Here is a 72,089-nt window from a genome sequence, read left to right on the forward strand (position 1 = left end):
GCTGTTCACACTTGAGTAAGAATGAACATTGTGTGTGTGTGTGTGTGTCTTTGTTTGTGTGTGCGTGTGTGTGTACGTGCGTGTATGTGTTTATTGAAGTTTATGTTTGTACTGTATATCTGCTTCCCTTCCTTGTGTCTGACTTCATGTAACTATGTTGGAGAAAGTCTAATCAAGAGTGTCATTTTGACCCCAGTAACACAGTAATTTTTCCCCTGAGTTAAAGCTTGCCAAATACTTGTTTTCTGGCTGTTTTTGCCATACCACATCTGAGTTGCCCTTTTCATATATTTACCCTCAACTTTCCTTTGAGAAATATTCAATGCCCTCACTCTTTACACATTAAGGATTGAGTGTAAGAAAAATGTATTCAGCAAAGTGATCATAACTGCAACAATGACATTTTTTCAGTTTGTTTTTTATGTCACAAAATGTCACTTGCCCTAAATTCAACTGTAGTTGTGCTTTATATTAATTTGATATCCCCAGTTATACAAACAATTGACACATTTCTTGCATAAATATGTATTTGCTGTATGGTACTATGCCTGCAAAGGGAACCTTGCATTTATCAGCAATGGAAAGAAACATTTATTTGAGGTATTTCTTACAAATATTACTCTGTTACCTTCATGATACAAGGTGGAAAACTCATCCAGGCAATGTGCTGTGGATTTCATATACAGTACATACAGCACTCAGAGCAATGTACTTCACGTATGTGACCATGAGACTAACAGAGATCAAGCACTAACATAAGTCATTACAAAACTGGTTTTGATGGGATAAAAACAAAATGATTACCCATGTTGTAACTACCTAGTAAATGACAACTGGTTGGTTGGTTTCTGAACTCTCTTTCAACAGTACTGTATGTGTTACACTTACATGAAACAATATTTCCACAATACTTTCACAAGTGTATAATGTTTTCACAAGTTTTGGGCTTTGCTTTTCTAGTTAACTATAGAATATTGACTAATATCTCCATTGTCACTTGGCTTAATGTGTCAAAGAGCCAGGTTATTACCAATATGTTGCATGAGAAAGTTGTGGTACTAGATACCATTATTCGCATTGAGATGTGTAAGTGAGAGAGGATGAGGAACAGTTTTCCACTGTTTCCATTAACTCAGTCTGAATGGCCATATTATAAAGAAAAATCCACTTTGCTGCAAAGTCGTCACATTTTCCTTTTACCAACTCCCAGGGGATTATTCACCACATTATTTCCTACATGGGATTTCAAAACACACAAAAGATACATTACCCCCATAGTTACTGAAGGTTGATAGAATATGATGGAATATATGCATAGTCTACGTATACTAATAACCTCTTCATTTGGCTCACAAATGCTCTTAGCATAAGATTGCTGCCACAGACAATATATACACTGCCTGTATAATAAACCATTCAACCAGCGCTCCAAACTAGACATCAGGTTAAACTTTTGGGTTTGGTAGATAATATCTCTCGCACTGAACAAAAGACCAGTGTATTTCACAATGTAGAACTTGAATTGAGAATATTTGCTATTTAAATGTTGCTATTTAATCAATAAGGGGTTGGGGTGCACATCTGCATAATGTAAAGAGTTTGTATTTCTAAAGTCAGTTTTTAGACCAGACTACTTAGCTCAGTTAACACGGTAAAGAGGAGCCAGCCAAGTAAAGACTTAAAATTCCTCCTATAGGGAACTAGTCAACGTAGACATGAAGCTGTATTTACACACTACAACACTGCCATACCAATGCACACTTTTGATCTACAAACACAAACCTATCCAAGAGGTGGAGTGAAGCATGGAACAGTGCAGGCCACAATTATGCAACAGGGAGACTCCTCCCTCTTCAATTGTGCCATATTTTAGGGATCAGAGTGTTTACTAAACGTTTGCTATGGGAATTGCATATATTTTCCACCGTTGTTTTTCTTAGCAGCAAACAACACTACAGTGTACCATATACTCCAACATCTTGCAAAATATATGACAAATTAGGTAGAAAGATGTTCAGTAGTGAATGCAACTAACCAACTTTAGTGCTGAGGTTGGTTATTGTTTGAAGTTAGTGCTTGTATAAGAAGAGGTTTTAAGATGATAAAATAACTGCCTGTGTGAACATACGATCTGCATTGTTCACACAACTCAGTCTATGTTGGAAGAATGCCAGCTGTTTGTTTTGATTTGTCATGCCCCATCTGTCGACCAACACAGGTACATATTCTTATGTTCCCTTTCAAGATATGTATTCTAGCTGAGCTTTTCTGGATGATCCTTACAAAAAGAACCACATAAATAAAATGTAAAAAAGTAATGAAATAAATTATCTCTGTTTGTCTTTGTGCTTATATGTTTTGTTTTAGTGAATCATTTCTTTTTTTTTTTTTATCTCTCACATACACACTTCTATCTGAACAGCGCATGTTTTGAATGTTTATTACATCCATATACTCTCTGCAATCGGCTTGACGCTCTGGTCCTGTTCCCATGGAAACCATCTGCACAGGAGGACACATCAGAACTTTGGAGGAAAAAATTACATTCATTTTGGTACACATGTAATCAGATGATTGTGTCAGACCACCTTGAGAGAGGAGAGTCAGTCAAAGTAATCTGATAAACACATACACATTTAGCCTAAGCAGTATCCAGACGAATACGATATGACCTCAGAGGTGCTGCACCTGAAAACAAACAGAGAAACTCTCCCACACATAGTCACACAAACACACCTACAACGGTTGAGTCACTGTTAAAGTTACAAGAAACCCACAGTAGTAGTAAATGTACTTGAAAAATACATGTGGATGCTGTGAGACAAGCAAAGCATATGCCCTGTATTAAACCATTGAACTTGGCAAGATAGTTTCTATTGTTTAGCAGTCACTACCATCAGCCTATCCAGATGATTTAGTGGTTCAGTGTACTCTATATGGCACTCTGACAATGGGCCAGGGCAAGGGAAATACTAGGGTCTTGCCAAACTTCCAGGGCCCTGATATACAGCTACTGCAGCATAACAAGGCCTGTGAATCACTGGAGTAGAATCTATCTGTGTGGCAATTACACTGTTTGTAAATTAGCTAGTTAATCTCATTTGCGTGACTGGTTCCGTAATATACATGATTTTGAGTGTGATGTACTGTGTTCACACAATTCATTTGGAATTGTATAAAAGTTCTGTTTCTCTTGTTTTTATTACACTGAGGACATCCACCCGAGGATCCAAGGTTGTCTCGCTGTGTGTTTGCTTGGTTATTTATTTGGTTGTTTGGTTGATTATTTCTTCGTGTCAGTATCTACTCTGTATCGTTGCCAAATGTATCCCTACATTAAATCACCAATGGACATGCAGGTGCAGTTATTGTACATGTTCCAGGTGTTTGGCCCTAATTTCAATTGAATGGCTGAATACATTTGCCCTGGAGGGCAGCACTGTGCAGTCCAGTGTTATGAGTTCCTTTCTGTGTTGGTGAGCTTTGATCATGGACAGGAAGGCCAGGTCTCCATCACTGGCAGAAATAGGCACCATGGCAACCTAATTACCTAACAGGGCTTGTTACCAAGGCAACACAAGCATGATCATCTCTCAAGGGCAGCACATTTTCCCACCCTTTTATTCTACATGATTTTCGTTGTCTCTCTCTCTCTCTCTCTCTCTCTCTCTCTCTCTCTCTCTCTCTCTCTCTCTCTCTCTCTCTCTCTCTCTCTCTCTCTCTCTCTCTCTCTCTCTCATTCTCTCTCTCTGTAGATGTTTCAATGTCTCCCTTCTGTCTCTCTGTGTTTTCACACTGGCTATTGATATCATTTTCTTTACTTTACCCATCTGTGGCTTAGCATTCTCAATATCTTTGTTTGTGTTATGTCATTATTGTGCTGCTGTACACACAGGTTTTTTTCTTTTTTTGTAAGACAGGGAAAGGATTGACAGTGTCACACAGAGATGGACACACAACACAGACTATTACGCATGTCCCATTATAACAGGACTCCTGCTGTACTGTTGGTAACTCTGTCCACATGGCCGCATATTTGATATAAAACAATGTTGTACTACATACATACTGTACATTCAATAAAAACACAGCTATCTCGTGGGATTGAAAGAGCCACATGTTTTCGTATTCTAAACTGCTCCCATAACTCCAAAAGCACTTTTACCACTTGCATGGCAATTTAAACAAGTTTGTCCCATGTTTTGTAGATACTCCATGACAGTTACTGAGTGATTGCATTCTCTGGGCTGGGAGGGAAGGAAAGCAGGGAGAGGGAGTTGAGACCGTTGTCTCATCTAGAAGAGACTCTCTCATCCCTTTTGCCTATTTCTGCACTATAAATAACAGACTCTCAGATCTGTGTTCCCCATCGGCTGCTGTATCACTACACTGACTGTTCCTCTGAGAGGAACATAGGGATGTGAGCCATAGCGATAGAAGACTCATCATGGATATACCCGTTTTGGCATGAACATTACCATTGAGGGCTTCCACCATGCTTCCGCCATTTTGAAGTAGTCAAAGTAGTCGACTGGGTCGGAATTACTTTGGGTTGTAGCCTCAATGGCGCTGCCCATGCTGTCACAGATGCTATAATCTCACAGATATAAAGATGAGAAGGATATTGACCTCATCCCGTCAGTAGAGGATGCTTGGTCGCTCTTTAAAAGTGCTTCCCTCACCATCTTAAATAAGCATGCCCCATTCAAAAAATCTAGAACTAAGAACAGATATAGCCCTTGGTTCACCCCAGACCTGACTCCCCTTGACCAGCACAAAAACATCCTGTGGCGTTCTGCATCAGCATCGAATAGCCCCCGAGATATGCAACTTTTCAGGGAAGTCAGGAACCAATATACTCACAGTAAGGAAAGCTAAGGCTAGCTTTTTCAAACAGAAATTTGCATCCTGTAGCACTAATTCCAAAAAGTTTTTGGACACTGTAAAGTCCATGGAGAATAAGAGGACCTCCTCCCAGCTGCCCACTGCACTGAGGATGGGAAACATTGTCACCACCAATAAATCTACGATAATTGATCATTTAAATAAGCATTTTTCTACGGCTGGCAATGTTTTCCAACTGGCTACCCCTACCCCGGCCAACATCTCAGCACCCCCTGCAGCAACTTGCCCAACCCCCCCCCCCCCCCCCCCCCGCTGCTCCTTCACCAAAATCCAGACAGCTGATGTTCTGAAAGAGCTGCAAAATCTGGATCCCTGCAAATCAGCTGGGCTAGACAATCTGGACCCTCTCTTTCTAAAATTATCCGCCGAAATTGTGGCAACCCCTATTACTAGCCTATTAAACCTCTATTTTGTATCGTCTGAGATCCCCAAAGATTGGAAAGCTGCCGCGGTCATCCCCCTCTTCAAAGTGGGAGACGCTCTAGACCCAAACTGTTATAGACCTATATCCATCCTGCCCTGCCTTTCTAAAATCTTTGAAAGCCATGTTAACAAACAGATTATCTGTCAGGTTTTGGCCAAGACTGTTTGGGTTTTGGTCACTAGATGTCCCCATTGCACCTTTTTTGTACCTTTTGTTTTTTCTTGCTCTAATTATTGTTTGCACCTGTGGGTCGTTCCCTTGTTAGTATTTAAACCCTGTGTGTTCCTCAGTTCCTTGCTCAGTGTTTGTAAGTTAGCACCCAGCCCCAGCCCAAGCCTTGTTTTATACAGATATTTCTCTTGTTGGATTTTCCAGAGGTTCTCTGGTTTAGTTCTTGTGTATTATTTGAGTAGTCTTTTGAGGTTTGTTTTTCCCTGCTGTTTTTTACCACTTTGTGGAGTTTCTTTTGTATTTTGGAGGATTTCCATTTTGTGCCTCTTGGCTTTATTTTTGGACATTGTGGATTTAGTTTCTTTGCCTGAAGATTTTGTTCTTTAATTAAACCACCATCTCTAGTACTGCTGTGTCTGCCTCATCTTCTGGGTTCTGACGATTATTAGTGACTGTTTCTCGCACCGGGTCCTGACATTATCGACCATTTCGAATCCCACCGTACCTTCTCCACTTTTCCGAGCTGGTCATGGGTGCACCTCAGCCACGCTCAAGGTCCTAAACGATATCATAACCACCATCAATAAGACAGTACTGTGCAGCCGCCTTAATCGACCTGGCCAAGGCTTTCGACTCTGTCAATCACCGCATTCTTATCGGCAGACTCAATAGCCTTGGCTTCTCAAATGACTGCCTCGCCTGGTTCACCAACTACTTCTCAGATAGAGTTCAGTGTGTCAAATCAGAGGGCCTGTTGTCCGGACCTCTGGCAGTCTCTATGGGGGTGCCACAGGGTTCAATTCTCGAGCCGACTCTTTTCTCTGTATACATCAATGATGTCGCTCTTGCTGCTGGTGATTCTCTGATTTACCTCTACGCAGACGACACCATACTGTATACATCTGGCCCTTCTTGGACACCGTGCTAACAAACCTCCAAACGAGCTTCAATGCCATACAACACTCCTTCCGTGGCCTCCAACTGCTTTTAAATGCAAGTAAAACTAAGTGTATGCTCTTCAACCGATTGCTGCCCGCACCCTCCCGTCCGACTGGCATCACTACTCTGGACGGTTCTGATTTAGAATATGTGGACAACTACAAATACCTAGGTGTCTGGTTAGACTGTAAACTCTCCTTCCAGACTCACATTAAGCATTTCCAATCCAAAATTAAATCTAGAATCGGCTTCCTATTTCGCAACAAAGCCTCCTTCACTCATGCTGCCAAACATACCCTCGTAAAACTGACTATCCTACCGATCCTCGACTTCGGCGATGCCATTTACATAATAGCCTCCAACACTCTACTCAGCAAACTGGATGTAGTCTATCACAGTGCCATCCGTTTTGTCACCAAAGGCCCATATACTACCCACGACTGCAACCTGTATGCTCTCGTTGGCTGGCCCTCACTACACATTCGTCGCCAAACCCACTGGCTCCAGGTCATCTATAAGTCTTTGCTAGGTAAAGCCCCGTCTTATCTCAGCTCACTGGTCACCATAGCAACACCCACCCGTAGCACACGCTCCAGCAGGTATATTTCACTGGTCACCCCCTAAGCCAACACTTCATTTGGCCGCCTTTCCTTCCAGTTCTCTGCTGCCAATGACTGGAACGAATTGCAAAAATCACTGATGCTGGAGTCTATATCTCCCTCTCTAACTTTAAGCATCAGCTGTCAGAGCAGCTTACCTATCACTGTACCTGTACACAGCCAATCTGTAAATACCACACCCAACTACCTCATCCACATATTGTTACTTATCCTCTTGCTCTTTTGCACCCCAGTATCTCTACTTGCACATCATCATCTGCACATCTATCACTCCAGTGTTAACGCTAAATTGTAATTATTTCGCCTCCATGGCCTATTTATTGACTTACCTCCCTACTCTTCTACATTTGCACACACTGTACATAGACTTTTCTATTGTTTTATTGACTGTACGTTTGTTTATATGTAACTCTGTGTTTTTTTTTTTGTCGCACTGCTTTGCTTTATCTTGGCCAGGTTGCAGTTGTAAATGAAAACTGGTTCTCAACTGGCCTACCTGGTTAAATAAAGGTGAAATAAAACATGAGTCCTCTATCTATCTCTATGGTGTATTGTAAGGACACATGTGGCCGTTAGATGGCGCTAGAGAAGAGGAGTACAGAGAGTGCAATAGCCAGGGAGGGAAATAGCAGAAAGTAGAAAAGGAGATGGGAAGAAAGTGTTGTAGACCACGAAGAAGTTAAGTGTTTGAACCAGACTTGTTACTGTTGAGCTGGAATAAAAACTTGCACACACTGCAGACCTCCAGGACCAAAGTTGTCCATCCCTGTTATAAAGCGATGAAAAACTCACAATTGAGTGTCTGTGTAGTGGCAGAGTTAGCACTAAACCATGATGCTTTGAGCTTTGAGCTTTGTGGTTCCAGAACCCAATGCTGTCAGCAGTCACTTCATCTTCCTCCCCTGTCACACCATGCAGGAGGATGGAACAGGGGTCTCTGAAATTTTAATGCTAGGCAATTACACCTTCATAACCGCTTAGTCAGGCTGGCCGGCTGGCCGCTATGCAGGGCAGGTGATGGATATAAAGGAGGTTAGAGCAAGGCTCCTAGAGAGCTGGAAGAGGGAAATGTGATCCTGGAGCTATATGAAGAAACCATGGACAGGGTATAAATAGACCAAAAAGCTCAGACCATGAGCCTGCAGAATCTGACCTGCTGCCAGGGCATGTTTGAACATGTCTGCTTTGATTGCTGTGCTCCTACTTTGGTCTTGTCAGGAGTTACGATTAGTTCATTCATAGTGAGTGACAAGAAAACGGTGTTTGTTTAACATTCAAAGTTCTGAAGTCTTTTGTGCCCAGTCAGTCCCCAGTCAGCGGAATCTTGGATGTTTATGAGGCTTTGAAACACATTTGAAACAACATGTCATTGGGGATTCATATAATGCTCACTCATGAGAGGATAACCTCGACAAGGGCAAATATGGTCAATAAACACATATTCATGTAAAATGTATTGATCAGCGCCCTTCCTTGAGTGTGGAGGCCATGGAGGTCACAGAGTGCTCATGCACTGTTGGTGTAATGAGTGCAGGGCAGAGATGGCGGGTGAAGACAAGGGCAGATCAGTAATGAATATACAGTAGAGGACTGGAACCCTGAGCATCTGCTGTTCATGACCATAAATACCTCAGGAAGGGAGGTTACCTGGCAAGGCACACATCAGAGTGAAGAGAGGCTTCTCTATCTTTAATCCTGTGTGTGTGTGTGTGTGTGTGTGTGTGTGTGTGTGTGTGTGTGTGTGTGTGTGTGTGTGTGTGTGTGTGTGTGTGTGTGTGTGTGTGTGTGTGTGTGTGTGTGTGTGTGTGTGTGTGTGTGTGTGTGTGTGTGTGTGTGTGTGTGTGTGCGTACCTGAGATGAATGGTGATGATTATGGTCTTGAGGTCACACAAAGACAAATCAGACTGATATTCCACATCAAATCAAATCCAATCAAATCAAAGTGTGCACATCTATCAGTTACACATTCATGTCAGTACAAACACACAACAAGTAGGTCACATGGGGGAGATGCATTGTGCTGTGAGGTGTTGCTTTATTTATTTTTTGAAACCAGGACGGCTGTTCACTTGAGCTATATAAGATGGAAGGGAGTTCCATGCAATCATGGTTCTGTATAATACTGTACATTTCCTTGAATTTGTTCTGGACATGGGGACTGTGAAAAGGCATGTCTGGTGCAGTAAGTGTGTATTTGTATTTGTATTTATTATGGATCCCCATTATTCATTACGAAATGTAGTTGAGGTTTATGGTTTAGGGAATGATTTGTCCCAAATACAATGCTTTTAGTTTTGTAAATATTTAGGACTAACTTAGACCTTGCTACCCATTCTAAAACTAACTGCAGCTCTTTGTTAAGTGCTGCAGTCATTTCAGTCGCTGTAGAAGCTGACGTGTATAGTGTTGAGTCATCCGCATACATAGACACACTGGCCTTACTCATGTCGTTAGTAAAGATTGAAAAAAGCAAGGAGCCTAAACAGCCACCCTGGGGAATTCCTGCTTCATTTCCGTGTGTAAGTTGACTATGCAAACAATTTGGAATTACCAACACATGAATGTTTTTTATAAAAACAAGAAGCGATGCAGTAAGTCTTTCCTCAACTCTTAGCCAAAAGAGACTGGCATGCATAGTATTGATATTAGCCTTCTGGGCAAGCTGCAGCTTAACTAGGTCCTTCTTTGCTGCACTTGACCATATGACTGGACAATAATCAAGGTAAGATAAAAGTAGAGCCTGCAGAACCAGCTCAAGAGGTGCAGCCTTCAAGTTGTCTCACATTATGAGCAAACAAGAGAAAGTCAATTATCTAAAAAGAATTTCACTTTTTGTCTGGTTTTAAAGCATAGGAGTTGACATGATGTCACTATGTTCTGCAAGTATACGTTACACATTCAGGAAACGACATGCTATGCTCTCCCTGTGTCTCTGTTTATTATTCTGCAGGAGATCTATCCTCACCAGTCTCAACTTCAACAGTGGAGAGGCGACTCTGGGATGCTGCCTTCTAGGCAGAGTTCCTCTGTCCAGTGTCTGTGTTCTTTTGCCCATCTTAACCTTTTATTGTTATTGGCCAGCCTGAGATATGGCTTTGTTTTTGCAACTCTGCCTAGAAGGCCAGCATCCTGGAGTTGCCTCTTCACTGTTTACATTGAGACTGGTGTTTTGCAGGTACAATTTAATGAAGCTGCCAGTGACCCCAAACTTTTTAACGGTAGTGTACGTCAGAGCCGCATTGGACTAAGATACAGTGGCATAGTATAGAGTACAGTATATACATATGAGATGGGTGATGCAATATTTACAAACAACTAAAGTGACTAAGATACTGTAGAATAGTATATAGTACAGTTTACACATATGAGATGAGTAATGCAAGATACGGAGACATTATTAAAGTGGCTAGTGTTTCATTTCCTTAAAGTGGCCAGTGATTCCTAATCTATGTCTATAGGCAGCAGCCTCTGGAGATGGCTGTTTAACAGTCAGGGGTGTAGTGTAGAATACAATACAGTATATACATACAGTATGAAATGGGTGATGCAATATGTAAACACAATTTAAAAGTGACTAAGATACAGTAGAATAGTGTGGAGTGCAGTTTATACATATGAGATATGTGCCAAATCAGACACATATCATAAATACAAAGTGTGGAGGAATGTACACACACACACATGTGCATGCATGCACAAATGCAGACACACAGAGGCATAGGCAGGGCCGTGGACACTGACATGTACAGTATCAGCTCATATAAATACACACACATTTCACACACATTCTCCCTTTTAAATCAACCTATATGCAATCATCTGAGTTGAGGGCGGGCGATACTTCTCTTTAATTATATTCTCATTCTCTCTCATCGGCACTGCCTATGCAACATGACCAAACTAACATGTCCTCAGTGTTTGCAATAATATATCCTAGGAGTATGGGAGAAAAGCACCATCACAGCAGTGAGATAGATGTCTACCCCACCTGATCCTGCATCAAACCACATTATGACTTCCTTTCCTCTCATTCTGATCAATACCCCAATGTGTGGGGTGTGTCTTGAGAACAAACACTCCATATGCAATTAATGCATATAGTGCCTGTTCTGTGTGATGCCAATTGTAGGCTCGTCATAACTTTGAAAAACGACTCATTGCACAAATGCTACTAGGCCATAACCAAGGTTGACCCCTCCTGCCATGTGTGAGAGTTACTATTTTTCCATAAAGTTATACAATCCCTCCCCCCTCTGGCCATCGATTTATATTGCAGCCGGTGAAGAACAGAGCGTCTTCTGTTTAACAATCTCAATCTAACTCTGTGTTGCTTGAGACATATTTTAGCTTACTTTAAAGGTAGTTATACTGAAAAAAATATAAACACAACATGCAACAATTTCAATAATTTTACTGAGCTACAGTTCATATAAGGAAATCAGTCAATTGAAATAAATTCATTAGGCCCTAATCTATGGATTTCACATGACTGAGAATACAGATATGTATCTGTTGGTCACATTTACCTTGAAAAAAGTTAGGGGCGTGGTTAAGAAAACCAGTCAGTATCTGGTGTGACCACCATTTGCCTCATGCAGCGCGACACATGTCCTTTGCATAGAGTTGATCAGGCTGCTGCTTGTGGCCTGTGGAATGTTGTCCCACACCTCTTCAATGGCTGTGCGAAGTTGCTGGATATTGGCGGGAACTGGAACGCGATGTACACGTGAATCCGGAGCATCCCAAACATGCTCAATGTCTGGTGAGTACGCAGGCCATGGAAGAACTGGGACATTCTCAGATTCCAGGAATTGTGTACAGATCCTTGCGACATGGGGCAGTGCATTATAATGCTGAAACATGAGGTGATGGCGGCAGATGAATGGCACGACAATGGGCCTCAGGATTTCGTCACAGTATCTCTGTGCATTGAAATTGTCATTGAGAAAATGCAGTTGTGTTTATTGTCCGTAGCTTATGCCTGCCCATACCATAACCCCACCGCCACCATGGGGTACTCTGTTCACAACATTGACATCAGCAAACCACTCACCCACATGACGCCACACACACTATCTTCCATCTGCCAGGTACAGTTGAATTCGGGATTCATCCGTGAAGAATACACTTCTCCAGCATGCCAGTGGCCATCGAAGGTGAGCATTTGCCCACTGAAGTCAGTTATGACGCCAAACTGCAATCAGGTCAAGACCCTGGTGAGGACGACGAGTATGCAGATGAGCTTCCCTGAGACGGTTTCTGACTGTTTCTTCGGTTGTGCAAACCCACAGTTTCATCAACTGTCCGGGTGGCTCATCTCAAACCATCCCGCAAGTGAAGAAGCCGTAATTAGAGGTCCTGGGCTGGCATGGTTACACGTGGTCTGCGGTTGTGAGGCCAGTTGGACTTATTGCTAAATTCTCTAAAATGATGTTGGTGGCAGCTTAGGTAGAGAAATTAACTTTTAATTCTCTGGCAATAGCTCTGGTGGACATTCCTGCAGTCAGCATGCCAATTGCACACTCCCTCAAAACTTGAGACATCTGTGGCATTGTGTTGTGTGTCAAAATGGCACATTTTAGAGTGGCCTTTTATTGTTCCCAGCACATGGTACTTCTGTTTAATGACCATGCTGTTTAATCAACTTCTTGATATGCCACACCAGTCAGGTGGATAGATTAACTTGGCAAATGAAAAATGCTCACTAAAAGGGATGTAAACAAATTTGTGCACAAAATTTTAGAGAAATAAACTTTGTGTGTATGGAACATTTATGGGATATTTTATTTCAGCTCATGAAACATGTTGCTTTTATATATATCCTCCTGGATGTGGCTAGCTTTTTATGTGTTCGCTAAGGAAATTTGAATTATAATGATGAGTAATTATTAGCAATCATAGGACATAGTATAACACAGTGTGTGAACATGGAGTACATTTAATGAGAGAAAAACAGAACAAAGAAACTACTGTAAATATTTCCCCATAGCTAGACGGCCAGAATGCAGACAACCACTTCCCAATGCAAGGATTGGTTTACCAGGGATCTTTTTACACAAATTAAAGATTTTCAATAGAAGTACATTCATGTCATCTTCCAAACACTGATACATGCACATAAATTCCTTCCTTGAACATCTTATGTGAAATAGACAACTGGAGGTCAACAGTAGTAGCAGCAGAAGGTCGATAAGGTACACACACACACACACACACACACACACACACACACACACACACACACACACACACACACACACACACACACACACACACACACACACACACACACACACACACACACACACACACACACACACACACACACACACACACACACACACACACACACACACACACACACACACACACACACACACAATCATATAATACAACCACATCTCTATGCTTTGTGCAATGTGATAATACATGTATAGACTGTCACTTACTATACACACAAGCATGTAACTTTACATCCACACTAGCACATTCACAAATTTATTGAAACGGTTTATGCCAATAGAGTACAATACAATATCTATAAGACTACTGTTGCATTAAGATAAAACTTTCAATAGAAAATAAATACTGCATATAAAAAACAAGAGAATATTAGTAATTATAAGCAAGAGCCAAGGAAAAGTCAGTTTCGGTCACATTCTAATCATCCTTCGTCAATATTATTATTCACATGACAAACCCAAAAATGTATTGAATGTTAAAGTAAACTACTGGTTAATAATTTAACAAAGTTAATATAACATTTGAATTTTAAGAGTTATCATTTATTTTGTAGGTAAAAGGCTGTTTGGGGATGTCAGTGAGTAGGATTAAAGCAGTGAGCTGCTTGGTAAGGATCAGGTGGTAGACAACTACAGACAGCAGTACAGGGCTGTGTCAGGTATGTGGTTGCAACATTTCTGAAAATGCCCATGTTTTCCAAAACTCCTGGTTGGAGTATTTCTTGCTTATTTCCACCTGATTCTGTGAATCCTCCAACCGAGATTTCTGGACTACCTGGAAATGTTGGGAAAGTTACCAGAATTTTGCAACCCTTGCAAGTATGAGGGCCAGGCAGGCTGGTCAGACAGCGTAGTGTTTGTTAAGGCGCTGTAGGGCGTCGGCCACGATGTCCAGTTCATGTCTCAGATCCTCCACCATGCTGTTGATACTGGATGTGTCTTTCAGCACGTCCACACTGTGGGTGTACGGGTTGTACCTCACTGTAAACGGACGCTTGATGGTCTTGGCAAACTCCCTGTGTGCATAAGAACAGATGATGACAAAAACATAACACAGCCCAGGTTTGGAAAGGTGAAAGAATAGTTTATTAGCCCACTAACAGTTTATCTGCCCACAAAACAGCCAAGAATGTAATGTCACAATTGACCTACCTCATCTTGACTTTGGCCTCTTCAAAGCTCTCTGACACAAAGTAGACATCTTGGAATGTAGTGATAATGCACTCCTGCTTGCAGGTGACCTTGGGGTCAAAGGGCAGGATCTTTGCATTGTCAGAGAGTGCATGCTGTATGAGGGGGGGAAAGTATCTTAGGATTCTTCCTTTGCATCAGATGGTGTTTTTACGCTTTAAATGGTGTTTGAATATTAATATTAATATGAAATACTTTTACCTTCAGCTCACTGATAGAGGAGAGAAGTCCTGCGCCGTAGGCTCTCATCTTTCCCTCCTGTTTACACAGGCCAAACTCTACTGTGAAAAAGTAACACTGCAAAACAAAAACACAAAAAGCCAACCAAAAACAGTTAAATTCAAGCACAGTGTTTGGATATTGTTATAATGTAAACAGCACTTACGGTGGCCAGCGTCTGGACAGACTCATCTGAGGCCCCCAGAGAAGCCAGACCTATCTCCTGGGAGAACTGGGCAAAACTAGGCTCCGCCAGCAGAGGGACATGACCCAACAGCTCATGACATGTGTCTCTGTAATGCACACAGAAACACACACATACATACAGTATGTGGATTGTTAAGCCAATGAGCGGACATGTGCAACTTTGTGACAGTGTAACCAAGTGTTCTTCCATTAGATTTTTGAAACAATCATCCCCCCTATCCACATCGATGGGACAGTAGTGGAGAAGGTGGAAAGTTTTCAGTTCCTCGGCGTACACATCACTGACAAACTGAAATGGTCTACCCACACAGACAGTGTGGTGAAGAAACCTCAGGAGGTTGAAAAAATGTGGCTTGTCACCTAACACCCTCAAAAACTTTTACAGATGCACAATTGAGAGCATACTGTCAGGCTGTATCACTGCCTGGTACAACAACTGCACCGCCCGCAACCGCAGGGCTCTCCAGATGCTGGTGCGGTCTGTACAACGCATCACCAAGGGCAAACTACCTGCCCTCCAGGACACCTACGGCACCCGATGTCACAGGAAGGCTAAAGAGATCATCAAGGACAACAACCACCCGAGCCACTGCCTGTTTACCCCGCTACAATCCAGAAGGTGAGATCAGTACAGGTGCATCAAAGCTGGGACCGAGAGACTGAAAAACAGCTTCTATCTCAAGGCCATCAGACTGTTAAACAGCCATCACTGCCTACATAGACTTGAAATCATTGGCCACTTTAATAAATGGAACACTAATCACTTTAATAATACCACTTGAATAATGTTTACATATCTTGCATTACTCATCTCATATGTACAGATGAAGTCGGAAATTTACATACACCTTAGCCAAATACATTTCAACTCAGTTTCACAATTCCTGACATTCAATCCGAGTAAGAATTCCCTGTCATGTAGGATCACCACTTTATTTTAAGAATGTGAGATGTGAGAATAATAGTAGAGAGAATGATTTATTTCAGCTTCGATTTCTTTCATCACATTCCCAGTGGGTCAGAAGTTAACATACACTCAATTAGTATTTGGAAAGCATTGCCTTTAAAATTGTTTAACTTGGATCAAACGTTTTGGGTAGCCTTCCACAAGCTTCCCACAATAAGTTGGGCGAATTTTGGCCCATTCCTCTTGACAGAGCTGGTGTAACTGAGTCAGGTTTGTAGGCCTCCTTGCTCGCATACACTTTTTCAGTTCGGCCCACACATTTTCTATATGATTGAGGTCAGGGCTTTGTGATGGCCACTCCAATACCTTGACTTTGTTGTCCTTAAGCCATTTTGCCACAACTTTGGAAGTATGCTTGGGGTCATTGCTTCAATATATCCACATCATTTTCCTCCTCATGATGCCATCTATTTTGTGAAGTGCACCAGTCCCTCCTGCAGCAAAGCACCCCCACACCATGATGCTGCCATCCCCGTGCGTCACGTTTGGGATGGTGTTCTTCGGCTTGCAAGCTTTCCCATTTTTCCTCCAAACATAACGATGGTCATTATGGCCAAACAGTTCTATTTCTGTGGACATTGCTCCAAAAAGTACGATCTTTGTCCCCATGTGCAGTTGCAAACCGTAGTCTGGCTTTTTTATGGCGGTTTTGGTGCAGTGGCTTCTTTCTTGCTGAGCGGCCTTTCAGGTTATGTCGATATAGGACTCGTTTTACTGTGGATATAGATACTTTTTCACCTGTTTCCTCCAGCATCTTCACAAGGTCCTTTGCTGTTGTTCTGGGATTGATTTGCACTTTTCACACCAAAGTATGTTCATCTCTAGGAGACAGAACGTGTCTCCTTCCTGAGCGGTATGACAGCTGCATGGTACCATGGTATTTATACTTGCGTACTATTGTTTTTTACAGATGAACGTGGTACCTTCAGGCGTTTGTAAATTGCTCCAAAGGATGAACCAGACTTGTGGAGGTCTACACATTTTTCTCTGAGGTCTTGGCTGATTTCTTTCAATTTTCCAATGATTTCAAGCAAAGAGGCACTGAGCTTGAAGGTAGGCTTTGAAATACATCCACAGGTACACCTACAATTGACTCAAATTATGTCAATTAGCCTATCAAAAGCTTCTAAAGCCATGACATAATTTGCTGGAATTGTCCAAGCTGTTTAAAGGCACAGTCAACTTAGTGTATGTAAACTTCTGACCCACTGGAATTGTGATACAGTGAATTATAAGTGAAATAATCTGTCTGTAAACAATTGTTGGAAAAAGGACTTGTGTCATGCATGAAGTAGATGTCCTAACCGACTTGCCAAAACTATAGTTTGTTAACAAGAAATTTGTGGAGTGGTTGAAAAACGAGTTTTGATGACTCTGTATATACCGTATTCTACTGTATATCAACTGTATATACCGTATTCTATACTATCTATTGCGTCTTAGCCTATGCCGCTCTGTCATTGCTCATCCATATATTTATATATTCTTATTCCATTCCATTCCTTATTCCATTAGGTATTTGTTGTGGAATTGTTAGATATTACTTGTTAGATATTGCTGCACTGCCGTAACTAGAAACACAAGCATTTCGCTACACTCACAATAACATCTGCTAACCATGTGTATGTGACCAATAAAATGTGCTTTGATTTGATTTGAATGATTATGTATGCAGAGGCACCTTTGAGTACCTATCTCATGCTGGACTGTAGCTGTGGAAAATGCCCTTTTGAGTTGCAATCAGCCGGAAGAGTTAAGTTTTCTTAGGGGTGTGACAGGCCAGGTTTGTTCAATCAAATACAGGCTCTTTATATGGAATGATACTCTATGTTCCTTTATGATGATTTTCAGTATGGTGACGTACTGCTATGTTTACAGTATGTGACTATGAACATCACACTGATAAACTCAACATCAGATGGATTTTTGTTCAACAATGAAAGTAAATTAACATTTGCCTAGACTAACTTCTCCTTATTAATGTAACATGTGTCAAGGGGTACTTACGGCTCAGGTGTGTAGAGAGGGTCAGAGCTGTGGCGAACATACTGAGTGCAGTGGAAAACCCGGAAAGCCAAACCTGCCAGAAAGTCTCGTGGGGAGAGGTAACCTGCCACGGGCCGAATGATAAAGCCTGTGCGCTCTGATGAAACACACACATACGTTTTTACTCATGTAAAAGGCCACGACACATTCAGCAACATCTAATTTGATACCCCTAAATCCACACTTTTCATTTTACAATAGCCTTCATTATGCTGATAAACCTGAGCATCAGACTGAATGAGACTGTGTGGTGTCATGTACAGCGGCAGACTCTGCCTGTCTCACCTCTGAGGAAGTGTGACACATCTTCCAGCTGGGGGATGTTGTCCTCCCTGCAGTCACAGTGCTTGGACAGCAGTGGCAGGTTCTTCAGGTACTCCCGGCAAGCATGGGTTGGATACAGCTTATTGAGCTCCCGATAGACCACACCCCAGGTCTTCACCTCCTCCTCTGTGAACTCGATATGCGGAATTGGATTCCCACTAAAAGAGAGGGAGAAAGACAGAAACAGAAAGATAATGAAAGAGAGTAGCACTACAATGACACTGTAGGCCATCATTGTAAATAAGAATTTGTTCTTAAAACTGACTTGCCTAGTTGAATAAAGGCTACTTTTTTTAAAAATACAGTAGAAATGTCTAACAATACCTGTGTGCATTAGGACATTAAAGTATTAAATACACATAGCGTCATAGCTTTCCATATCAGATCTCACATAGCATGATAATATGACCTACTGTTTGTAGCTCATGGCAAGATCAGCAAAGTGTTTCCTTCTTTTGCGGTAGACATTGTCCTTGAAGCCCTGCAGACAGAAAAGATAAGTCATTGAGGTGTGACAGCAACTCATGCACTGACTTACTGAGTGGCTATTCCGTAAGTGTGCCGCTTATCACAACAGAAGTATTAGTCTAATCCTCCATCTGCCACTCTAATACAGTCAGTGTAGTTCTAACTGGCTTTGATAGTTGTACCATTGTCACAGGTTTGCCTCCTGTTTCAGTAGGTCAGTGAGAGTCTGAGACATAGAGATCCTATATTATGAATTATTGGATATCTTGTGGCCTATGGTGGTCTAGCGGTCTAAGCCGCTTACCCTGGCACACATGTATACCAGAGTCAGCATGGATTCAAATCAGGCCCACTGCCCTTTGACTCCCCCTGTCTTTCCAACACTATTCTCTCTTCAATAAAAGCTCAAAAATTACAAAAGGAGTGTGACTGCCACACTCATTAAACATTTTTATTTTAAAAGAATTATAGGATATCTATGGTCAGACCGGCTTGCAACTAGAATGTAAAGTCATTGACCAGAGCATATTAGAAGGTATGCCTACTGGGTGATCAGCATCCAGGTCTAAGCCATACATCAAGACACGGTTAGCACACATGTCCAGGTCTGAGATTTTCTTTGGGAACCAGGGAATATCTTCAGTGTCTGAAACAAAAAAAAACATGGGATAATCTGGGATGGCCTCTACACTAGATTTTAGTCATGTCTAGGGCTATTCGGGATCCTTGGGACATCCCTACCTCACTGAAGTTTACATTTAAAATGGTTAAGGTAAGGGTTAGGGTTATGGATAGGTAAGGGATATGGTTATGGTTCGGGTAAGGGTAGGGGTTAAGGTTAGGGTGTGGCGTAGGGATGTCCCAAGGATTCCGGATAGCACTGACCCTTTAGTAACCTCGTACAACAATCCGGAAGTCTCTCTTTCGCTACACGCAGAGGTAATTAGTCTGGTAATAGGTAATAAGCCTATGTGGCTAGACTTTAGGGACTCTGAAATAATTTCAAAAGTAGCAGCTAGGCCTACCTTCTTCAGGCAGGCTGGAATTGTCAGGTTGGTCATGGTCCATATCAACTACGTTGGCGGCATGCTTTCGTAGCAGCTCAGTGAGCTCCTTGAGTTGCTCGTGGCTGCTGTCACAGTCAACAAAGATCTCAAACTCTGAGCCGCGCCGCCTCGATTTTCGGGACTCGATGTGAACAAGGTTGACGTGGTTCTCCTGGTGATGATTATAATAACAAGACATTTAAAGTTATGTCATGTATCTTGATGTGCATGATAATGTTTCTACCAGTGTTGGGGAAGTTACTATGAAAAAATTGTTTACAAAGCTACCAATTACTTCACACTGGAGGAAGTTAAGCTACACTAAAGCTACCCTTAAGAAAATATAGTTCAATTAACTAAAGTTACTTAGAAAAATGTGTTAACTACATCAAAACTACTTCTTGATAAATTATCATATCTAAATCTGAAATGTCATAGACTACAAGTTGCAAGAACATATCACTTTGGAGTCAGATGTTAACAGAATGTGTAATTTATCCTATTAAACACAAAAACTATGTTTCAAGTGAGAATTAGGCAAGTCCAATGCTGAAAAAGAAAGGAAATGATTGCCTACTTCACACATATTTTATTTTTGCAACAAAAAAGTAGTCTGTAATCCCAGTACTTAGCTTCACCGCTACATGCCCCCCAAAAAGTTATTAAGTAATGAAAACACTACAAGATTTGAATTGAGTTCAACTACCACCAAACTACTGAAAAATGTAGTTAAATTACTAGTTGAACTACATGTAGTTCCCTACTTCCCAACACTGGTGTCTACCATCACCCGTTTGGTATGTGATAGCCTACTTGAAAATATTCAACCTTACTTGAAAAAGTTTTAGCGCCTTAACGAGCCCGCCAACTTCATTCTTGAGGGAAAAGGCGATGGCCGTGCGACCCTTTTCTAAAGAGCAACCATTCTCCCAAGATGAACTCTTGTTGTCCTTGTTCTCGTCGATCTTGCTGAAGGTACACTTTTTCATCTGTTGGGAAAGTGAGGGAAAATATTCATGAAAAACAAACCTCGGAGCTGGCTAGGTCTATTTGTGGAAAGTAAGGATTTGGCAGTGTTTTGGGCTATGATACACTATTTATCAAGGCTGAACAGGAAGTTAATTGTTTTGGAAAAGCACATCACCTCCAACGACAATTTGTTTGAAAGGGCAAGCTGCGTTTTAAATGGACTGATAGGCCTACGGATTTGTTCAATATCCTGTGCTAAGAGACGTATTTGAACAAGAGTTTGCTAGCCTCACAAAAAAAGGGCAACTAAATCAAACAATGTATTTCCACAACCAAAGCTCACCAAAGTGTAAATTAACCCTCCTGCTGTGTTCCGGTCGAATTGGATCAATTTTCAAGTTTTCTCTCTGAAAAATGTAGTTCATTTAATCTGATTGTCATAAGGTTCCTTGACTTCGTCCACACAGCGCATCTGAACACACAAAATACATTTTGATAATTTTCCTGACATTTTGGGTGTTTTATTTAACTTTTGTACACCTGTGGCGTTCCCATTAGAAATGAATGGGTGAGACTACAATTAGTGTATAAAATTTAGTTCAGGCACATGCCCATTCATCAGATGGACACACTTCCTCTCCCAGACCACCACATGCATGTGTGTTTGAGCACACACACACACACACACACACACACACACACACACACACACACACACACACACACACACACACACACACACACACACACACACACACACACACACACACACACACACACACACACACACACACACACACACACACACACACACACACACACACACACACACACACACCTCACTCCCCTTCTTGGCTTCCATGGCAACCCCCACGGGAATATAATATGTCCCCCACGGCAACCACACCTGTTGGCATTCTCACAAACAATCGCAACGTTGTTTCAATAATATATAGAACTTTTCTCGCAGCTCTGGTATATCAAGCTTTTTTGAGGCCTTGCTCACAATTCATTCTCTGGCAGCACAATGGCCAAACGATATACTGTATGTGAGGCTCTTGATCATATCTTTGATCATGACACTGGTAAGGAGGAGAGAGGACAGGAAATTGACAGTGAAGATACATTAGAGGAGAAAGTGTCAGAAGTTGAAGACAACACAGAATATGATCCAGACCAAGAGACACCCGATGTGGAACAATCCAGTGATGAGGAAGAGGGCCCTGCTGAGGTTGTTATTACATTCCGGTCAAATAATGGGAATTTGTCGTGGTCTTCATCCCCAACAGAGAGGAGAGGTCGGCTGAAAATGTTATCAGGATGACCCCAGGGCCAACGAGATACGCCATATCCCGGGTTGATTACATAAAATCCTGCCACTATTTAAAAATGTGAAATGGTTTCAAAACAAATGCCTTTGTTAAACTTTGACACAAAGTAGTCTGTGATAAATAGCACAATATGTTTAATCTGAGTATTTGTTATAGTCAAAATAATCCATACATTATGTTTTTGTTACTCAAAAACGAGTTTTATGAGTTCAGGTCAATGAGGCCTACAGGCCATAAATAGTAAATAGAATGTCACGCCCTGACCATAGAGAGCCTTTTTATTCTCTATTTTGGTTAGGTCGGGGTGTGACTAGGGTGGGTAATCTAGGTTGTTTTATTTCTATGTTGGCCTGGTATGGTTCCCAATCAGAGGCAGCTGTTTAGCGTTGTCTCTGATTGGGGATCATATTTAGGCAGCCATTTCCCCACAGTTTTTTTGTGGGATCTTGTTTATGTGTAGTTGCCTGTGAGCTCTCCATAGCTTCACGTGTCGTTTGCTCTTTATTGTTTTTGTGAGTTTCATTAAATAAACATGTGGAACCCATATCACGCTGCGCTTTGGTCCGATTGTTCTTACGACGATCGTGACATAGAAGATCAAAACTTGTAATGTTCACAAGAACTTAAGTTGATGAAAAAAATCTCTAACACAACATTAGGTGATAATATAAGTATTATTATGGATTTATAATCAGCTATAATGGGGCGGTCATTTTGGACCAGGAACACAGAATTAATTAACATGAAACGAACACAACAGGAGGGTTAAGAGTAAACAATCACAGTATTTACTGCAGCTGAACGCAAACTGAATACTTCACCTAATCAGGCTACTTCGAGATTTCAGGACTGGACAGCGACTACACTTGGCTGCACGCAGAAGGAACTTTAAAACTATGACTGCAAATAAAGTATAGGGACAAAATAATGAGATCATAATTTAGACTGATACTGTTAGGTCTAAATATTTACCACACACTTAATTAGACTATAGATTGGAAGCGTTAAATTGTCGATTTTTTCCCCGACAAAATGTATTTTGGCAATGCTGAGTTGTGTCTGTCTCATTGTAAAGAGATCTGCAGCAGTAATCGCATTTGGTGACGAATGATAGCGCTCTCCAATCCAAGTCCAACCCGGGATTATAGATAGCTACTTGCAGCGCAGCAATAAATCCATCAAGGGAACATATCCTGGACGTATTCTCTTATCATCTTTAGGTGTTCAAATTGTTGCTTTTGTCGGTTTCATTTCAGTTGATGCCAAATGTCTTTTGGGGCCAGTCTATGTCAATCATCAGAATATTATAAATAGTTTTGGAATAGGCTAATTAATCTAAATTAAATGTACATTTACTGACAGGAAATACAATTAAAATCAACATGTTGCACACAAACGTGCACATTCTTATCAATTACTTGCGTGGTTTTAGTTTATATCTCAATGATATGCCTAAATCAAGATGCAGTGGCTCGTTGTGAACACTCACAAATAACTTCTTTTATCTAGTCTGATGTCTACGAAGATCTGCGGCGTAAGCGTTCTGAAAAGTTATGACTGCGAGCTCCTTTATTTCACTTTACTATAATGTATCTTGCAATGACCTCCTTATTGTATGACGTAGGCTACGCATCTCATTTGTCTCCAGATTGAGGTGGTTTATGGCACACATAAGAGAGCTAGCTAAACCTAACCAGAGGGGAGGGGAAAACTCTGATATGAACAGAAAATAAATTAACTAATGAAGTGGAGGGTAAGATTACAGATTGCATCATGTTTGATTATTCAAGCCTTTGCCAAAAGCTTTTTAAATCAAATACAATTCAACGTAAAATGACTGTTCATTTGCATTGTTCCATGAAAAATAATTTAGTTTAGTTTAGCCAGTTATTATTTACTTACAATATAAATTTAACTTACCTCATTATTCAGTTGCTTTTCCTCATAACAAGTGTGCAATGAAGAACTCATAGAGTCGAAAGACCTTCCTCTGCGCGGCCCGTCAACCTTGTTTGAGTACATGTCAAAGTCCTTTGATTGATATGTTTGAGTGAGAATAAGTAAGGCAGTCCACTATTGCTGTAGCTGCTATGATATACCTATGAGTCTCTCACTCAAAGCACAAGGCGCCTCAGTATTTATGAACACTGAGTGGAAGGAGGGGGTAGGGATGGGGTGGGGGGAGGAGTATCACAACTATATGCCTAAATGTAACATGGTAATGGTTATACAACTAATCTCACATTAATGTCACACACTGATGATTACAAAATATTCACTTTCATGAAGGGAATCAGTAGCCTTTAATAATGAGGCACTGTTGGTGTAGTTGTGATTGCTTGCTTGCTAATTGACACGAGGGAAATGTAAGCCTATCATACAGCCTACACCAACAGCAAAACATCCCAGGTCTAAGGGTTTTCATATCGATGTCATATCATATACTGTACATAAACTACATTTTTTTTAACAACACAATCCCAACTACTCATCCCTATAAAAATTTCAGCACCACAGCGTAATGGACAGTTTCCCCCATCTGGGCGGTTCTGCGGCTTCCAAAATAAGAGATCTATCTATACCGCACACACAAAACGTGACCTGTTGTAGACCTTGACATTTTCACATTTGTTTGGTATACAATTAGTCATTGTAGTCTTCCTCTTGTTCTCTTTTGAGTGTGGTTAGAGAATGTTTTGAAAGACACCTGTTGAGTAAAGACCACAGAAAATACCAAACCTGAATTTAACTAAGAGTATATTAAATAGTGGTGACAGATACTCCTGCCCCGCTTCCCATTGTAGTCTAGGCCTATACAGTGCCTTTGGAAAGTATTCAGACCCCTTGACTTTTTCCACATTTTGTTACTTTACAGTCTAATTCTAAAATTCATTCATTTTTTAAAAATCCTCGGCAATCTACACACAATACCCCATAATGACAAAGTGAAAACAGGTTTTTAGAAATTGTTGCACATTTATAAAAAAGGAAATACTTTATTTACATAAGTATTCAGACCCTTTGCTATGAGACTCGAAATTGAACTCAGCTGCATCCTGTTTCAGCTGCATCCTGTTTCCATTGATCATCCTTGAGATGTTTCTACAACTTGATTGGAGTCCACTTGTGGTAAATTCAATTGATTGGACATGATTTGGAAAGGCACACACTTGTCTATATAAGGTGCCACAATTGACAGTGCATATCAGAGCAAAAACCAAGCCATGAGGTCGAAGGAATTGTCTGTAGAGCGCCGAGACAGGATTGTGTCGACACACAGTTCTGGGGAAGCGTTCCAAAAAATGTCTGCAGCATTGAAGGTCCCCAAGAACACAGTGGCCTACATCATTCTTAAATGGAAGAAGTTTGGAACCACCAAGACTCTTCCTAGAGTGGGCCAAACTGAGCAATCGGGGGAGAAGGGCCTTGTTCAGGGAGGTGACCAAGAACCCGGTGGTCACTATGACAGAGCACTAGAGTTCCTCTGTGGAAATGGGAGAACCTTCCAGAAAGACAACCATCTCTGCAGCACTCCACCAATCAGGCCTTTATGGTAGAGTGGCCAGACAGAAACTACTCCTCAGTAAAAGACTCTTGACAGCCCGCTTGGAGTTTGCTAAAACCATGAGAAACAAGATTCTCTGGTCTGATGAAACCAAGATTGAACTCTTTGGCCTGAATGCCAAGCGTCACATCTGGAGGAAACCTAGCACCATCCCTACGGTGAAGCATGGTGGTGGTAGCATCATATTGTTGTGAGGTTTTTTAGCGGCAGGTACTGGGAGACTAGTCGGGATCAAGGCAAAGATGAGCGAAGCAAAGTACAGAGAGATCCTTGATGAAAACCTGCTCCAGAGCGCTCAGGACCTCAGACTGGGGCGAAAGTTCACCTTCCAACAGGACAATGACCCTAATCACACAGCGAAGACAATGCAGGAGTGGCTTCAAGACAAGTCTCTGAATGTCCTTGAGTGGCCCAGCTAGAGCTCGGACTTGAACCCGATCGAACATCTCTGGAAAGACCTGAAGATAGCTGTGCAGCAACACTCTCCATCCAACCTGACAGAGCTTGAAAGGAACTGCAGAGAGAAATGGAAGAAAATCCCAAAATACAGGTGTGCCAAGCTTGTAGCGTCATACCCAAGAAGACTCGAGGCTGTAATCGCTGTCAAAGGTGCGTCAACAAAGTACTGAGTGAAGGGTCTGAATACTTATGTAAACATGATATTTCTGTTTTTATATTTAATAGATCTTTTTTTTCTCTGAAAACCTGTTTTTGGATTGTCATTATGGGGTATTGTGTGTAGATTAATGAGGGGAAAAAACTATTGAATCAATTTTAGAATAAGGCTGTAACGTAACAAAATGTGGAAAAATTCAAGGGGTCCGAATGCACTGAACTTCCTGAAAAACTCCAGGACCCAATTGCACATGTTTGGCTACTGTATGACGAACCTGAGGGAGCGGGGGCGTTATGTTCCTAAGGGAGCTTGGTACAACATAATAAATGTGTTAATGAACAGTGGTCGTATTATAATAATGATGTGGATGTTATGAGCAATTCTTGTGTTTACAAGCTCACACCGTTAGTAATTGCATTAAAAGTGCAAATAATAAGGGTTTCCTTTAGGAAAAATAAATGCAACACATGACTAATCTTTTATTCAGACATTCTCACGCAACAGCTCCTGCTTTATTGGTCTTTGTCTCCACCTCCACTCCTCGGTCACTAGACTGAGAGACTGAGGTAGGCTAACCATGACTGCCGGTAAACAAGACTGACCACGCACTGCTTTGTGCGTCTCAAATACCCATCTAATTAGACCATGTGCAAAGAGGCTACTCAGTGCCCCAATTCACTTCTACCTCTGACTGAATTGGAAAAGAGACAGTTTTAGCCGGATTAGTGGAAAATAGTTAAATACTGGTTGTGTGAAGTGTTCTGTGCAATGTAGCCTGTATACAGTTGTAGGCTACACACTATTTGGATGGATATGTGTGTGTGTGTGTGTGTGTGTGTGTGTGTGTGTGTGTGTGTGTGTGTGTGTGTGTGTGTGTGTGTGTGTGTGTGTGTGTGTGTGTGTGTGTGTGTGTGTGTGTGTGTGTGTGTGTGTGTGTGTTACATGAGAGGTCCATGACCTCTGTGAGTGAGGGGATACAGAGACCTGAGGATCAGGCAGGGGGGCTATCTAGGAATGAGGATATGGTTTCATGTGTAGCCTTATTAGTATAGATAGTCTGACGGGATGGATATGGTTTGACCTCTCTTCAGTTTGTGGTGGGAAAAGTTCAGTAAGGAGGCCAGGAATCCAGTAATATCCCAGAAATGATTCTAGTTATAGGAAATATTTTTGTGAAGCCTACTATTGTATACTGTTTAGCTGATTAGGTTCTCACATAAGACAAACTCACTTACACTTTTTTTTATTAGCAAATAAATATAATAAAACAATTTTACAATTTCACATTTTGCCAATAGGTTTACCATTAAGCAGCCTAACATATTTGACAAATAGTTTGTAATGTACAGAGCACACATTTTTCTGTCAATTATCCTTAGGAAACAGCAGCCACATTCACATTCACAACATCACATCCTGTCTGTGGGAAACTCAATATGAGACCTGGCCCGTTCAAATATACGTACTCACAATTCGGAGTCAGATCCATCACTATGATGTCTAATGTAGTTATGGAGCTCAGTCCCTCTAAACTCCAGCCAATAGAACTATGAATCCTTGTGTGTATTCATGTTCTCTAAAGTAGCCATGGAGCTTGGACCATCTTCATACAGTCTAATGATCAGTATCCGGTATAATGCAAGACAGCATATTCATCATTATCATCAATAAAATCATTATTTTTATCTATCAGAATATAAAGCCCACTGAAATAAGGGCCTATTTTGACTCCTATATTGGCAATGCAATGATGGGTCAGGGTGCATTCAGATTTAATCGTTGACGTTTTTGTGTGGACAACAGACAACCTTGTGATAAATGCTTGGTGACATTATGAGTTGACATTGAGAAGACACAGATTTCAGACAACTGTGATGTCCCGGTTTAGCACCTTGAAGGGATGAGCCTTTTGAGATGCATTGAGATTGGAGAGCAGGATTATTGCACAGCATGAGATTTACTTAATCTGTGTCTCCCTCATCTCTTCCACATCGGCAACAACCAGGCTGAGCCGTGAGTAACCATGTCAGAGAAGCTTGCATGACTACCATGACCTTCACACTGAAGACGTTTAAAACATTTGTCTATTTGAATCTTTGCCAAGCATTGAAACATGTATTCAAAGATCAGTTTATTGACTGTTTGCTCAAACCTCTCTTTTCATCTGTCAGATGTTTTTATTGAAGGGAAACATTTGATACACAATAGCCCCCCCCCATCTTTACTGACCCTCAGTTTACCAGACATTCTCACATCACTTTCCAGAAAAGCTCAAGCTTGTCTGAAACCTAGCCCATGTGAGAGGTCAGTCTGATGAGGAGATGATGGTGAGAGTGAGCAAGGGGCTGAGAGAGAGTCTCATTTTAGGAGGGTCTGGATGGGGATTACTGGACTCTGATCCTGTTCATCGCTACCCATTGACCCATACTTTCTCCCCTCTACCCTCCACACCCTTTCAGTCAATTTGGCCTCAGTGTATCTGGACAGATGAGAATGTAATTCTAGTTTAAGGTGTGTTATTAAAATCATGTACCAATGCTTCACTCAACTGATTCTCTCACCATTTAAAATGTCTTCCTTCTACCAAATTAATGCATTTCCTTATTATGATACAATGCATGGAATAAATGGAATGAGAATAAACAGCAATGGAACATACACTCCCATACGTATGTATTTGGACAGTGAAGCTACAACTTTTAATTTAGCTCTGTACTCCAGCATTTCAGATTTGAGATCAAATATTATATTTGAGGTGACAGTACAAAATCACACCTTGTATTTTAGGGTATTTTAATACATACAGTGGGGTCTGACATTTTTGACAAAAAATAAATCTAGATATAATTTATATATATATTTCAAATACTGGGTAAATAATGAGGAGATTATAGTATTTTATACTAATACGATTGCTCAGAGAAAGGGATTTTGTTCAACAAGTAATATTTTTTTTTCTCAAAAAGGTAGGGGTCAAAATTATTGACGCCTCTGTTTTCAATACCTCACCTTACTAGAACAACGGCACTGAGCCTTTTTATAAAATGTTTTATGAGTTGAACACATTGGGAAGGATCTTAGACGTTTACTCCATACAGAATCCATCAAGATCTCTGATATCTTCCGTCTGCACTTATGGACTGCCCTCTTCAATTCAAACCACAGGATTTTAATGGGTTTCAAGATTGCGATGAGATGGCCATTGCAAAATGTCGATTTTGTGGAATTTGATGTGTGCTTGGTATGAATAATGATAAATATCATACCAAATATCAAGTTTTGTGGGCATGATCTTTGTGCATCTGTAACTTTCTAACTCATCATTATTCATTCACGATGCATTCATGATTATCAGTAATCATGGTAGCATCCACATTAATAAAGAAGTGTTCAAGAACATATTATATTCTTATTTACAATAAAAGTGACTCCAAAATGACATATTACATTATTTACCATTCATTTCTATTGGGCAGAAAATAATCCGAAACACAACCAAAACAAGCTGCAAATGTATCCAACAAGTTTGTAGACACAAGCTTGATGTAGTCATTGCGTGCTAGGAAAATGAGACCAAATACTAAACCTTTGACTACATTTAATACACTAAAAGGGTAATTTGTCCAATTACTTCTGACACCTTCAAATGTGAGGACTAGAGACATAAAGTGCTGTAATTTCTAAATGGTAAAACAGATATGTACTGTATATAAAATACCAACAAATAAAATGTGACATTCTGTGCTATTGCCTCATACTTTATAAAACATTTGATCTCAAATCCAAAATGCTGGAGTGTATAGCCAAATTAAACGTTTTAGCTTTACTGTCCAAATAAATACATAGCGGAGAGTCCATAGCTCTTGACTAAAACTGGGAAATATTGTCTTGACAAATAGAATAATAGGAACAGAATTCGGTAAAATGATGTACATTTACCCTACTATGCAAAGGTTTGAAAATTATATTTAATTGTTTGGTATAGTCCTAGATTCTTTGCTCTACATTGTCAATGTTTTTTGTATACTTCACGTGGGGAGGAGATGTTAATTAAAAAGACTGAGTGTATGCACCTCTCTTTCAGCAGGAGAGTGTCTTTTGTCAGAGCCCTTTTTGAAGAGTCTTCTATTATGGGGGAGGAAAGCTATGCTCACCCATCTGATTATCAGAATACATGCTTTTCATCCTGTGCCTCTGCATCTATCACCCATGTGACAACCAGAATGAAGCTTATATTCTCCTCCTGTTTCCATTGGACCCTATTTGATAAACATTGAACACCTGTCTGTCACCTTTATATAAGAAGTAGACTCAATCAAAGGTTAAGAAATAATTCTAAGTGTAAAAAAACATGTTTGCCATCTGTCTAAACCAGATTACACAATAAGCATGCAAATCACTGTTCCATGAACATGGTGTAATTATAGGACTGTTGACACTAGATATGCAGTATGAGTCGACTTCGGAAAATACGTAGAGGGACCTAATTGAAGTGCACCGTATTTGTCACTGATGTTGGAATGACTGATGAGGTGATGAGTCTGGGTTGATGGGCCAGGGAGGATCTCATGTAGTGATGTACGCTACATGTACAGTTGAAGTCGGTTTACATACACTTAGATTGGAGTCATTAAAACTCGTTTTTCAACCACTCCACCAAATTCTTGTTAACAAACTATAGTTTTGATAAGTCGGAAAGGACATCTACTTTGTGCATGACAAAAGTAATTTTTCCAACAACTGTTTACAGACAGATTATTTCACTTATAAGTCACTTTATCACAATTCCAGTGGGTCAGAAGTTTACATACACTAAGTTGACTGTGCCTTTAAACAGCTTGGAAACTCCAGAAAATTATATAATGGATTTAGAAGCTTCTGATAGGCTAATTGACATCATTTGAGTCAATTGGAGGTGTACCTGTGGAAGTATTTCAAGGCCTGCCTTCAAACACAGTGCCTCTTTGCTTGACATCATGGAAAAATTGGCCAAGACCTCAGAAAAAAATTGTAGACCTCCACAAGTCTGGTTCTTCCTTGGGAGCAATTTCCAAATGCCTGATGGTACCACGTTAATCTGTACAAACAATAGTACGCAAGTATAAACACCATGGGACCACGCAGCCATCATACCGCTCAGGAAGGAGACGCGTTCTGTCTCCTAGAGATGAACGTACTTTGGTGCAAAAAGTGCAAATCAATCCTAGAACAACAGCAAAGGACCTTGTGAAGATGCTGGAGGAAACGGCTACAGAATTATCTATATCCACAGTAAAACGAGTCCTATATCGACCTAACCTGAAAGGCCGCTCATCAAGGAAGAAGCCACTGCTCCAAAACCACCATAAAAATCTAGACTACAGTTTGCAACTGCACATGGGGACAAAGATCATACTTTTTGGAGAAATGTCCTCTGGTCAGATGAAACAAAATTGAACTGTTTGGCCATAATGACCATCGTTATGTTTGGAGGAAAAAGGGGGAGGCTTGCAAGCCAAAGAACACCATGCCAACCGTGAAGCACAGGGTTGGCAGCATCATGTTGTGGGGGTGCTTTGCTGCAGGAGGGACTGGTGCACTTCACAAAATAGATGGCATCATGAAGATGGAAAATTATGTGGATATATTGAAGCAACATCTCAAGACATCAGTCAGGAAGTAAAAGCTTGGTCGCAAATGGGGTCTTCCAAATGGACAATGACCCCAAGCATACTTCCAAAGTTGTGGCAAATGGCTTAAGGACAACAAAGTCAAGGTATTGGAGTGGCCATCACAAAGCCCTGACCTCAATCCCATAGAATATTTGTGGGCAGAACTGAAAAAGCATGTATGAGCCTGGAGGCCTACAAACCTGACTCAGTTACACCAGCTCTGTCAGGAGGAATGGGCCAAAATTCACCCAACTTATTGTGGGAAGCTTGTGGAAGGCTACCTGGAACATTTGACCCAAGTTAAACAATTTAAAGGCAATGCTACCAAATACTAATTGAGTGTAAGTAAACTTCTGACCCACTGGGAATGTGATGAAAGAAATAAAAGCTGAAATAAATCATTCTCTCTACAATTATTCTGACATTTCACATTCTTAAAATAAAGTGGTGATCCTAACTGACATAAGACAGGGAATTTTACTAGGATTAAATGTCACGAATTGTGAAAACTGAGTATAAATGTATTTGGCTAAGGTGTATGTAAACTTCCGACTTCAACTGTATACATTTGTATGCAATAATTGACTATCTAGAGAAAATCTGTATCAGTCACCTGGACAATATTTCCCATCTACTGTAAGAGCTGCGTCTTGTCTCGCCATAACTGTTTTCCATGAAAACAGTTCAGCCATGGCTGAACCACGTGAAAGCAGGAAGACAGGTTTGATGCAGGAAGGCAGTGGGCAAACATGTGCAGTCAAGAGAGTGGACATGATGAGAAAATATGAATGCATGGTTCAATGGAAATTCAGGCTGTCAGGTCCACTTTGTGCAAGACATGGATCCACAGGATGAATGACAGCTAAAGGAAAGCTCTGGGGCAACAGTGAACGAGAAGTCAAATCATATTAACTGTATGGCCATGAACCTGACGGTGGGCGTTTGATTCAGTCTCTCTTCCGTCCATGCTTTAGGTAGAGGAACAGAGATAGGCCCTACCACTGTCTCTAATTTTAAGACTGCATCATCATTCATGATACTAAGCATGATACAACTGCCCCCAGCCCCCACCCAAAGAGTTTGTGTTTGCATGCAACCATAGACTCTATATAACAACAAGCCTTTGCGAATTCCAAAAGTGGCGACAGCAGCACCACCATGTGAAAGACCAAGGAAACATTTTTTAAATCTCAACATGGGTACAAGTTTCACACATGATGAAACTGGTTGAAAATTCTCTCTCTGTACTGAATAGGCCTGCAAGATACGAAAGGGATAACTTGCACATAGATTGTAGTACCAAGCGGGCAAAATGACAGAATCCACACATGATAAAGTGACATGTATCTGTGTTTATCCATCAATTTGTTGTTGTTGTCTCTCTCTCTCTGTCTGTCTGTCTGCTAGATTATACTGACTAAAAGTATTTCTGAAACAGAATTCACCATGCATCATGTGGCGTACAGCAGGTCAGCCACCAGGGGGAGACTCGTCAAGGACTGGTGACAGACGGAGTATACATCACGAGGCGATGGCTCCATCTGCTGGACGTGCCAGGTCTCGACGGGCTCTCCGGCCAGGACTAATTGGGGCTGATTGGGAGTTGGTGAGTAATCAAGGGCTGATTTCTCACCAGCTGTACAAGTCCCATAAAGCTGCCAGAAGAGCAGCACACAGGGAAGAGAGTGGGGGAAGAAAGGACACCCGTATAGTTGGGGGCGGTTGCAGACGAAACAGGAGTGAGTTCAGTTTTTGATCCCCACAGGATACAACAAGACCCGGAGCCAAGAAGACGGTATCCCGGAGAGGGTCTCATCGGAGAGACATATTCTTTTCTTTTGAACTATTATTTTAATAAACACCTTTGAAACTGAGCTAATCCTACTCTCCGTGTCTGATCTGTGTAAACGTTTTGACCCAACCCCCTGGTCTGCCACAATCATTAACAACACCACTCACTGTACTTGAAATGAGTGGCCTACTGCACCACTTTTCACACCCTGGGAATCTTGGAGTTGGCTCATTCACTATAAAAATTCCTGTCCTCTGATGTTTACACATCCTGAGGTCTCTACTGGGCATGTCTCACTGAGGTAAAGACAGATTCAGGTTGGATCTTCGACAGATATTTGCCTGTAGTTTTCCTTACATTCACCAACAGCAGTTAGGGACTGTCAACATAGTGACAAATCCAATTTTTCAAATTTCAATAGCTCTTTAACCATTACTCCTAAAATTTCAAAACTGCCATCAGATTATCTAGAACCATAGACACGCATTGCACACACTGTTTTGTTGGTTTACATCTCACACAATTTTAAATTATTTAAATTTGTAATTCAATAGCGCCTTGGTCATGTGACCCACACCTCAAACAAGGTTCATAATGTACACTCAGTGGGCCTACACATTGCACACCCTTTTGTCTGTCCATTTGCATCTCATGAGAATTTTTTTAAGATTCAAATTTCAATAGCTCCTTAGTCTTATGACCTACAGCCCTCAAACTACTTTCAGAATATCCACTGAGCAGCCTTCTATGTAGCACAACCTTTTGTTTGTCCATTTTCATCTCACAAGATTTTACATAAATGTTCAATGTTTTTTAACGTTTCTAATTTCAGTAGCTCCTTGGTCACGTGACCTACAACCCTCAAACTACTTTCAGAACATCCAGTCACTAGCCTTATATATTGCACACCCTTTAGTTCATCCATTTTCATCTCAGGTGACTTTACACACATTTTTATATGTTTTTCATTGTTTTTAATTTCAATAGCTCTCTGCCTTCCCTTGGCGCGGGGTTCTTGGCCGGGAGGGTGGCTTCGGGTCCCGCCAAGCTCTGTTCCCCGCATCTCCATGTCGCCTGGGTTGCACCCGACCGGCTACACCCCCCCTTTTCCCATTAGGCACAGCCGCATGGTACACCTGTGTCGGCCGTGTCCGAAGGGGATCGGGGGTTCCTGGTGAACCGGGTCTTCCCGCCTCGGTATCCAACATCAAGCGCTTGGGTCTCGCCCAGGACCCTTGCGCGGCTCTGGGTACCTAGCCAACCGTTCTGCGTCCCGGCGCAGGCAGGGGTTTAATGTCTCCCCTCCCGTCGCTCCAGCGGTGGCGGAGCGCCCGGACGCTTTCATTTCAATCTCAAACCTTTTTGCTCAGTGAACTGTGGCCTTTCGTGGGTGGGGGAAAGAAAAAACTAATGGGTGTGCAATGTGTAGGCCCACTGAGTGTACATTCTGAACCTTGTTTGAAGTCATTGGGTCACACGACCAAGGAGCTATTGAAATTCTAAAGTTGACAAAATTCATGTGAATCACCTGAAATGAAAATGGACATACTAAAGGGTGTGCAATGTGTTGGCCCACTGAGTGTACATTCTGAACCTTGTTTGAGGTCATTGGGTCACATGACCAAGGAGCTACTGAAATGAGAAAGTTTGAAAAATTTGTGTAAAAACATGTGAGATGAAAATTGACAAACCAAGGGGTGTGCAATATAGAAGGGTAGTCAGTGGACATTCTGAACCTTGTTTGAGTCCAGTAGGTGACATGACCAAGGAGCTATTGAAATGTTTAATTTTGAAAAATTCATGTAAAATCGAGTGAGATGAAAATTGACAACTAAAGGGCGTGCAATATAGAAGGGTAGTCAGTGGACATTCTGAAACTTGGTTGAGGTCAGTAGGTCACATGACCAAGGAGCTATTGAAATTCGAATGTAAAAAAAGGTTGTACTTTGTTTACGCTCCCTAACTAATTAAACTAGGAATACAAAATGCTGCTCATATTTCCACATGTTTATTAGCTTTGGAAAGCGAATTCGTGTCCAAATCGTGAAAATAAGACATGTGCAATGTGCGCAATTTTTCCAACATCATGACACTTATTTGGAGTCTGTGGCTCAAGTGACCCCGCCTCTTTAACAAAAACCTACTCCCGAACAACTGAAATAAAGTGTATTTAAGGTCTGACTGCAGAGAATAGGCTAACAAATAAAATATCGCGTGGAACAAAATGCCTGCAGTCTCTAAAGGAGATGGAATGCGTGGCCTTGCTGTGTTTATATCGGACATTAGGAACTGTGAGTAGATGATGTTGACTTGCTGATTAGCAAGCTACAGTTCATTTGGGAGGAATGCAAGGCTAGGTATGAAACAAGCTATCCCATGTAAAGGCACAAGCGCCTCATGTTTAACTAGTTAGGTACTTAATTAACAAAACAAAATATCGTGTGGGTAGTTCGTTAATTACCTAGTAAATAGCTAACCTGCCAAAGCAGTTAACGGTAATGTAGTTAACAGAGTTAACAGTTAGCTAGCAAACTAACGTTAGCCATTATAGCTAGCCAACGTTAGCTAGAGATTGAAGCAAAAATAGCCCGCAAAGAAACTATGTTTCCTAAACAAACGTCCAGTCTGTGAAATAAAGGTAAATAGCTAGCTACAGACAGCAAATGCAATCTTTTACTGTACTAGTTATACTTAACTAGCTGTTTTAATGTCACGCTAGGCTAGTTAGTTTAGCAAACTAGCCAATGGGCGTGGTTCACAGAGTCAGGAAATTAAAACAATTATGGTGACATTCATCATTTTGGCTGGCTGGTGTTACGCCGTTGTAGATTGATCATTTGCACATTTGGTGCTGGGTATATCTGTAATCTAGTAGGAAACTAGTTACCTCTACAAATGTTGACTAGCTAGCTAATTAAGATACATTTTCTCTCTAGCAACTATCATCATGCTCTGTCTATGAATGAGTGCGTATTTCTCCGACAATAACAATACTAGTAGCTGGATTGCTTATACTACCATCAAGAAACCCAGCTGCAGTGCAGGGTTTTGTGGTGGTGGGACTGGGAACTTTCACCTAGACTAGAGCCATGGAAGTCTAAATGTGCTCTGTGAGCAAATTAATCTATTTAGAGCACTAGTTTCCCTGCGTAAATCCATAGCAGAGACAGTGAAGGTTATCAACGTTCCATAACTTCAATGTAGGTGTGAATGAGGCATGCTACAGATCCATGCAGAAAAACTGATCCTAAACCGTAGGTCTGGGTCTGATCCTCCCGACCCAGGTATGCTCTCCTGACCTAAATCCATGCCGTAATTTAGACATCTTACTTACTACTAAGACCATTGCTCCTGAAAGGGATCCAATTTGTTTCCTGGCCTCACCTCCCTAGTTCATGGTGCATAGGCACATCAATACACATACTTTGCAGAAAATAAAATAAACAATCAATAATTTAGCCCAGTCTGAGTACTGTGGTACAGCCAAACTGTTCCATTCCACAAGTGCTGTTCAGGCTTGCATACAGGTGCATATGGCCCATACAGGTGACATTGAACATATAACATGTTTTATTTTCCATTTCAGGTAAAAGTAAAGAAGCAGAGATCAAGAGAATTAACAAAGAGTTGGCCAACATCCGCTCAAAATTTAAAGGTAAGCCAAGCAAAATCCCTTTAAATCTAGGTGTGAACACACTTTGGTGTCTGATGGTTCCACATAGTTTGTGGACACGGACACTAGTCATTTAGCTTATTAACAGTGCCCTCACAGGAGATCACCATGCAGCTATGCTAAATGTTCTCTACCACCTGTTCCATCTAGCCTAAAATAAGTCAGCTGTTCCAAAGTGAAAATCGATATTGGCATCTCTAACATCAGGTGACTTTTGTTTTGGTTGCTAGAAAACATGTAGTGCCTATCTGCAAAGTTGCTTTTGAGGGGCTTATGAGCCAGCTCATTTTTATCACGTAACAACACATTTGTATGGAAAGGCTTGCCTTCCAAACTGATGGAGTACTTAGGCTACCACTGAGGCAGGCTATTTGGTAAAAGAACGACTGCACCCAAAAAGCAACTTCTTATTTTAAAATGTATTCTAGTGTCAAAATGTATTACATTGCAAATAGGATACTTTTGGTCATAAAGTCAGTCTTGTCCTAAACTGAGATTTGTGAGATGATAGTAAAAAAATATATGTCATGGAATGAAGGGTACTGTAACAGTTTTCTGTGGGTTGGGTTTATTTTAATCCTGCCCACAGCTGGCAGCACCCAAGTAGGCTAATCATAAATTTGGAGCACAGCTGCACATGACCCAATTGTAACACCCATGGTCAATTTATAAAATATTGTCCCATTTACATTGTATAATTTATTGATGGTCCCTAACTATCCCCAGAGATAGGCTATATTAAAGTTCAGTGAGGTAGGGAGAAGCTAAAGGGCTTAGCTGAACAGGGAGAGTTGTTGAGTCAACTGTTCTGTCAGGAAACTGAGGGGGGCACAGTATGTTAGCAGGCTGGAATCCTTTCCCTTGTTTCCCGGGGAACTTCCTGTGGAGCTCTACAGAAAATCTCTTTCTTGCTGTTCCTCTCTCTTCCTCTCTCCATACACACATTATTAAAGGTTTTATGATTGTGATGTAAACATGTTTATCTTACTTTGAACCAGATAATACTTAGTTTATGCAGAAAGTTCAGAAAATAGAAAATTATAGCCTTAGAGAAACTCCTTATGCATTGTCCAGCTAATCCTTAATGTAGAGCCCCTCCTAATCTCTCTCACGGGACATCGTCCCACACACAGTGGAGGTGGGGTTCCAGACAGGGGTGGGGGCTCCATTAAACTCCCACTTTCAGAATGCTGTTGCAGCTCTTCAAGCTATAATGTGCATTGGTCTGCGTTTGGAAGTGCACTTCCAGGTTTCCTGTAAGCGGCATTGGACTTTATTTATTTGAGCAATGTTCTGAATCCGTCATTATTTTCATTGCACAGCTGCACTCATTTAGCCTCCTACCATTTGCCCTCTTTCACCAAGGTGAAAAAAGTGCTGCACTCAGCTTCCTGTCTTGTGCTGCTGACTCACCATCTCCTCAACTACAGTCAGTTGTGGGGTTGATTTAACTAGCAACATGGAATGTCGTACTTTTATCTATTCCTAAGTGGGTTTCACATTTTTCTTCCCAGAATAGGAGTGGTTAGCATGTTACTCTTTTAGGCCTCCGTGCTTCAGATTAAGATTCATTTTAAAAGGGAAGAACACTAAAGTTCCGTGCTCTCAAACACGTGATCAGTCATTTGTGACTTGGCTTGCCTTAAAAGTATTATTTCCTTCCAGTTTGTTCTGCTTCTAAATCTTCATAGTCATGACAACAACCTTTCTGTTTTGCTGCAGGAGACAAGGCATTAGATGGCTACAGTAAGAAGAAATATGTGTGCAAGCTGCTTTTCATATTCCTTCTTGGCCATGACATTGACTTTGGCCACATGGAGGCAGTCAACCTGCTCAGTTCCAACAAGTACACAGAGAAACAAATTGTGAGTAGAGAAGCCGGTCTTTGAATTTGTTTGCATGACTGTAAGTGAGTGGATTAAGTTATGTATCTAATTGGACAAAACACTGTGTTAATTACACAATCTATTCTCAAAGTTTATGTTAAACTATTATGATAACTTCCCTTTAATTCCTTTCAGGTTTGATAAACTGTTTGTTTCTATCCAACTCCACAGGGTTACCTGTTCATCTCAGTGCTGGTCAACTCAAACAGTGACCTCATCAGTCTTATCAACAATGCCATAAAGAATGACCTGTCCAGCAGGAATCCCACTTTCATGAACCTGGCCTTGCATTGCATTGCCAATGTGGGCAGCAGGGAGATGGCTGAGGCTTTTGCAGCTGAGGTGCCCCGCATCCTGGTGGCTGGGTAAGAAAGGGTAGTGGTGTGGAGCAGACTTAGCCTAATGACTGAGGTACCCTCTCTGTCAGTTTAACATTTGAGGCTGTAACTTTCAGTCAGTCAGGCCTCTTTGTAAAAAAACCTGAAGCTATGTACCGGTTAAGTGATGCTGATGTTCTGTCATAATTTGGCAGGGTTTGTCTTGCAGGGACACCATGGACAGTGTGAAACAGAGTGCTGCCCTGTGCCTACTGCGTCTCAACAGGACCTCTCCAGACCTAGTGCCCATGGGGGAGTGGACCACCCGGGTGGTTCATCTGCTCAATGACCAGCACCTGGTATGGACTGCCATGGGGTTATTATGAGAGGACTGTGGACCTTTGGTTTTAGTGAGGGAGATTTGGATCGGTCGGGTGTGGATGAGAGGATTCTTTCACCATGACCTGCTGTCTTCGTTGTTAGGGCTATGTTTGAGCCAAAATAATAGTTTGTGGGCGTAATGAGGAAAAACATTGCATGCAAAAGAATTATTGGATTGGTTTGTGTATAGTGTAATATAAATGATTAGCTGTTTGTGTGTAATGGCAGTTGTATTACTTCCCTTTTCCACAGGGTGTAGTGACCGCTGCCACCAGTTTGATTACCACACTGGCACAGAAGAGCCCAGAGGACTTCAAGACCTCTGTCTCCTTGGCTGTAGCCAGACTCAGCAGGGTAGGCATATGGCCGTGTGCAGGACTTTTATTTCTTTCATCAATATGACCATTGAATGTTATTATGACCCTTAGTTATTAGTCAGTTTGCTTGAGGCATAATGTGTTAGTCATGTCTCATGTTCTCTAGATCGTCTCCTCGGCCTCCACTGACCTGCAGGACTACACCTACTATTTTGTTGCAGCTCCCTGGCTTTCTGTCAAGCTCCTGCGTCTCCTACAGTGCTATCCTCCGCCTGGTAAGAAGCTGTGTGAGCATGATGACATGCGTGTGGGTGCTTGACTATATGAACATAATATTACTCAAAAGCTCTGTAGTGTTGCCGGGATGAACATAGTTGTGCTTTCATCTGCGACCCCCTTCCTCCCCCTTTCTTGCCCTCTCAGAGGATGGTGCGATCCGGGGCCGTCTGACGGAATGTCTGGAAACCATCCTGAACAAGGCCCAGGAGCCTCCCAAGTCGAAGAAGGTGCAGCACTCCAACGCTAAGAACGCTGTGCTGTTTGAGGCCATCAGTCTAATCATCCACCATGACAGGTCAGTCCCTCTCCCAGTTGCAGCAGCTACAGAAGACCAATGTATTCAAGAAATGCAGTTTGTATGTGTTGAGTTGGACTGTCCTGATGACAATGGCACCAATGTCTGTCTTTCTCTCCACAGCGAGCCCGCTCTGCTGGTACGGGCCTGTAACCAGCTGGGCCAGTTCCTCCAGCACCGGGAGACTAACCTGCGCTACCTGGCCCTGGAGAGCATGTGCACCCTAGCCAGCTCTGAGTTCTCCCATGAGGCTGTTAAGACACACATTGAGACGGTCATAAATGCCCTCAAAGTACGCAAACACATTTGTACCTGCATTCACAAGCTACATTTGCCAGTCCTAGTACTCAGTGTCTTCTTGAGTACATAGTGTATGTATGCCTGTCTGTTTTGTTCCTGTTAGTGTGACTCTGCCGTAGTCCTGATGTTTGTTTGACCTGGTTGAATCCTGCAGTCGGAGAGAGATGTCAGTGTGCGTCAGCGTGCTGTGGACCTGCTCTATGCCATGTGTGACCGCAGCAACGCCAAACAGATTGTAGCAGAGATGCTCAGCTACCTGGAGACGGCAGACTACTCCATCAGAGAGGAGATAGTGAGTTCTAGACCAGTATCTAATAATTTCACCAACCAAAAGTTTATGATTGCTTCATGTTTTAAATGCCACTGAGGTAATTTGGAGGAATACGTTCCACAGACCTAAATAAAAACATGAATGGCATTGTTCTTTGATCTGATAAGACTACCTCTCACCACAGGTGCTAAAGGTTGCCATCCTGGCAGAGAAGTATGCAGTTGACTACACCTGGTATGTTGACACCATCCTCAACCTGATCCGCTTCGCTGGGGACTATGTCAGTGACGAGGTCTGGTACCGCGTGATCCAGATCGTCATCAACAGAGATGAAGTGCAAGGTTATGCTGCCAAGACAGTGTTCGAGGTGCTTATTTTATTTTTGTGAATAATCTGTCTTTAACCGAGCCATGGGGGACTCATTGTAACCTAATGTTTGTCTGTCTGGATTGTTCTCTTACATTTTTTTATTTTTTATATACCTTTATTTAACCAAGTAGGACAGTTGAGAACAAGTTCTCATTTACAACTGCGACCTGGTCAAAATAGAGCAGAGCAGTGCGACACAAACAACACAGAGTTACACATGGGATAAACAAACGTACAGTCAATAACACAATAGTTCTGATGTAGGTGTGTTTCCTTAATCATATTAGTTTTAAGCAGCTCACTTCCGATGCTCATCACAGGCTCTGCCTGCTTGGATGTGAACTGTGAGTTCAGGGGGATGGAGAGCGTCATTCACTATTTACCACTAAAGCTGTCTTTGTCTTCTCAGGGAGGAAACTATGAGCCCGCCTTGTGTTTTGGTACAGCAATATAAGATTACTTGATTCTCCCTTCAGTCTCTCTGCTTGTGTCTGTCTCACTGTCTCTCACTGCTGCTCCATCCCTCCATCCCAGTTTTATGGATGTGTAGTCTTGAGCCCTCCCTCCTCTCCAGTGTCTTTCCTCCTTCATTGCCCATGATCTCTACCACTGCATCCTCTGACATTAGATACATTGATGTCTACTGCAGATATACATCCTTTCAGAACCAGTGATATGCCTTGTCATTTTTCCTTTAGTCAGTTCCACCATAGTTTCAGCTGTGTTTTTGTTTTATAGTTACATTTGTCCCCATGTTCAGACTTGCTACCCCACATGCTGGTCTGCCCAGATTGAATCTCAACTTTGACATAACCATCATGGGAATTCCATCATGTGTATGTTAAGATCTGCTGACTGATATGCTCTCAGCCCCGTATCAATCAAATGTATTTTCAAAGCCCTTTTTACATCAGCCGATGTCACAAAGTGCTATACAGAAACCTAGCTTAAAACCCCAAACAGCAAGCAATGCAGATGTACTGTAGAAGCACGGAGGCTAGGAAGAAACCTAGAGAGGAACCAGGCTATAAGGGGTGGCCAGTCCTCTTCTGGCTTTGCCGGGTGGAGATTATAACAGTACATGACCAAGATGTTCATAGATGACCAGCAGGGTCAAACAATAAAAATTACAGTGGTTGTAGAGGGTGCAACAGGTCAGCACCTCAGGAGTAAATGTCAGTTGGCTTTTCATAGCCGATCATTCAGAGTTAGAGAGAGTTGAAAACAGCAGGTCCGGGACAGGTAGCACGTCCAGTGAAAAGGTCAGGGTTCCATAGCCACATGCAGAACAGTTGAAACTGGAGCAGCAGCATGACCAAGTGGACTGGGGACAGCAAGTAGTCATCAGGCCAGGTAGTCCTGAGGCATGGTCCTAGGGCTGAGGTCTTCCGAGAAAATCAGAGGGAGCATACTTAAATTCACACAGGACACCGGATAAGTCAGGAGAAATACTTCAGATATAACAGACTGACCCTAGGGCAGAGACAGCAAGGGTGGTTCGTCGCTCCAGTGCCTTTCCCTTCACCTTTCACACCCCTGGGCCAGACTACACTCAATCATAGGACCTACTGAAGAGATGAGTCTTCAATAAAGACTTAAAGGTCAAGACCGAGTCTGCCTCTCTCACATGGATAGGCAGACCATTCCATAAAAATTGAGCTCTGTAGGAGAAAGCCCTGCCTCCAGCTGCTTGTTTAGAAATTCTAGGGACAGTAAGGAGGCCTACGTCTTGTGACCGTAGCGTACGTGTGTACGGAAGGACCAAATCGGAAAGATGGGTAGGAGCAAGCCCATGTAATGCTTTGTAGGTTAGCAGTAAACCCACCCAGTCCAATCTATTATGCTATTTCATACATAACTCGGACTCTTTCCTTTCCACAGGCACTCCAGGCCCCAGCCTGCCATGAGAACCTGGTGAAGGTCGGAGGGTACATTCTTGGGGAGTTTGGGAACTTGATAGCAGGAGATTCAAGGTCAAGGTTAGTAACCAATCAATGCCATATTTCAGTGATCCACTGTTATTCTCAGTTGGAGAGAGTGGAGGCTGCTGAGGGGAGGACGGTTCATAATAATGGGTGGAACGGAGTCAATGGAATGGTTTCAAACACGTGGTTTCCATGTGGTTGATTCCATTACATTGACACCATTCCAGCAATTACGAGCTGTCCTCCCCTCAGCAGCCTCCATTGGTTGGAGAAATGTACAGTCAATGATATCCTTTGGAGCTGAGGACAGACGTCACTCACTGTGTCATCCATTGTCCTTCTTGCTCTAACTCCTTAGTCCACTCATCCAGTTTGACCTGCTCCACTCCAAGTTTCACCTGTGCTCGGTGTCCACCCGGGCTTTGCTGCTCTCAGCCTACATCAAGTTCATCAACCTGTTCCCTGAGGTGAAGGGCACCATCCAGGAAGTGTTGCGCTCAGACAGCCAGCTCCGCAATGCAGACGTTGAGCTACAGCAGCGTGCTGTTGAGTACCTGCGCCTCAGCTGCATCGCCAGCACTGACATACTGGTCGGTGACATTCCACCCTGCCTTTGTGCCATTATAAGCTTGATTGATTGCATTTGTTAGGTAATTAAAAGTAGTAGTATGCTCCAGCTGGAGACATTACATTCTTTAAAAATTAACTAGCATAAAAAAAACAAAGCCTGAATGCTTATTTCCATTGTGGTCCTCTATGGCAGTGAGCTAGCAGGTGGACAAGATTGACACTTTTACATTTAATGCAATTTAAAAACAACCGTTTTATATTACACTTAGCTGTTTGGTTTTTAGTTGTTCAGAATACAACCCACAGCAAATCTTTGTTGATTAGAAAGACTGTAATTCAGAAAAGGACACTGTAGAGCCTCCAGTTCCTCTACCCCAGGTCATGCTCTTCATTCCCCATTCATTCTGTGCTCCCCTCAAGGCCACAGTGTTGGAGGAGATGCCTCCCTTCCCTGAGAGGGAGTCCTCTATACTGGCCAAACTCAAGAGGAAGAAGGGACCAGGAAACCTGCATCTCGATTTGGATGAGAACCGCAAAGAACGCAGTGTCAATGGGGGTACTGCAGACCATAGCAGCACTACCTCAAATGCCAAGGTATTACTGTTGTCATGTGTTTACTTATTAGAGCCTCCTATTCCTCTCCTCTCATATGTACATTTCCTATTTTTCTGTCCTGGTGTTTTCTGCTGTCTTTTCAGTAACTCTCCCCAGCTCTCTCGTTCTGTCCGGCTTTCACTGTTTCCTCCTGTGTTCATTAGAGCTCTCCTCTCTTGTTTGTTGGGGATCTTCTGGCCCCCGCCTCGACCGCACCCCCACCAACCGGCCACGTCCGGTCTCTTCCTACCTCCTGCAGACCCCCATGCCCCCCCAGGCCTCTGCTGTCCCCGTGCTGCTCTCTGCTGGGCCACTCTTTCAGGTTCTGGATGCTCATGCGGGATTTTTCACTTGTCACTTCCCTAACCTTAATACACTGTCCTAACAACATCATGTAATCTGATCTGCTTACGGAATAAAGACAATTCCAGATGCTAAGATGACGCATTGCTTTTGTGGGAGCTTGATTACTTAGCAGTATATATTCTTAGGTTTTTACAGTTTATTTATTTTTTATTGTTGAGTCCTTAGTATAGTCCTAATAATTATAGATCCTCCTAAAGAGGTTTGTTTTGTTTTGCATGGTGTGTGTGTTGCACTGCTCTGTGCTTTCATTAGCGTAAGACCAATTGGAGCGGTTGATTGGTTCAGATCCTGAACTTCCGAAGTGAAGTAATTGTGACCGTTACCTCTCCTAAGGTGGCCGCGTCCCCCACTCCCTCCACAGACCTGCTTGGCCTGGGCAGCACCATCGCCACTCAAAACTCTGCCCCTCCTGCCTCCAAGGTGGCAAGCCTGCTGGTGGATGTCTTCTCTGGAAACATAGCAGCCTTTCCTGTAGAGTCACCAGTGGCAGTGGGGCCTGTTGCAGATGAGAACTTCTCCAGGTAAGAAAGAGTGTCAGTGGGTCAAATATCAGAGGGAGGGAGGGGCTTTTTAACTGTATTGATCCGTCATGGAGCTTACTAAAACCTGGTGTGAATGTGCTCCTCTCGCCCTTTACATTCTCGCTGTGCATCTCACTCATGGCTTCAGTTTCCTGCCGAATACTCCACAAGTAGCATATGCCAACGCCACTCTGCCCACTGCAGAGGAACCTGAAGACAAGTAAGAGATGTCATCAGTGGAGTCTGTTCAAAACACTTGCATGCTCACCGCAGATTGCGCTGGTGAAAGGGACATTAGTTACATCCCTACTGTATGCTGTGGGACTCTTGGCATCTTGGTTGGAATCCAATCCTGGGAGTCAAATTTGATTATCTTCATCAGATGACACTCATAGGACTTCATGTTACACAATACATGCATGTTTTGTTTGATAAAGTTCATATTTATAACAAAAAAATCTGAGTTTACATTGGCGCGTTACTTTCACTAGTTCCAAAAACATCAAGTGATTTTGCATAGCCACATCGTTTCAACAGAAATACTCATCATAAATGTAGATGATAATACAAGTTATACACATGGAATTATAGATATACCTCTCCTTAATGCAACCGCTGTGTCAGATTTCAAAAAAACTTTACGGAAAAAGCAAATCATGCAATAATCTGAGACGGAGCTCAGAACAATAGCCAAATTCGCCGCCATGTTGGGGTCAACAGAAACCAGAAAATACATGATAAATGTTTCCTTACCTTTGAACTTCATCAGAATGCAGTCCTAGGAATCCCAGGTCCACAATAAATGCTTGATTTGTTCGATAATGTCCGTTATTTATGTCCAATTAGCTACTTTGGTTAGCGCGTTTGGTAAACAATTCAAAAGACACAAAGCGCGTCCGCTATAACGTGACAATGTCCAAAAGTTCCATAACAGTCAGTAGAAACATGTCAAACGATGTACTGAATCAATCTTTAGAATGTTAACATCTTGAATAACGTTCCAACCGGAGAATTAGATTGACTTCAGATGAGCGGTGGAACAGAGGTCCTCCCCATGTGAATGCGCATGGTGAGCTCGTGGCAGTGATTACTCATTCCTGTCTCCTTCGGCCCCCCTTCACATTAGAGTCATCAGACAAAGTTCTATTGACTGTTGACATCTAGTGGAAGCCGTAGGAAGTGAAAACTCATCAATATCTCGCTGTAATTTCAATGAGAGCTTGGTTGAAAATCTGCCACCTCAGAAAAAATTCAAACAGGAAGTGGAACTTCTCAGGTTTTTGCCTGCCATATGAGTTCTGTTATACTCACAGACATAATTCAAACAGTTTTAGAAACTTCAGAGCGTTTTCTATCCAATATGACTAATCATATGCATATATTAGCAACTGGGACTGAGGAGCAGGCAGTTTACTATGTGCACCTTTCATCCAAGCTACTCAATACTGCCCCTGCAGCCATAAGAAGTTAAGCCCAAGATATGAGATGCTTGCCCCATTCCCTTCCAGGTTTGTTTGCAAGAACAATGGTGTCCTGTACGAGAACCAGCTCCTCCAGATCGGACTGAAGTCTGAATTCAGACAGAATCTAGGTGAGTAGGCCTCAGCAAAAATACATATGCACCTAAGTGTGATTATGATCATGGTTTGACCCTTAGATCTTAGGGTTTAAATAAGTATCTTTTTTTCCAACATACAGGTCGGATGTATGTGTTCTTTGGTAACAAGACATCAACCCAGTTCATGAATTTCGCTGCCTCTGTGGTCTGCCAAGATACTCTGCAGGCTCATATCCTTTACTAGATGCTATTATGTCATTTTCAAAAATAATAATTTAATTTAATAAATCCCTCCCAGTGTATATTATTTATTGTCTAGGGGTGGCCATTTACTGCTCCCTATTGTGCCCTTAACTGTTTCCCTACAACTGAATGTCCATGCCAAGCCTGCAGACCCCACTGTGGACGGGGGTGCACAACTCCAGCAGATACTCAACATTGAGTGTGTGTCTGACTTTGTGGATGCACCAGTGCTCAACATTCAGTTTAGGTAAGAACTTATTTTCCTCCTTTTATATGAATTTCAGTGTGTGTTTCAGGGCGCAACTATTTGCCAGATTGGTGATAAATGTTTGCATGAACGTTGTTGGAAATGCTACTGTATCGGTTTCCCAGCTATTTAGTGTTTTACTCCTGTTTCTACACACAGGTACGGGGGAACTCTCCAGAACATTGCTGTTAAACTGCCTATTACTTTAAACAAGTTCTTCCAGCCTACAGAGATGACATCGCAGGACTTCTTTCAGCGCTGGAAACAACTTGGAGCGTAAGGAAACATATCTCTGCTATATGCTTGGTCATATTTAATTTTTTAAATTTAACTTGGCAAGTCAGTTAAGAACAAATTCTTATTTACAATGATGGCCTAGGAACAGTGGGTTAACTTTCTTGTTCAGGGGCAGAACAACATATTTTTACCTTGTTAGCTCGGGGATTCGATCCACCAACCTTTCAGTTACTGGCCCAACGCTCTAACCACTAGGTTACCTGCCGCCCCAAAAAATATATCCATATATCACAACATGTTTTTCTCTCTCTTGATATGGACACAATATTCCCCTCTGACAATGTGCCAGTTTACTCTTCCTTGTATTCCGAGGACACAAAAGGGTTAATTCATTCAGATTGGCCTGCATGTGTAAATATTGATATAAATAGTGTGTACTGTCTCCCACTGTATATTTAAATGTGAAGGAAATGCCAACAGAATAGGTACACAGTGTCTTGTGAAATTGTTCCATTAGAGCTTGAGCAACATTGCCAAGATAAATAGATCAATGTTTCCCTAGGAGTGTGTAAAGTCTGTGGTGACCAATGAATAATTCACCGGTATTCCAGAAAGCGCTTCTACCAAATATTGATTTATGTTGGTGGTATAGGTCAGTGTAATACATCTTAGTCTAATGCATTTTAATTAAATGCGAAAATTGTGCATTGATGTCAACATGTTCACATGGAAATACATTTGTATCTATTTTCCATCATTCAGCAACAAGGTGAAACTTAGTGTAGTTACACATCCTTAACAGCTGAGGTTAAAGCTGCTAGTGACTGCTAGCTGCTAGCCACTAAAATGGCGCCGGAAGAAATGGCAGCAGTTTTACGGGCGCCCAACCAATTGTGCTATTATGTGTTTTTTCCCCCGCGTTATTTTTAACTTATTTTGTACATACTGTTTCTGCAACCGTATCTTACGGCAAAAAAGAGCTTCTGGATATCAGAACAGCGATCACTCACCTCGGATTAGACAAAGATTTTTTTATTCAACAGACGAGGCGCACAAGACATTCTCCAAACACCCGGCAGGGCCGACATCCCTGTTATTTGCAAGAGGAAGCATTGTGTGCCGCCCCCCACAACCCCTCTTTTTACGCTGCTGCTACTCTCTGTTTATCATATATGCATAGTCACTTTAACCATACATTCATGTACATACTACCTCAATTGGGCGACCAACCAGTGCTCCCGCACATTGGCTAACCGGGCTATCTGCAGTGTCCCACCCGCCAACCCCTCTTTTACGCTACTGCTACTCTCTGTTCATCATATATGCATAGTCACTTTAACCATATCTACATGTACATACTACCTCAATCAGCCTGACTAACCGGTGTCTGTATGTAGCCTCGCTAATTTTATAGCCTCGCTACTGTATAAAGCCTGTCTTTTTTTTACTGTTTTATTTCTTTACCTACCTATTGTTCACCTAATACCTTTTTTTCACTATTGGTTAGAGCCTGTAAGTAAGCATTTCACTGTAAAGACCTGTTGTGTTCAGTGCAGGTGACAAATAAACTTTGATTTGACTGACTTTCTCTACCCACAGCCCTCAGCAAGAGGTACAAAATATCTTCAAAGCAAGGCATTCCATGGACACAGAGGTTACCAAAGCCAAGGTGAGATCCCTTTATGATTAGAATTGATATGGAGATTTTGTCTTGACTTGTTGGTTGCCTAGTAGCAGCACATCAGCCTTTTCTTTATTCAAAATGTATACCTGATCAGTATATCTTTTTTGTTGATAGAAATGTTTTAGGCTGGGTTTCTGTACAGCACTTTGTGCCATTGGCTGCTGTGAAAAGGGCTTTTTAAATCATCCAATTTTATTTGTCACATACACATGGTTAGCAGATGTTAATGCGAGTGTTGTGAAATGCTTGTGCTTCTAGTTCCGACCATGCAGTAATATCTAACAATTTCACAACTACCTTATACACACAAGTGTAAAGGAATGAATAAGAATATGTACATAAAAATATATCGATGGCCGAACGGCATAGGCAAGATGCAGTAGATGGTATAGAGTACAGTATATACATATGAGATGAGTAATGTAAACATTATATAAAGTTGCATTGTTTAAAGTGGCTAGTGATACATTTACATCCAATTTTTTATTATTGAAGTGGCTAGAGATTTGAGTCAGTATGTTGGCAGCAGCCACTCAATGTTAGTGCTGGCTGTTCAACAGTCTGATGGCCTTGAGATAGAAGCTGTTTTTCAGTCTCTCGGTCCCAGCTTTGATGCACCTGTACTGACCTCGCCTTCTGGATGATAGCGGGGTGAACAGGCAGTGGCTCGGGTGGTTGTTGTCCTTGATGATCTTTTTGGCCTTCCTGTGACATCAGGTGGTGTAGGTGTCCTGGAGGGCAGGTAGTTTGCCCCCAGTGATGTGTTGTGCAGACCTCACTACCCTCTGGAGAGCCTTACGGTTGTGGGTGGAGCAGTTGCCGTACCAGGCGGTGATACAGCCCGACGGGATGCTCTTGATTGTGCATCTTTAAAAGTTTGTTTTTGGTAACAAGCCGAATTTCTTCATCCTCCTGAGGTTGAAGAGGCGCTGCTGCGCCTTCACCACGCTGTCTATGTGGGTGGACCATTTCAGTTTGTCTGTTATGTGTACGCCGAAGAACTTAACTTTCCACCTTCTCCACTACTGTCCCGTCGATGTGGATAGGGGGGTGCTCCCTCTGCTGTTTCCTGAAGTCCATGATCATCTCCTTTGTTTTGTTGACATTGAGTGGGAGGTTATTTTCCTGGCACCACACTCCGAGGGCCCTCACCTCCTCCCTGTAGGCCGTCTCGTCGTTGTTGGGAATCAAGCCTACCACTGTAGTGTCGTCTGCGAACTTGATGATTGAGTTGGAGGCGTGCATGGCCACGCAGTCATGGGTGGACAGGGAGTACAGGAAAGGGCTGAGAACGCACCCTTGTGGGGCCCAAGTGTTGAGGATCAGCAAAGTGGAGATGTTGTTTCCTACCCTCACCACCTGGGTACGGCCCGTCAGGAAGTCCAAGACCCAGTTGCACAGGGCGCGGTCGAGACCCAGGGTCTCAAGCTAATGACGAGTTTGGAGGATACTATGGTGTTAAATGCTGAGCTGTAATCGATGAACATTCTTACATAGGTATTCCTCTTGTCCAGATGGGTTAGGGAAGTGTGATTGCGATTGCGTCGTCTGTGGACCTATTGGGGCGTTAAGCAAATTGGTGACACCATAGGAAGCAGCACAACTCTGGACGGTTCTGACTTAGAATATTTGATTGATTGAAAGACGAAAGTGAAGAAACTGCATAAAGGTCACCCTGACTCCACTAGCAATACTATGTAACATGCTGACCACACCTCCTGCGTGTCATGGACTCTACAAGGTGTTGAGCGTTGCAAAAACAATGTGCACGCGCGCGTCAACGAGCATCTGCGTAGCTAGGCGCTAAAATTGAACTTGGTTCTATTTTTGATGCTTGATGCGCTGCAAGTCCCGCCTGTCCCATCATTGGTTTTCAGGAGCATAAACACACGTGGGTGATTGAAAGCTGAACTGAGGTCCACACTAGTCCAGTTGGTGGTAATGCACCTGAAAGTTGGTTGCCAACCACCATATAAAGTCCACAGAAGAAGACTGAAGGAGGAGCGATTACTAGAAACTAACTAGGTTTCTCCTTTTATCTGTGGATGAATTGTCTGAGTAGAGGACACACAATTTTGTGTGACTCAAAATTCTACAAAGATCCAGGAAAAAAAGAACCTTGTGTAATTTCATGTAAAATAACAATATCCCAGGACAAGCTAGCTAGCTAAATGTCCATGAATGTTTAATGTGTTTTGACCTGTTCCCAAATTAATATAGTTGGTTCGGAGTTCATTTTGATATTTCAACCTGCCTGTCCTGCTCGCGTCTGGCGTGAGTTGACAAATCAAATGCGCGCAATGATGCATGTGCGCGCCCAGTCTAGTCAGCATGTTGGGCTGTGTTGTCGATAGTCTTAACCTTGATCTGGTTTTTGTTTTCCAGATAATGGGGTTTGGTGCTGCTTTGCTGGATGGCGTAGATCCAAACCCCTTCAACTTTGTGGGCGCTGGTGTCATCCATACAAAGACCACCCAGGTTGGCTGCCTCTTGAGACTGGAGCCTAATACTCAAGCACAGGTATGTAGCCCTCACCTCCCTCCAGTGAGAATTACTCTCCACCCCAGGACCCTGTCACAAACTCTTTCTTAAATGGTGGTTGAAAGGAGTTTAATATCCAGACAATGTATTTGACCCACCTATTTAACCCTTTCTTCTTTTGCAGATGTACCGCTTAACACTAAGGACAAGCAGAGATACTGTGTCACAGCGCCTGTGTGAGCTGCTCTCAGAACAATTCTGAACTGTTTCCAGATCAGGTCTTCTTACCTGGTATACCACAGAGCTGTACAAGCTCCCCCTGCCACTTGTGAAGACACCACATGGTTCATAACAAACAGGTCACACTTATCCTTCCCGTCTGTCTCATTTAAATTGGAATTGATGCAGTGTACAGTGTAAATTCTTTTTTATATTTGACGTATTATAAAAGTACTGTATATCAAATGACTTTTTCACTCACTACTAATATTTCTCTGCCTTATGTCCATGTGTGCACAGAATATTTACGGATGTGCTTTTGTTGTGGAAAAGGCTTAGTCCTCTCCCTGTACTTTAAAGACATATTGACTGGAAAATTGGAGTTCAGGGGGACTGGCAAGAAAATGCCTTAATTGTCTGACCCTCTTCTCCAACTGAGTAATGATAGTCCATAGATGTGCCTATTTTGTGTTTCAGATCCAGGGTTACAGTTACACAAGCATACATGAAAAGATGTCGTCTTATTTAGTTCTAAGGATGGCAGCAGTCTTCTTTGCTCTTGTCTTACCTGTAAACAAGCCCTGTCCCTGAACACATCATGACCATATTGCAAACACTAGCCATTGTGTTTTTTTGTTTTTTTGTGTGTATGGAGGTGAGAATTTAAATTGCAGCGGTCATTATGTAGATATTTCCGGCTGGTCTTAACAGTCAGGTAAAGGGACTGTTATGAGAAATCATCTTCTTGTTAGTAGTGTGTGTGTGCGCTTATGTTAAACAAACCACTAAGGAATTAAGTGCTGTCATTATATTCAGATATGCATACAATTGTGTGTCCAACCAAAGTTATCTGTCCCAAATCAGGGGGTTATTGGTATCTAATATGTCTCTAGAACATGTTTGTATCTAATGAAATCATTTTTTTGTTTGTTAAATAGACACTGGCTGGAATATGGTTTTAACCAATCAAGATTAGACCCACCCGTTGTATAATCATAGATATTACACAACCATACCAGCATCCGTCACCACTACGGAACCCTTCTAGAACAAAGGCTGGAAGTCTTCTATGTATTATTTATTTCATTGGTTAATAGGCTATTTACACAGTTGGCTAAGGTTTTAGGTTGTTGATAGTGTACCATCATAACATTCACCAGATTATTTTATATTTTTGCAATTGAAATGGTAGAGTGCAATATATAATACATGCAGCCATTAGGTATGCATAACTCAGTTTCTTCTATATGCCAGAGAGCACTTTTTTTATGCTCATAATATAGGTGGTCGGTGTGTTAAACTTAAACAAGACATTCAATTACAAACTGGACATGTTGATGGTTTCGATGATTATCAGAATTACGAATGTATTCTTGTTAATGGGGTATAGGACCCTAAACTTATCCGTGATGGCAAAACAGAAGTCTTTCCTGCAGCACATAGTGGTTTATTATCTCTTGGCCTCTAGCGAGTACTCTTCACACAGCAGTTGAATGATGGTTCAGGAGAGGAGCTGAGTTTCAGGGTTAGTCCTATGCTTGTACACTTGGAAAATGTTTAATGGAACTTGACTAATAGTGGAATATGTGATGGCCACAACTAGTTCTGTGATGTGTAGGGAGGAGCAGTTTTGTTTTATGCATAGATATTTACCCTGAATCAATATAATTCTGATTAAATTACGACGTAACTGGGCAAAATGTCTTTATTGAGTGTAACTCTAAGTTATTACCCTACTATTACCATGTTATTAGCACTTAATCCTGTGCTGGAATGTAAAACCCTACTGATTTTGTTATTATGTTTCACCATTATATTTCAAATGGGATCTATAGTACTGGAATTTGGTTATAGAAAATGCAATGTAATATTGAAGGAAATAAAAACATTAAGGAATTTTCTAGAATCACCAACACCGGAGAGGTATACTACATAGCAGGCTCAATGAGTTGGCCAGCTAACTTTGATAAAACAACTGAAATGACTATTGAAAGCAAAGCTTAATTGTGTTTTTGAATAAATTAGACCATGCCCATTTCCAAAAAATAAGAATGTAGTTCAGAATATGTAGGCAAGTTGGCTGGCTAACTCATTGATCCTGCTTTGTAGTAAACCCCTCAGGATAACTTCTTAAGCCCCAGCCGGACCTGTGTGGTTCCTCCCTGGTCGCCATTTACTCAATGGCACCACTCCTGTTTGTTAAACAGTGCTTACCCAATAGCACAACGCCAAAAGTTGGACAGCAATCAGCTACCTCCGATCAACTTTATTAATCTGTCTTTTCTATCGCAGCTGTAGAATCAAATAGGAGGTGAAGCCCACATGAACATGCACAATGTCAGATGCATCCACTGCATGTGATTTTCAATAGCACAAGATACGATCCTCAAGCACACGTGTGGAAATGCAATATAGGCCTACTTGCACACAAAATACTTGTGGCTGTAGGCCTACTTGGGCACAATCTTATATTTGCTCCCATAAAAACATAAAAGGCCCAGTGCAGTCAAATGTGATTTTAGGTGTTTTAAATACTCACTGTACAAAACATAGCAACACCTTTTGTGTTGCTATGAACAGCCTCAGTTTGTCAGGGAATGGACTCTACAAGGTGTCGAAGACGGTCCACAGGGATGCTGGCCCATGTTGACTCAAATACTTCCCACAGTTGTCAATTTGGCTCTGAAAATCCCAGCAGCATGTCAGTTCTTGACACAAACCGGTGTGCCTGGCACCTATAACTATAGCCCGTTTAAAGACGCTTCAATATTTTGTCTTGCCCATTCACCCTATGAATGGCACACACACACAATCCATGTCTAAAGGTGTAAAAATCCTTCTACATTGATTTAAAGTGGATTTAACAAGTGAACTCTAAGTGATCAAAGTTTTCTCCTGGATTCACCTGGTCAGTCTGTCATGGAAAGAGCAGGTGTCGCTAATATTTTGTATACTCAGTGTATATTTCCGCATTATGAGTTTGGAATTGTACTGAAATTGTGAAAATTATGATGCCCTTTTAGTTTGAGCGGTTTAAAAAGACCACCTGAAATTTCAGCCTGTTTTGGTGGGATGGAGTTTTGGCCTTCGATGGTGATATCATGTGGTAAATTACACTGAACAAATATATAAATGCTACAATTTCAAAGATTTTACTGAGATATAGTTCATATAAGGAAATCAGTCAATTGAAATTAAGTAATTAGACCCTAGTCTATGGATTTCACATGACTGTAAATAGAGAAATACATATTTTCTTGGTCACTGATACCTTTAAAAAAACATTAGGGCTTGGATCAGAAACCCAGTTAGTTTCTGGCGTGAACACCATTTGCCTCATGCAGCGCAACACATCTCTTTCGCATAGAGTTGATCAGGGTGTTGGTTGTGGCCTGTGGAATGTTGTCCCTCTCCTTGTCAATGGCTGTGCGAAGTTGCAGGAACTGGAACATGCTGTCATACACGTCGATCCAGAGCCTCCCAAACGTGTTCAATGGGCCGCGCATTATCAAGCTGAAACATGAGATGATAGCGGCGGATGAATGGAAGGACAATGGGCCTCAGGATCTCGTCACGGTATTTCTGTGCATTCAAATTGCCATCGATAACACACAATTGTGTTTGTTGGCCATAGCTTATGTCTGCCCAAACCATAACCCCGCCGCCACCATGGGGCACTCTGTTCACAATGTTGACATCAGCAAACCACTTCCCAACACAATGCCATACACGCTGTCTGCTATCTGCCTGGTACAGTTGAAACCGGGATTCATCCTTGAAGAGCACACTTCTTCAGTGTACCAGTGGCCATCGCAGGTGAGCATTTGCCAACCGACATCGGTTACGACACTGAACTGCATTCAGGTCAAGACCCTGGTGAGGATGACGAGCACACAGATAAGCTTACCTGAGACAGTTTCTGACAGTTTGTGCAGAACTTCTTTGGTTGTTCAAACCCACAGTTTCATCAGCTGTAAGGGTAGCTGGTCTCAGATGATCCTGCAGGTGAAGGATGTGGAGGTCCTAGACTTGCGTGGTTACATGGGTTCTGCGGTTGTGAGGCCGGTTGGACGTACTGCCAAATTCTCTAAAAAGATGTTGGTGGCTTATTGTTGAGAAGTGAATATTCAATTCTCTGGCAACAGCTCTGGTGGACATCCCTGCAGTCAGCATGCCAATTGCACACTCCCTCCAAACTTTAGACGTCTGTGGCATTGTCCCCAGCAATAGGTATACTTCTTGATATGCCACACCTGTCAAGTGGATGGATTATCTTGGCAAAGGAGAAATGCTCACTAACAGGGATGTAAACAAATTTGTGCCTACATTTTGAGAGAAATATTTTTTGAACATGTGGGGGGAGAAAATTATATTTTATTTCAGCTTATGAAACATGGGACCAATACTTGTTGCATTTTATATTTTTGTTCAGTATAGGTAATCCACCAAAGTTTAGAACGCTTTTAAAACATGGAAGCCAAACGCTGAAACTATGGATACAGCTTATTTTGCCAGTGGGGGAGGCTGCCATGCAGATTATATTTATTTTGTCCGCCTACAGACGTCTATATTCGTTTGCTAATACAGGACTAGTAATGGCCAAGTGCACTACTTTGTGAAAACATTTCAACTAAATATATTTGTATGTGAGTGGTTACCAGCATTTGGAGGCGTGCAGAGGTCATACTGAGCTTCTTACTGCATTGCTGAGCGCCACCCAAATGTTGTTACAATGCGCAGGGCTCCATATAGACATGATTGATTGATGGTAGGTGGAGGTGGGAGGTCCAGTATAAATACAAACTCACTTCCTTGACAACAGCTCTGACTTCTGCAGAGGCCGTATCCCAGTAAATGCTGTACGGCCACTGCAGACATCGGATTGATCACCTTTTATCCAGAGCAATTTAAAGCAGTGAGTGCATACTTTTTCGTACTGGTTCCCTGTGGGTGTCGAACCCAAACCCATAGCATTGCAAGCACCATGCTCTACCAACTGAGCCACATCATCACATCATATCATCACAAACCACTTGATATGTCAGTGTACTCAATTACTGTATTGTGCATTGTTTTTCTTTATGGTGATGGAGAAATCCCACTAGAAGTCCCCGTATTAGCATGTTTCTGTTAGCTGATATATCATGACAAAATACACACCATATTACTGTCCTGCTAATGTGCCTGGACCTTGTAGGCTAACTGATCCATTTGGTTGACCAACCAATAAGGCAGGCAAAATGCAGTTATTTCGAAATTAATATGTATTCAAAACGCCAGGCTTTTGAGCGGTTATTAAAATGTTATTTACATATTTATAATTTAACCCTTATTTTACCAGGTATATTGACTGAGAACACATTCTCATTTACAGCAACGACCTGGGAAATAGTTACAGGGGAGAGGAGGGTGGATGAATGAGCCAAATGTAAACTGGGGATGATCAGGTGACCATGATGGTATGAGGGTTAGATTGGGAATTTAGCCAGGACACCGGGGTTAACACCCCTACTCTTATGATAAGTGCCATGGGATCTTTAGTGACCACAGAGAGTCAGGACACCCGTTTAACGTCCCATCCGAAAGACGGCACCCTACACAGGGCAATGTCCCCAATCACTGCCCTGGGGCATTGGGATATTTTTTAGACCAGGGGAAAGGGTGCCTCCTACTGGCCCTCCAATATCAAATGACATAGGCACATGTCCTGTTTTGTTTCATGCCAAAATATCTGCATAGTCCAACAGCCTAGGCTGGATTTTGCAACCATTTGGATCAGTTTGGGTGTATTCTTGACAGTTTAGAGAAGGTCCAGGAAGTTATATTAGCAGGCCACTCATATGGTGTAGGCATCATATAGTGTAGGCTTATTTTGTCAGGATGTAGCCCCGTGTTAAGATAGGCCTACTTTAGGAAAATATTGGCTTTTCCTTCCAACTCCCCACCCGTTAATGCTGTAGCCTATTTTACATTCAGCAAGTAACAGCAAACAAGTATCTTTCCTCCAATAGGCTATTAGTAGGCTTAGGAAAATCATTCAAAATAGGTGTCCAACAAGCTTTTGTAGTCTGGCTTTTCCTGGGACTCCACAAGATTTAAAAGGAATATCCGTGGCAACGGAGAGGCCAGGTGCCAATTGCGCAACTGAACAATGAAGACCGGCTACATCTTGAGCCTATGGCCCAAATTAGAAGCGTATGCATATTAGCCCATAATTCATAAACTCAATGTTAGACTTAATACTGCAGGGGTTTTAGGCTGACTTTCTGTAAGGCACTTTGTGACATCTGCTGATGTAATAAGGGCTTTATAAGTAAATGTGATTGAGTGATTATATCCAGTCAATTTACACAGTGAATGAAAAGAAAGTTTATAAAATAATGAAATCATAGATAGCCTACATTATGTGTGCTCCCAAGGCTGAGCTGATTGCGCTCCCTCCCAGTCCCTGGGTACACAGATGGAGAAGCTACCCTATTGTTTAAGTTTTTTTAGGGACAAGAAATGTTTCCTACCTAGGCTACAACAACACAATGTAATAAAGAATGTTATTGTTTTCAAGTGAGTACAAAACTCTAGTCTAGGCTGTAAACTGCAGTGAATGTGTGAGGGGATATTCAAATGAGCCAGTTTACAATAATTGTGTATTCACTTGATAAAAATATACATTCCTCATTGCACTGTGTTGTTGTAGCCCAGGTTGAATATTTTTATTTTCTGAAAAAGTAGGCCTAGGCCTTATCAATAAGGTTTGAGTGCAGCCTGGAGGAACACCAACATATTTGTAATTTCATAATCTGTTAACTGTTATTTTTCTTGGACAGGTAAATGTTTAGCCTATAGTCCTAATATTTATCTAATGAATGGCCTAATATCTACATCATATTTAGCTTCTTACTTTGGCTACACATCACTAGCCACTCTCTTCCAACTGTTCCCGTGCCCAACGGAAAGGCTATGCAAGCCTTTCCGCAATAGCCATTCCTCTTCTCGGGAAATCCCAGGAAAAGCTATAGGCTGCAAAAATTACAGGACATTTATTTTCATATTTTATTAATGCTATGCCTAATAGCCTATTTGGGGAAAGAAGCAGGCTTGCTCTTGCTAATCGCTGAATGTGGCCTACAGCAAAGAAAATGCATTTTGGGAAAAGTTAAGAAGAGAAAGTGCATTGGTGTGATCACTTTTGTCCGGTTATGATGACATTGTTGCACTGATGCACTGCAAATATTCTGAACAAAAATATGAACACAACATTTGAAGTTTTGGTCCTGAAATAAAAGATCCCAGAAATTGAGCATTTCTCCTTTTCCTTTGCCAAGATAATCAATCCACCTGACAGGTGGCATATCAAGAAGCTGATTAAACAGCATGATCATTACACAGGTGCACCTTGTGCTGGGGCCAATAAAAGGCCTCTCTAAAACGTGCCGTTTTGTCACACAACACAATGCCACAGATGTCTCAAGTTTTTGAGGGAGCCTGCAATTGGCATGCTGACTGCAGGAATGTCCACCAGAGCTGTTGGCAGCTAATTTAATGTTGATTTCTCTACCATAAGCCACCTCCAAAATTTGGCAGTACGTCCAACCGGCCTCACAACCGCAGACCACGAGTGACCACGCCAGCCCAGGACCTTCACATGCGGCTTTTTCATATGTGGGATCGTTGAAGACCAGCCACTGCAGACAGCTGATGAAACTGGATTTGCACAACCAAAGAATTTCTGCACAAACTGTTTGAAACCACCCTAGGGAAGCTTATCTGTTTGCTTGATGTTCTCACCAGGGACTTGACTTGACTTCAGTTCGGCATTGTAGCCGACTTCAGTGGGCAAATGCTCACTTTCGAGCGCCTCTGGCACATTGGAGAAGTGTGCTCTTCACGAATGAATCCTGGTTTCAACTGTACAGATGGCAGAGAGTGTATGGTGTCGTGTGGGAGAGCGGTTTGCTGATCTTAATGTTGTGAACAGAGTGCCCCATGGTGGCGGTGGGGTTATGGTAATGGCAAACATAAGCTACGGACAACATTTACAACAAACACAATTGCATGTTATCGATGGCAATTTGAATGCGCAGAGATACTGTGATGAGCTCCTGAGGCCTAATGAATTTATTTCAGTTGATTGATTTCCTTATATGAACTAAAACTCAGTAAAATCTTTGAAATTGTTACGTTGCATTTTACATGTTTGTTCAGTCTATAATTTCCCATGTCCAATATCACTTGGTTGAAGGAGTTTATCATTGTTTGGGAATGCTGTTACCACATGTTACTCTCTGCCACATACAATTGAGGCAGAGAGGTTTCGACCCTCATTGCGTGAGGTCTCAGCCAAATGACCCTTGCCCTGACTCCCACAATGCTCCAGGAGTGGGGGTGAGAGCTGTCTGTCGGTTGGATGTTCTACCCATCTGTTACAACTTACGTACGTGTTATATTTTGTAAGCTAATGTTAGACTAATTTTGGCAATGTGGTTGTATGCTAGTATTAGTGTGAGAGATTAAACTTTTTTTTTTGGCTCACCAAGTGTAATTCATGTGTAACTTGGAGGGCACCAATGAGCTACAAATATTTGCTGAAGAAAAGGTCTGACAAATATTGAAGTATGGACACCCAGCGGAGACTGTGTAATTGCATACGCAGACAGACGTATATGTTAAGTGTTTCACCACTTAAGGTCTTTTGTCCAGAACTGTTGCAACACATCCGAGTCACTGCTTCCTTAAGCTCCCTGCGGGCAGCCGCTCCACCTGTGTATCTAGAGGTGGGTAGGGCTTTTGAACCAGTACCTTGTCAATGGTGATAGAACCCAAAGTACGAATTGATGAACGAACATTCCACAATTCATCAAACACTTTTTTGAGGTTTCTAAATTCTTTATAGCTACAAGTACGTATAGGAAAAACTTGTAAAAAAACGAACATTTGAAGAATATTGTTACATCTTGGGAGATTAACAAAGCCTTGTATAGTATTATTAATTCATTTACTCAGAGCTAATATAGGCAACGGCATTAACATCTAAAGTGGGAATGAAAAGCTCCACTTGTAAAGTTGATATGCAAAAAAATATTTTTGTGCTTTTTTTTTCAACTGTCCACATCATTACGTCACACCAAATGTACAGTATGTACTGTAGCTACTACACTTTGCTGAGTTAGGGCTACATATTGTTTTGTCTGCTTGGTTACAAAAAAGACAGACTAACGCCCAAGTTTGTCTGGCTCTCAGTGACACGCAATGCACTCTGACAATCTCCTCCCAGAAAGAGATCCCCACTCCCCCCATGGAGTTCTAACCACAGACCTATGGGTTTTAACTGTAAAATGAAAAGCTCTGTGTGCAAAATATCGACACGGTGTGGAGAGAGGGAAACATTGCTGATCAGGGTAAATAAAGTGCTTTCATTTCTGTAAAACAGATACGTATGAAAATACCCTCAAATAAAGTTGACATTCTGTACTGTTGCCTCATATACAACATTTGATCTCACATCCAAAGTGCTGGAGTATAGAGCCAAATTAAACATTTTAGCTTCACTGTACAAATAAATACGAAGGTCAGTGTACATTATGTATATATTTTTGTTTTACAGCAGGATTGATTGAGTCTCTGTAAGACTGACAAAGCGATTCTCCTTTGCACTGCTCTTGTTCTGATATCTCATGGCTGAATATATGGCCTACTGACCTACATATCAGGGAGGTCCCCCATCAAATGATTAGTTTCAAATGATAATTCTATCACATCAATGACATCAAATGCAACTTTATTAAATGGACATGTATTCATGAGTGCCGGGTTCCAGATCCTGTTCTTGGAAGTGCTGTAATGCTGACACATTTTGGCAGTGCAGCCTACATATTTATGCTGTTGAGTCTAAGGACTGGTAGTGAATGAAGTGGGAATGACCATTTATTGGCAATTCTTTCAAGTGATTAACAAACCAAGGGATGATTAGATTGCTACACCATTCAATTAAGAGGTTAGGGCATCAGTGCAGAGTCCAATTTCTCTGGTCTTATCTGGTTAGATGTGCTGACATGTCTTACTGTTGATTACATTTAAATGTTGACATAATTTCAAGATGAATTGAAAGCGGCAATACAGTACATACAGCAAGACAGGCTTTATTAAAGGGGAAATTCAGGATATTACAGCTTGTTGTTAGATGGCTCCTCATCCTAATAGTAGCCTGTGGGCCAGGAGAAACCATAATCCATTATCTTAACAGCCACTATAAATGTCAGCTAACTTTAGCCACTGCTAGCAAAAAATCTATGGAACTGATGGGAACATGTGTGCAATTGTCAAAATGTCACAGTCAAATAAACTGAAATAATCATCATATTTGGTTTGATGTCACTAAAAGGGGATTTGGCTCACATTGAGGTTCAAACCCAGGACATCTGCCGTGCGGCCCTCCCGATGACAGAGGGTAGTGCGATTGGCCCAGTACATCACTGGGGCTAAGCTCCCTGCCATCCAGGACCTCTACACCAGGCGGTGTCAGAGGAAGGCCCTAAAAATTGTAAAATAACCCAGCCACCCCAGTCATAGACTGTTCTCTCTACTACCCATGGCAAGCAGTACCGGAGTGCCAAGTCTAGGACAAAAAGAAAAGCTAGCTATTTGCTAGTGCAAGTGGGGACACTTCAGGCTGAGGAGTAAGTTTCACACATCCCCATGTGCCTCACACATGTCCCTTCCATTGATTGTTAACTAGTGGTGGCTAAAGTTAGCTGAAGTGTGTAGTGGCTGTCTAAAGAAAACCGAAGCATGGAATACATTTTCTCCTGGCCCATAGACTACTTTCAGGCTGAGGAACCATCTAACATCAAGTTGTAAAATCCTGAATTTCCGATGTGCAGGTTTGGCCAAGCCTAGGTTGCACTGTTGGGACTATTCCATTAGTTACATTATAACAGGCAAGTTAATCTAGTGCACCTCAAGTATTTGACACATGTATTTGACCCAGGTCTGGTATTTTTCTTGCTTCAACTATGACCCAACTAACTTTGATGTATGGTATATGTACAGTCCTGGATATCTGTACCGATGACCCAAAAGTATTATTAAGTTCATTATTTGCCATAGGGATACACGGCATAGAGCTCTCTGGTTGTTGTGTCCAGGTGTGTATGGCCCTTCTAGTGTGTAGTCTCCATGGAACTGTGTGCTAATGACTAAAACCAATTATTTTGCGATATGTTATGGGGTAATTACGTATTATTCTTCTTGTGTTGTTAAACATGAATACTGGTATAATATACAAACTGATTTATTTGGTAACACTTTACTTTAAGGTAGGCTACACATAGCAAGAGGAACTGCCACTCCCTACCTTCAGGCTATGCTCAAACCCTACACCCCAACCCGAGCACTCAGTTCTGCCACCTCAGGTCTATTGGCCCTCCCACCCACCTGTTTTGAGCCGCACATTTTTAGCAAAATAATAATAATAAAAAAAAAAAAAATATATATATATATATATATATATATAATACTTTTTGGGGGGGGCTTGCCTGTTATGCATGTTATTTTGGCATAAATACATGTCACATATCAGTTTGCAAACAAAGAAAAAAAACAGATATCGTTCAGTTAATAAAGCTGCATACACACATGGTTTCTTTTTGTTTTCTTGAATAAGGCAGCTCCAAAATGCAGGTGTTTCAGGCTAGCTCAGTGCTTTCTGTGGTGGTGGTGGTGGTGGTGGGGCGTGGGGCGTGCCAGCAGAAAATAAGAGCATTGCACCGTGATTGTCTCAGTGTTCTGTCACTCATGGGGACAGTACGTCATTGCCAAGTCCTTAGTAAGGGTAGACATCCAACATTTCAGCCCTTTGGGTCCTGCCATATAGTTATATTACAAGTACCCTTCCATGAAGGCTCAAGGTCATTGGCCACAGATACAATGACGTCAAATCACGTTAGCCACATCTTACTTCCAAGGTCTTAGCTAGCAGTGATCATCATGAATCAAGTCGACAATCTACTGGCAAATCCTTTTTAATCCTTGTCATATGAAGAGAAATAATGAAGATAAATTATAGATAAAATGTATCGGTGCTCATCGGCCATTGGACATAAAGAATTCACAACAAGCTGGAAATCGCAAATTCAACAATGAGTCGTTGGGAAGGAATCAGTGGCTAACTGCAAGCATTGCAAAGCAAACACTAATGTTAGCCTGCTATTCAATGGAGTGGCTATGTGTTTCTTTTCAGAGTTCCCACCATAAATCCAGAGACTTTGATGACAAAGTTTGATGACAAAATTTGCCCACAAAGGACCACCGCGCCACCTTCACAAGGTCCAAAAATGTCCAAAAATCCCAAAATGTCTTGTATGCTGCATAAATGATGTAATATGGGAGATATGTATACTGTAGCTAAAAAGTCATACTAAGTGTATGTTGTGAAGTAAGCTGTTAGTAGCCCATGTGCCTCACCCTAATAATTTGGTCTATTTTCACCAACGCGGTATTGTACACACATCGTCCGTGGCCGGTGTGTGCTTGTTTTGTACAGCTTTGACAGTGCTACTGATAGTAGTGGTGGCGCTTGGCTTGCACTTGAAAATTCACACACAACATTCTATAATATAATTGTGTTATTTGATGTGTCAAATTAAAAGCTTATTTAACACGTCAAATAGTGTTATATGACGTTTATCTTTTTTGACAAGCAAAGACCCAAACGGCGTTCAATGTGCCTCACCCTAATAATTTGGTCTATTTTCACCTCTTAATTTCGCCTTCTGTTATAACTTGGTGGTGCACATGTAGCCTATAACCTGTTTTAGAGAAATGTAATAATCAAATATTGTAAGAGCTTTCCTTGTCTGTTTGTATGCCCCCTTTATTTATAATACAGTTCTGACTTGCTGTACATGGAGTGCACTGTAAGAATGGCCTATGTTCTGAATTCTGTCGCTGTACATTTCAAAAGTGCTGAACAAGTAGTTATATTGACTACGTCCATCGTCTCTCGCTAATTAATGTCTTAATCGAAATTACGGATTGCCTCTTACCCGCTTGTCGTCCCCTCATGCCATAGTTTGTACATCTCGATTGTCAGTAGAAAGCACATTTGTTTAACAAGTCAGCCATATCAGCTATGTTTTTTTTAAATGCAGTAAACAAGGCTGAATGAACTGTTTTGCTGCCAGACAAGACTCCTCTGAAAGCCAGGTGTAGCAGTGGTAAGGTGTTGGGACTCTGCTGTTAGGACAACTTTATGTAGACCCAAATAGTTTGTGTGCACCGTTTGTCACCGTTATAGTGCAATGAATGTATTGTTTAGTGTTGTGTTGTGTAATGGCTTTACTGGCATGCATCCCACAATTTTGTTTTGTTCCACCAAGATTTACATGCTAAAATCGCCACTGCGCTCTGCCCAGCCCAAGCTCTTCTCTGTCCTGGCACCCCAATGGTGGAACCAGCTTCCCCCTGAGAGAGCCCGTCCCCCACTGATAGCTACGTAATTGAGGAAAAATGTACTTTCTATGCCTGTGATATTTGGTTGTTCCACCGAGCTATCTTAAGATGAATGCTAAATGACTAAAATGGAAAACATTTGAAAATGTAGTAGCTGTCTCAATGTGAAACTAATAAAGACATAGTGTGATACTTGCAGAAATATTGTCCAAAAATTACTTCATTGGGCAGATCAAATACATATGGATAGCATTACTATCCAAATTCACATGTAGACCACTGCATACTAGCAGTACGTCTGGTGGCATTGTCATGCTGGAGGGTCATGTCAGGATGAGCCTGCAGGAAGGGTACCACATGAGGGAGGAGGATGTCTTCCCTGTAACTCACAGCGTTAAGATTCCCTGCAATGACAACAAGCTCAGTCCGATGATGCTGTGACACACTGCCCCAGACCATGACGGACCCTCCACCTCCAAATCGATCCCGCTCCAGAGTACAGGCCTCGGTGTAACGCTCATTCCTTCGACGATAAACGCGAATCCGACCATCACCCCTGCTGAGACAAAACCACGACTCGTCAGTGAAGAGCACTTTTTGCCAGTCCTGTCTGCTCCAGCGACGGTGGGTTTGTGCCCATAGGCGACGTTGTTGCCGGTGATGTCTAGTGAGGACCTGCCTTACAACAGGCCTAAAAGCCCTCAGCCCAGCCTCTCTCAGCCTATTGTGGACAGTCTGAGCACTGATGGAAGGATTGTACGTTCCTGGTACCTGTCCCGCAGATGTGATGTTTCACATCTGTGCAGGTGTTGTTACACGTGGTCTGCCAATGCGAGGACGATCAGCTGTCCGTCCTTTCTCCCTGTAGTGCTACTCAGCAAACTGGATGTAGTCTATCACAGTGCCATCCGTTTTGTCACCAAAGCCCCATATACTACCCACCACCGCGACCTGTATGCTCTCGGTGGATGGCCCTTGCTTCATATTCGTTGCCAAACCCACTGGCCTCTATAAGTCTTTGCTAGGTAAAGCCCTGCCTTATGTCAGTTCACTGGTCACCATAGCAACACCCATCCGTAGCACAGGCTCCAGCAGGTATATTTCACTGGTCATCCCCAAAGCCAACACTTCCTTGGGCCGCCTTTCCTTCCAGTTCTCTGCTGCCAATGACTAGAACGAATTGCAAAAATCACTGAAGCTGGAGACTTATATCTCCCTCTCTAACTTTAAGCATCAGCTGTCAGAGCAGCTTACCACTTATCACTGTACCTGTACACAGCCAATCTGTAAATAGCACACCCAACTACCTCATCACCATATTGTTATTTTTCTTTTTGCTCTTTTGCACCCCAGTATCTCTACTTGCACATCATCATCTGCACATCTATCACTCCAGTGTTAATGCTAAAGTGTAATTATTTCGCTTCCATGGCCTATTTATTGCCTTACCTCCTAATCTTCTACATTTGCACACACAGTACATAGATTTTTCTATTGTGTTATTGACTGTATGTTTGTTTATATGTAACTCTGTGTTTTATTTTTGTTGAACTGCTTTGCTTTATCTTGGCCAGGTCGCAGTTGTAAATGAGAACTTGTTCTCAACTTGCCTACCTGGTTAAATAAAGGTGAAATAAATAAAAAATATTTCAAATCTCATCCATCCTTTTCCAGTTGTCTCCATATTTACGGAAACCCTCCAAATTTGTCATCTCCAGGATGACTTTTTTGATGGCTGGTGTGATGAACATGTAGAATGTTGAGGCGATGTCCTGGGCATGGGCAACTGCATGTCTTGTGGGCCCTGGGGTCATCCTTATGACATTTTGTGCTGCCATCCTGCCCTGGTTGTCATATGGTGACAAGGACCATGTTATTTTGCTGTTCTTTGACAAAAAAATTCTCTCTGTCAGCTTGGGGCAAATCTTCTTCATCTGAAGATGATGCATTGTGCTCTGGGTTGTATTCTTCCCCATCTTCTTCTTCATATACCTCCTCCTCTTCTAAATCATTGTTCTCTTGTTCCTCCTGGACATCTGAAAAAATCATATCTACGACCTGTTGGGCACTGAAACGTGCGCTCATGGCTTCAGCAAAGAGAGAACTGGGGGGACTGCCATCTGCAGCACCTTTATAGCCGCTGACTGTGTGTGTGTGTGTGTGTGTGTGTGTGTGTGTGTGTGTGTGTGTGTGTGTGTGTGTGTGTGTGTGTGTGTGTGTGTGTGTGTGTGTGTGTGTGTGTGTGTGTGTGTGTGTGTGTGTGTGTGTGTGTGTGTGTGTGTGTGTGTCCTTGTGGTTTTTGTGATGTGTAAATTATTTTATAACTGCCTGGTAAAAAATGACCCTAAGACAATCTATGAAACCTTGTGGTGTACATCTTTCATGGAAATATGAACAAAGGCGATGTTTCACTATTTCTAATGTTGGGGTCACTAGGAAAAATCATCAAATTTCAAGTTGAAAAAATATAATTTAGGGGGTTTTCTTTGCTTTTAAACATTGTGGCAGGTCATTTTTTCCCCTTACTTAAGACAACACATTATTTGCCATAGGGATACACAGCATTGAGCTCTCTGGTTGTTGTGTCCAGGTGTGTATGGCCCATCTAGTGTGTAGTCTCCATGACACTGTGTGCAAATTATTAAAACCAATTAATTGCGACATGTTATGGGGAAATTACGCATTATTCTTCTTGTGGCGTTAAACATGAATACTGGTATAATATACAAACAGATTTATTTGGTAACACTTTACTTTAAGGTAGGCTACACATACAGTATAAACCACTTATTTTTAGTTTATAAGTGTGGATATAAGTAGATAAAATTCCTTTATTGTGTCTTATTAGCCATATATTAGGCCGTGTTTAAGTGTTTACCTATTATTGATGTACTTTCTATGCCTGTGATACAGTTGAAGTCAGAAGTTTTAATACGCTTAGGTTGGAGTCATTAAAACTAGTTTTTCAACCACTCCACAAATTTCTTGTTAACAAACTATAGTTTTGACATGTTGGTTAGGACATCATTTTTCCAACAATTGTTTACAGACAGATTATTTCACTTATAATTCACTGTATCACAATTCCAGTGGGTCAGAAGTTTACATACACTAAATTGACAGTGCCGTTAAACAGCTTGGAAAATTCCAGAAATTTATGTCATGGCTTTAGGAGCTTCTGATAGGCTAATTGACATCATTTGAGTCAAGTGGAGGTGTACCTGTGAATGTATTTCAAGGCCTACCTTCAAATTCAGTGCCTCTTTGCTTGACATCAAAAGAAATCAGCCAAGACCTCAGAAAAAATTGTAGACCTCCACAAGTCTGGTTCATCCTTGGGAGAATTTTCTAAACGCCTGAAGGTACCACGTTCATCTGTACAAACAATAGTACGCAAGTATAAACACCATGGGTGTCACCTTAGAGAGCCTTTTTATGTCTCTATTTGGTTTGGTCAGGGTGTGATTTGGGGTGGGCATTCTATGTTTTGTTTTTCTATGATTTTGTATTTCTATGTTTTGGCCTGGTATGGTTCTCAATCAGGGACAGCTGTCTATCATTGTCTCTGATTGGGAACCATACTTAGGTAGCCATTTTCCCTCCTTTCATTGTGGGAAGTTAACTTTGTTTGTGGCACTTAGCCCTTAAGCGTCACGGTTGTTTTTGTATTGTTTATTGTTTTTGTCGGCGTCATTTTCTTAATAAAAGGAATATGTACGCTTACCACGCTGCACTTTGGTCCACTTCATTCAGCAGCCGTGACAATGGGACCACGCAGCCGTCATACCGTTCAGGAAGGAGACGTGTTCTGTCACCTAGAGATGAACGTACTTTGGTGCGAAAAGTGCAAATTAATCTCAGAACAACAGCAAAGGCACTTTTGAAGATGCTGGAGGAAACAGGTACAAAAACATCTATATCCACAGTAAAACAAGTCCTATATCGACATAACCTGAAAGGCTGTTCAGCAAGGAAGAAGCCACTGCTCCAAAACCGCCATAAAAAAGCCAGACTACGGTTTGCAACCGGACAAGGGGACAAAGATCGTACTTTTTGGAGAAATGTCCTCTGGTCTGATGAAACAGAAATAGAACTGTTTGGCCATAATGGCCATCGTTATGTTTGGAGGAAAAGGGGGAGGCTTGAAAGCCGAAGAACACCATCCCAACCATGAAGCACGGGGGTGGCAGCATCATGTTGTGGGGGTGCTTTGCTGCAGGAGGGACTGGTGCACTTCACAAAATAGATGGCATCGGAAAAGTATGTGGATATATTGAAGCAACATCTCAAAACATCAGTCAGGAAGTAAAAGCTTGGTCGCAAATGGGTCTTCCAAATGGACAATGACCCCAAGCATACTTCCAAAGTTGTAGCAAAATGGCTTAAGGACAACAAAGTCAAGGTATTAGTGGCCATCACAAAGCCCTGACCTCAATCCTGTATCCCCAGCTGTATCCCCAGCTGTGGTAAGAATGGTCAAATAACAGCATTGTATATTGAGGGTGTGGTGACTTACAGTATTGTGCTGTGATAGGAGCTACATCCTGCTGACCTTCACTTTGGGAAGAACAAAGTGTTAATTGTTCATTGCTACTGTAATTGTCTTTTGAAAGCTGGTTCAACTTTTTGTAAAAAAACAAAAAACAAAATGTTTTACCACAGCATTTTTCACAGATACTTCATTGGTGTGGGTTTTGGTTTATATTGATTTATATAGATTTTATCAAGTGCTTCCGGTACATACAGTACATGATCAAAACTAAGTAGTGGAATGTACTTCAATTTTTTTCTCTTTGGTTCATCAGATATTTGCCCGTTGACAAATGGAGAATGAAAAGAGGTAACATTGATAGAATTTCTCTCACAGGTTTTAGCAGGGAAGAGAAACTATTAGTTAATGACATACACATATTGTGGGTAGTCACATCATGTGGGTAGTTCACTTTTGACAATCGTGTATAATAAGGTGTGCAATAGTAAAAATAATTATAATATTAATTTTTACATTTCTATAGCGCTTTTCATAGAACCTCAAAGCGCTTCAGTAATTTAGGATTCCACACACTGAATGATTGAACTTTGTACTGGTAGTGTCCATACAAACCTTGATATGCTTAAAATGTTCCTCATTGCAGGCTAATGAGACCTGGGTGAGCAACTGCCAGGATTGTGTGTGTGACCCGTACAGTCTGGAAATCCAGTGCCAGCCTGTGGCATGCCAACATCAGCCTCCTCTCACCTGTGGTCAGGAGGGCCAAGTTAAGGTCGTAGAAACCGTTGACTGTTGTCAAAAGGACAAATGCGGTGAGTGACTTCTTTGGATAATATGCTCTTTATGGAGGCTTTGGAACAACTCTGTAAAAACATTTACGTTTTTGGTGATTACCTAATATATCCAACCAATGTGGCCATTTGCATATTTTTTTAAACAATAGTTGTTTCTTTCCAAACATAGTGTGATGTCAACATAGTGTGATGCTCTGCTTCCAAGATAACTTGTCCAGTAGGATTCGAGACAGAGGCAACTATGGGAGTCTGCTTCCCAACGTATCAATGCAGTGAGTATGCGTCTGCATGTGCTTGAATGTATGTGGGTGTGCATACCATAGAAATCCCAATATGTTAATTGCAGTATTGAATGATTTTCCATGTTCTTTGCCCCACAGTGCCAATGTATGTCTGTGTGTTTAACAACACTGAATATCAGATGAGAATGCATTCTATGCGATGCTCATTTTGGCCAGTCCCACCACGTCTACACTATCAACAATTTTGAACTTAACTTATGAAAAGAGGACAATGTTATTTTAATAGCATAAATTATAAGTCAATCTAAACAAATTAAAACCCTCCATTAAGCAATTATAGGCATCTATCTGGGTGCCAACAATATTTTTTTGCAATCCTTTTAAGAGATTAGACATGTATTAGATTAGATATTACACAAAAATTGTTTCAATTTATACATTTTCCATTGAAATATTGTATTTTCTCATTCCAGCCTGGTGCCAATGTTCCTGGGGACAAGTGTAAGAATTGTGTGTGTGGTGACAGGGTGGATGCCCAATCCCATCTACATATCATTGAGTGTCAACCTACTGAATGTGACACTCACTGCCAGCAGGTATGTGATCTCTATTGACACATCGACACCCTTTGGCCTCATATGTAATTTAACCAACTTAGTCTAATATTTGATGAGTTCTTAGCAATTTCA

General features: G+C 41.7%; 3 protein-coding genes across 4 annotated transcripts in view; 2 read left to right on the top strand and 1 right to left on the bottom strand.

Annotated features, from left to right (window-relative positions):
• The window catches only part of LOC139575920 (voltage-gated potassium channel KCNC1-like), a 33,498-nt gene extending 31,156 nt beyond the window's left edge, over positions 1-2,342 (top strand). Inside the window, exon 4 of the mRNA XM_071401376.1 lies at positions 1-2,342. This exon is cut by the window's left edge and continues 285 nt beyond it. The gene's annotated coding sequence lies outside the window, so the exon portion shown is untranslated.
• An 11,048-nt stretch (positions 2,343-13,390) lies between these two features.
• LOC139575922 (tryptophan 5-hydroxylase 1-like) lies at positions 13,391-24,158 on the bottom strand. The gene is made up of 11 exons (XM_071401378.1): positions 23,990-24,158; positions 20,603-20,758; positions 19,749-19,941; positions 19,269-19,369; positions 18,669-18,736; positions 18,217-18,413; positions 17,893-18,028; positions 14,878-15,004; positions 14,694-14,789; positions 14,454-14,587; positions 13,391-14,317 (listed from the first exon to the last, which is right to left on the bottom strand). Exons 1-11 carry the CDS (start codon positions 24,089-24,091, stop codon positions 14,143-14,145), a joined length of 1,485 nt encoding a protein of 494 aa, XP_071257479.1. The 5' UTR covers positions 24,092-24,158; the 3' UTR covers positions 13,391-14,142.
• An 11,644-nt stretch (positions 24,159-35,802) lies between these two features.
• On the top strand, positions 35,803-54,130 carry LOC139575923 (AP-2 complex subunit alpha-2). 2 transcript variants are annotated; one of them, XM_071401379.1, is made up of 23 exons: positions 35,803-35,984; positions 37,280-37,348; positions 39,089-39,231; positions 39,424-39,617; positions 39,799-39,928; positions 40,203-40,304; positions 40,434-40,542; positions 40,691-40,841; positions 40,965-41,133; positions 41,296-41,433; positions 41,597-41,779; positions 43,663-43,760; positions 44,065-44,296; positions 44,697-44,870; positions 45,570-45,757; positions 45,906-45,977; positions 47,266-47,348; positions 47,456-47,544; positions 47,681-47,805; positions 47,965-48,081; positions 49,642-49,711; positions 52,112-52,246; positions 52,392-54,130. In XM_071401379.1, exons 1-23 carry the CDS (start codon positions 35,918-35,920, stop codon positions 52,467-52,469), a joined length of 2,916 nt encoding a protein of 971 aa, XP_071257480.1. In that variant the 5' UTR covers positions 35,803-35,917; the 3' UTR covers positions 52,470-54,130. The 2 variants fall into 2 exon arrangements, with proteins under 2 accessions (XP_071257480.1, XP_071257481.1); XM_071401380.1 differs by lacking the exon at positions 45,906-45,977.
• Positions 54,131-72,089: the final 17,959 nt, after the last annotated feature.

This window comes from Salvelinus alpinus, chromosome 5, assembly GCF_045679555.1.
Source record: "Salvelinus alpinus chromosome 5, SLU_Salpinus.1, whole genome shotgun sequence".
NCBI classification, from domain to species: Eukaryota; Metazoa; Chordata; class Actinopteri; order Salmoniformes; family Salmonidae; genus Salvelinus; species Salvelinus alpinus.

What these genes read in the sequence shown, in the direction of transcription:
- LOC139575922 (XM_071401378.1), bottom strand. Translation starts at nt 24,091, where the DNA reads ATGTACTCAAACAAGGTTGACGGGCCGCGCAGAGGAAGGTCTTTCGAC. An exon ending in CTTGCCATGAGCTACAAACA is followed by an intron (nt 18,414 to 18,668) that starts GTAGGTCATATT and finishes CCTCTCTTTTAG; the next exon opens with TGGGAATCCAATTCCGCATA. An exon ending in CTGTCCAGACGCTGGCCACC is followed by an intron (nt 14,790 to 14,877) that starts GTAAGTGCTGTT and finishes TTTGTTTTGCAG; the next exon opens with TGTTACTTTTTCACAGTAGA.
- LOC139575923 (XM_071401379.1), top strand. Translation starts at nt 35,918, where the DNA reads ATGCCTGCAGTCTCTAAAGGAGATGGAATGCGTGGCCTTGCTGTGTTT. An exon ending in AGTACACAGAGAAACAAATT is followed by an intron (nt 39,232 to 39,423) that starts GTGAGTAGAGAA and finishes CCAACTCCACAG; the next exon opens with GGTTACCTGTTCATCTCAGT. An exon ending in GTGCTCAACATTCAGTTTAG is followed by an intron (nt 47,806 to 47,964) that starts GTAAGAACTTAT and finishes TTCTACACACAG; the next exon opens with GTACGGGGGAACTCTCCAGA.